The sequence below is a fragment of the Nilaparvata lugens genome, chromosome 5, assembly GCF_014356525.2.
Source record: "Nilaparvata lugens isolate BPH chromosome 5, ASM1435652v1, whole genome shotgun sequence".
In the NCBI taxonomy this organism is placed as follows: Eukaryota; Metazoa; Arthropoda; class Insecta; order Hemiptera; family Delphacidae; genus Nilaparvata; species Nilaparvata lugens.
The window spans coordinates 59,144,889-59,200,850 of NC_052508.1; the positions used below are offsets into that span (position 1 = coordinate 59,144,889).

At 35.3% G+C, this 55,962-nt stretch overlaps 3 protein-coding genes across 4 annotated transcripts; 1 reads left to right on the forward strand and 2 right to left on the reverse strand.

The window, feature by feature from the left end:
* Positions 1 to 26,638: 26,638 nt before the first annotated feature.
* Positions 26,639 to 27,400, forward strand: LOC120351649 (piggyBac transposable element-derived protein 4-like). Its single transcript, XM_039429561.1, has one exon. The coding sequence runs from the start codon at positions 26,639 to 26,641 to the stop codon at positions 27,398 to 27,400; it is 762 nt and encodes a 253-aa protein (XP_039285495.1).
* A 9,795-nt stretch (positions 27,401 to 37,195) lies between these two features.
* On the reverse strand, positions 37,196 to 47,584 carry LOC111052304 (peroxisome biogenesis factor 10). Of its 2 annotated transcripts, XM_039428918.1 has the most exons (6): positions 47,306 to 47,584; positions 46,144 to 46,264; positions 43,503 to 43,640; positions 41,984 to 42,141; positions 40,463 to 40,711; positions 37,196 to 38,225 (listed from the first exon to the last, which is right to left on the reverse strand). In XM_039428918.1, the coding sequence occupies exons 3-6, from the start codon at positions 43,624 to 43,626 to the stop codon at positions 37,869 to 37,871; spliced, it is 888 nt and encodes a 295-aa protein (XP_039284852.1). In that variant the 5' UTR covers positions 43,627 to 43,640; positions 46,144 to 46,264; positions 47,306 to 47,584; the 3' UTR covers positions 37,196 to 37,868. The 2 variants fall into 2 exon arrangements, with proteins under 2 accessions (XP_039284852.1, XP_039284851.1); XM_039428917.1 differs by lacking the exon at positions 46,144 to 46,264 and having other exon boundaries at positions 37,198 to 38,225; positions 47,306 to 47,582.
* Positions 47,585 to 54,230: 6,646 nt separating this feature from the next.
* Positions 54,231 to 54,891, reverse strand: LOC120351456 (tubulin alpha chain-like). Its single transcript, XM_039428920.1, has one exon. It carries the CDS (start codon positions 54,821 to 54,823, stop codon positions 54,602 to 54,604), a length of 222 nt encoding a protein of 73 aa, XP_039284854.1. The 5' UTR covers positions 54,824 to 54,891; the 3' UTR covers positions 54,231 to 54,601.
* Between the last annotated feature and the right edge of the window lie 1,071 nt (positions 54,892 to 55,962).

The window sequence follows — 55,962 nt, forward strand, 5'->3', positions numbered from 1 at the left end:
GAATATATTTTAAGCAGCAGCAGCAGCAGCAGCATAAATAGTAGTAGTAGTAAGGATTTAGCAAGTAGTAGTTGTAGTAAGGATTTAGCAAGTAGTTCTTCTAAAATAATGAGTAAACATACAGCTAAGAGTATAGCAAGAACGGTTATAGATAATAAACTGAGGTTTGATATGTATATGAAATGTCTGACAGATAGATCAATACAACGCGAATGCTTTTCACAATTACGTAGTTATTCCCATGATATTTATCAGATAAGATGTGCAAAAATTGCATTATCACCATTTGATACAAAGAGATATATTGAATCAAATGGAATAGAAACAAAAGCATGGGGTCATTATTCAATAGAAGAGAGAAGAATAGAAGAAGAAGGTATGACTGCCACCTCATCACCTGTTGAGGCATACTTCCAAATTTTGACAAATGTCACACACAGGCACAAGACACTGCCTATGAGAGTGGATGACTGTTCTTCATCACATTCTATTTATTGAAGGGGCAATGAAGCTAGGACTAGCTACAGAAAAAGACAGCATGGAAAGAAAGCATTTCTCCTACCACTTATAATCAAAAAAAGAGTACAATGTATGTGAACTATGAAAATCTTATTCAAAACAGAATATTTCAACTTTAAAGAATGGTAATTTGTTTCAACTGGAACCACTTTGGATTGGAGCAGGAAAAATTATTCTATCAAACACATGTGCTTTTGATAGCATTTCTCAGCTTTACTGCACAGCCTTCTAAGACAGCCCAGTCTTAGAACCTTAATAACACATTCATCATCACCATTTTTCAACTTTGTAAGCGATCTTGTTTATGGGGGAATATTGAGAAAAACTTATTTGGATAAAAGGAGAACTCTTATGGATATTTTTGAACCCGCAAATGTTCCCTGTGAAACAGGTGTTACACCACTAACAACTAATCTCTTAAATCGGTTGCCAACTGTCACTGAAACAAATGAATGTACTGCAGAGAAATGTCCTGAGAAAAGAAGAAGTTATGGGAGAGTCCCATTATCAATATATGGTAATTCACCAACTGACGGAGTTGCGATCGAAAAAAAACAAGATGTGCTGGGACAATTCACAACAGAAGGCTACTCTTTTAATTGCATTGGTGAGAGAAGAATAAGGAAAACGATGCATGATCATTCACTCTTATAGAGCCTATCCAACTAGAAGGAAATGACAGCCGACTTCTACAATGTCATCTAAGGGTTTGGGAACTCCCAACTCTACCTGAGAGTAGAGAAAAAACTCTACCTAAGCGGTTGCTTAGGTTTCATTGGCAGTGCCATTTGAATGACATTGGTCAATATATTGCCTGCTCTCACGAATTACAGAAAAAAGACAGAAAAATTGAAAACCTATTGGATATTTGAATCAATATATAAATGATGGTTGACCTATTTATGAAAAAATAGCTTAGAGTACAAATAATATGAGAACAGTGTATACAACTGGAAAGTATACAACAACTAAACTCTTGAATTTGTTACCAACTGTCACTGAAACAAATGAATGTACTGCAGAAAAATGTCCTGAGAAGAAAAGAAGTTATGGGAGAGTCCCATAACCAATATCATTATCAACTTCTCCAGTTCCAGTTAAGCCACAGACAGTTCTATGTCAGGACATTCTCAGACAATCTTTTGGAATTTATATATCTATAAGTCACGGGCTTACAACCCTCGGAATTATAAGTGGCTGGAAGAGAGCTTGAGAGCTGAGATAGAACGTCATTTGTCCGCAGACCAGACCCAAGGGAGAAAACAGCACAGAAAGAAAACTAAGATTTTTTTCCAATTTGAAGTTCAACAAAATGTAAGATGATCAAGATTTCAAAAATAATTTTCAAGCTATGAGCAAACAAAAAGCCATAGTTTTGAAGAGATATTAGATGATACTCATTATGTGGAGCTGATACTCAGCTCTGATATTGTGGATGGTGATGGAGTGGGTGTTGAAGATCTACATCAGATCATCAGGTGGAAAGCAGTAAGCTCTGATGTTGATATTTTCATATGTACAGCTGATTGAAAAAACGTCAAGTCCTGTTATGCTGTTTCATTCATAAATGGACTTTCATCAAACTATGACCTCAACTTCTCCTAGAGGTACAAACACTGCTCAGTGGTCAGGTATGACCCATTTTGTTATACCAGGTACTCTTTTCCACATCTGACACATTTCCTGTTGAAATTACAGTATAACAGTCTGCTTAAAACAGTTCTCATGTAGTCCATTCCATACATGTAGCTTCCCAGTTGTACAACCCTTAGCATTCTTTGTCCCCTTTCAACACTCATAAATGGACGTTTCATCAAACTGTGACCTCAACTTCCCCTAAAGGTACAAACACTGCTCAGTGGTCTGGTATCACCCATTTTGTTATACAAAACACTCTTTTACACACCTGACACATTCCCAGTGAAATTACAGTATCACAGTCTGTTGACAGAGAGAACTGACATGTGGTCCTCTGGAATATTTTTCCTCCTTGAAATTGCATATTCATATGCAAATTTGCATAATTCTTTTGGAGGCAATCCATAGTTTAGTTTCAAATATAAAATTAAATAATTCTGCAAATCTTCCTCCTCATAATTGGAAAATACTTGTTTGGTGTTATAATTTGTGTTCAATGTTGTTTCCATCCCTTTTAGGGACGTTCCAATACTTTCAATACTTACTGATATCGATACTTTGCTTCCGATAACGGTTGTATCAGTATCAGAGGAATCGATACTTTACTAATATAGATACCCAAGGAGTATCGAAACAGCAGTATCGAAAGAGTGAGTTCAGTTTTATCAATGAAATAAATTATCTTTCTATGGATAATATTTCAAAAGAGTATAACGATTTATAAAATGTAGATAACTTTGATATCATTGATTTTATCATTGTGATGAAGAAAAAAAGTTTTTCTTATATTTAATATAAGCTGGCAACAAGGAACAGGTGACGAGGTGAGTCTGTGTCTCAGGCAAGTCTTTCTGCACCTGCACGCCTACACCTTTTCTTTAAAGCAAGTGGCAAGAAGATGCCGTTTTGCTTATAGATTTTTGTTTTCGATTTCGTTATCATCTTATGGTTTGTTGAGGTTGAGTTGAATCTTGTCATCTTGTCGCTCTTGTCTTGTTTGTCGTTGTCCACATCTACTCTAGCCTACTCATCTTCTTTCTTCTTTGTGTTGTATAGTGAGTGAGTGAGTCTACCTTCTAGTGATTAAAGAGTTTCACTCTACTAGTTGACTATAGGGTACCTAATAAATTGTTTGTGGATTTTAATATTTTGTCAATACGGTATGTCTCCACCATCAAGTAAAGTTTGGACCAACTTTAGAAAAAAGGATGGCAAAATAGCCATTTGCAAATTGTGTTTGCAATAGGTCAAATACAGCGGAAACACCAGCAATCTAACAAAGCACATGATGAAAAATCCTTAAAAATAACCTACCCTATTAATATAGAAACTTGAAATCACTGTAACTTAGTAGATTTTTTAAATCAAGTTTTAAGCTGCATTTACACCAACGTTATTAACAAAATGTTAATAACTTAATCCTTATAGATTCTATTAGATTGAACGGAACTTGACAAACACATATATATGTTCATGATTATTGTGTATGATATTGTGTTATGTTCAATCTAATAGAATCTATAAGGATAAAGTTATTAACATTTTGTTAATAACTTTGCTGTAAACGCAGCTTCACACTTGGAAAAATAGATTGAATATTCAAAGGTTGATCTCACTTTTTTATACAGGTTTTTCTTGAATATTCAGTAGACAATGAACAGAGCTGCTTAGAATGAAAGTGGTCCAAGTCAAAAATCTACAATACTGGGTTCTTTACTAAAATGGGGTTATATTTATCATCACCAGGAGCCTTACCCTGTTTCAATTTATAAATATGTAGGAAAAGTTCATTATAGTTACCGGCTCAAAGAAAATAGATCTAGGACATTGATCCACTCTGAAAAAATTAACATACTCATTCCAAGCCTGCGGTCATCTTTGGAGGTTGCAACCTCTTTAGGTACATTTACAAAAAAATTATTAAATAATTCAGCCACGGTACTCTTATCTGTGATAACAGTATTATCGTGCTCAATCTTTAAATCAAGTATACTTTTTTTATTGGGATTGCCACACAGCTTATTAAGAGTAAACCATTTTGTTTTGGAGGTAGATCATAATGAAGAATAAAATTTATTTTTTTCTATTGTGTCCAGTTTTAATTTTTTTAGAATAAACCTTCCAATTGGATTGTAATCTGCTTTCCTGGATTCTCCTTGCCAACTTTGCCAATTTGTCTCGGAAGAGAATGCTGCACACAACCCCTCTGAAATCCAAGGTTTTAATCTTCGAATGCCTCTTTTATTCGTTTCTATATTAAAAACTGAAGTTGAATTATCTATATAAATATGAAAAGTTTTCAAGAGTTTATCGAATTTATAATCAATATCATTACTAAACAAGACATCGGACCAGTCATGAGCTATAAGCATGTCACATAAGCTATTGTAATTAATAATAGTTTTAACATCCATTGTACAGCTATAATTGTTAAGTAAGTTTCTACGACTGAGAGTCAAAGCCACAGCCTTGTGATCACTTATTTCTGTCTCTATAACTGATCCTTTAATGAAGTGTGAAAAATCTTGGGATTTGACAAATATATGGTCAATGCAAGTAACAGAGGTATCGGTAATTCTTGTAAAAATGTCTATTATTTTCTCATAACCAAAGGAGCTCAATATTTCAAGATAGTTGTCGGTTATGCTATCATCATAATTTAGAATATTAATATTGATATCACCAATAATTATTGAGTCAACTCAATAGTGTGCAGAACATTCTTTCAAACATGTCTTTGATGTATAGATTGTTCAGTTTTATTGATATAGTGATATTAAGAAGTAAAAAATAGGACAATAAGAAATAATTCAGTGAAATATTCATATAGGCCAAAGTAAATTAGCCTAAAAGTCGAAAGATGCTTCTGAATACAGAGAACCATCAACAAAAAAAAGCTAAACAACTTAGGAATAGTGGTCAACAATATGTAACCAAAAGTAGCAAAATTATGAAACAAAAAGAATTTTCAGGACTATCATGCAACTGTAAACTGAAGTGTAAAGACAATTTTTCAAAAGATGAACATAAATTAATTTTCGAAAACTTTTGGAAAATTGGTGATTTTAAAAGACAAAATGCTTATATTTGTGGACTTATTCAGCATCACGAAATTAAACAAAGAATTGAATTGAATTGAATTTATTGCCAAAAATCACATACAAATATTTGTACAATACAATCACTAAAGTATGCAATATACAATTACCTACAAATAGACATTGATTGTAATTTGCACAACAATAATAATCAATGTAATATTCGGCACTGCCAACATAAGAATCCTTGTGTGCTGGCAGTGAGTTGCAGTTGACTTATTCTGCTTCAATTCTAGTCAAGTAAGAAGAGATATAAGATCAAGAAATGGAAATGGTGTACTTTGTGGAGGGTCCAATTTTTCAAATCAGAAAAGGGTGTTTCTGTACTAGTATGTAAACAATTCTTTTTAAACACTCTTGGTGTATCAAATGGAAGGGTAACTAGGGCTCTTAATAAAATGGTGAAAGGAAATGTCCCTGGGGAAGATAAGAGAGGCAATAAAGGTTGTCCCTCTAGAAAAATATCTGAAGATATACCCAGTTTGTAATGGACCATATCAATTCATTCCCGTGCTATGAAAGTCATAACTAGGAAAAATAATCCCAATCGAAAATATTTGTGTGATGCCTTGAATATAACAAAAATGTATGACCTCTATGTGAAAAATTGTACAAAATCTTGAAAAATGCAGTAAAGAACATTTCTACAGATACATATTTAATACTAAATTTAACCTTTTTTTACCCAAAAAGGATACATGCAAGAAGTGCGATATTTTTAAATTGAAAACCTCTAATCCAGATATTAATGATGCAGAAAAAGTACAATTGAATACTGAGCATGAATTGCATTTGAGAAAAGCCAAATTAGCAAGGGACAGTATGAAGAAAGATGGAGAATTGACAAAGACAGTTATGTTTGCAGTATGGACTTGTTTCCTATACTAACTGTTAGTGATGCATACTACAAGAGGAATTGTTATTGTTATAATTTTGGAGTGCACGATTTTGAAAAGGGGGCTGGATATTTCTATGTGTGGGACGAAATAGTAGCGTCCAGAGGTTCCCAGGATTTAGCTTCTTGTTTGATCAAACTTTTGAAATTGAATGCTTGCCATAAGAAAAAAGTTACAATTTACAGTGACTCCTGCACAGGACAAAATCGAAACATCAATAGGCTACATTAGCTTTGATGAGATTTATTCAAAGTGGAGAAACCGAGATTCAAATCGTGGATCAAAAATTTCTAGTGTCTGGTCACTCATTTCTCCCTACCTAACGATTCTGAGTTTGGATGTGTCGAATCAGCTGCAAAGGGGAAAAGTGTGTTTGTGCCTGATGACTGGTATTCGTTAATGAAAACTTGCCATCTCAAGACAATTGCCAACTGCCGACTCAGACAATCCATCTTATGAGCCTGGCATGTTTTAGACAAGATATGTGAGTAGAAGGAAAAAATTTTCACAATAATTATTCTTTTCAAAAACTTTGTACGCGATTTGCCAGAAATTGTGTTTTTGACACTTGTGGAACACTTTTCTCAGAAACTATCTGGGATATGGTGTTTAAATTTCAACCACATATTTATGGGTACATTACACACCCTTTAACACAGGGATTTCGCCCTATGACAAATTTGAACTATTTACAAGGGTTTTCTATGGCCTTTGCCAACCATGGACTCTAAGGTCTAGAACAAATGAATGTACTGCGGAAAAATGTCCTTATAAAAAAGAAGTTATGGGAGAGTCTCATTCTTAATATATGTAATTCACCAACTGACATTCATTTATTGAACCAAATGGTAGACAAAGAGTTGTGATCGAAAAAAGATGTGCTCTTCACAACGAAAGCCTACTTTTTTAATTGCATTGGTGAGAGAAGAATAATGAAAACGATCATTACTCTTATAGAGCCTGACAAATAGTGCCTGTAGAAACGACAGCGACTTCTAAAATGTCATCTTAGGGTTCGTAAACTCCCAACCATTAATAGTGTAAAAATCTACCAACACAGTTGCTCAGGTTTCATTGGGAGTGCCAATTTGAAGGACATTGGTCAATATATTGCCTGCTCTCGCGAATGACAGCAAAAAGACAGAAAAATTGGAAACTTATTGAATATTTCAATCAATATATAAATGATAATAGGCCTATTTATAAGAAATAGCTGAGAGTACATATAATATGAGAATAGTGTATACAACTGGAAAGTATTCAACAACTAAACTCTTGAATTTGTTACCAACTGTCACTGAAGCAATGAATGTACTGCAGAAAAATGTCCTGAGAAGAAAAGAAGGTATGGGACAGACCCATTATCAATATCATTATCAACTTCTCCAGTTCCAGTTAAGCCACAGACAGTTCTATGTCAGGACATTCTCTGGCGATCTTTTGGAATTAATATATTTACAAGTGACGGGTTTACAACCCTCGCAATTATAAGTGGCTGAAAGAGAGCATGAAGCTTGAAACCTTATAACACATTCATCTTCACCATTTTCAACTTTGTAAGCAATCTTGTTTATACGGGAATATTGAGAAAAACTTATTTGGATAAAGGGAGAATTCTTATGGATACTTTTGAACCCGTAAATGTTCCCTGTGAAACTGGTGTTTAAACCACTAACAACTAAACTCTTAAATTTGTTGCCAACTGTCACTGACACAAATGAATGTACTGCAGAAAAATGTCCTCAAAAATAAATAAGTTATGGGAAAGTCTCATTATCAATAAATGTTGAGTTGTTGTTGGAGAATTCACAACAAAAGGCTACTCTTTCAATTGCATTGGTGAGAGAAGAATAAGGAAAACGATGCATGATAATTTACATTGAGCCTGACGAATAGTGCCTGTAGAAATGATAGCCGACTTCTACAATGTCATCTTAGGGATCGGGATCTTCAATAGTGGAAAAAAATTCACCTACACGGTTGCTCAGGTTTCATTGGGAGTGAAAATTTGAATGACAGGGCACCCAACTATGCATCTTGGAACATCATCTCCTGAAAAGCTACATCAGAAAAACCTACATCCAGTATCTACTTAGACTTGTGGTGCAACAGAAGAGAGATTCAGAAACACTTTTTGTCAGGAGCTGTTACAGGTGTTAAAACTCATGTTGTAATCCACAATTGAATCATTTGTTCCTGCCACCCTCAGCGCTAGTGTTCCCTCCACTAGTTTCCCCTTTTTGCCGCATGTCTACCTACTGGCTTGTTATTCACTATATATCTTCTCTCGTATTATTTCAATCAATTACTGAATTAACTTACGAATCCAGAATACCATACTGATTTTCATCAAATTGTTATTGCCTTTGTGAGATACGAGGCAATACGTTTTATATACTTCTTTAATATTTTCAAATCATTCTTTGCCGTTGTAGGATTATAAGGCAATAAGTGTTACATATCTTTTCAATACTTTCAAATCATCTTTTGTCGTTGTAAGATACAGGGCAACATAACCTCTACAAACCATTATTCTATTATTGTAGAAATTCAAGGCAACAAGCTTAATACTTCTTGTGCATTCAATACCTAATTAAGTGGTCTCTAAATGCTCTAGATTATTTTCATATCAATTTTTTCATAACCTGTTTCAAGTTGTCTCAGAAGCAATCAAAATACTCATATTAAATACATTTACCTATCCTTTATGGTTTCAAATAATAAGTTTATTATTGTTAATCATATCATTCATTAACTATTGTAAAAATATCTCTTTACAATATCTCTTTTATTGTAAATCTCTTTACAACGTCCTAAAGCGTCACTCCAGGTGGTCCTTTGAGGTAATCACTGTATCTTGGACTATGTGAGATGTTGATTGAACATCAATTGGACATTTCACAACAGGTATCAGATGAACAATTTTAATTAAACTGTAATTCCCTAGTACATTTATTAATGGAGGTAGATGAGATTGATCATGCTGTATCGAATGGAACTGCTCCTGGATTGGCTACTGATGTAGAGGTAGAAGAAGCACAGGAAGTACAAGAGTGTTCATAATATATCGTATTAGAAACATCCAACAATTCATCTCAATTCATCCAACAATCATATCAAAATGGATACTTTGAAACTCTTGTTTGCCAGGAGCCAAATGACGAATTCTCTGTTCCAGTCATCAGCCCTGTTCAAAGTTCTACTGGATCAGGAGTACATAGGCCTATTTTTCAATCTTAATTTACCGAGGATTGAATAGGGAATATTCAATTTAAATCTAACGATCATGTTTCAACTATGGACGATTCTGAAATATCTGCTACAGTTGAAGCCACTGCCGGAATGGCAAAAACAAAATAGATTGTGGAAAGTTAGGACGGTGCTGGATTCTGTCAAAGCAGGGTGTCTGGACCAACACCTAAATTATCCATTGATGAACAGATGATCCCCTTCAGTGGACATACCACATTGAAACAATATGCAAAAGGTAAACCCAACCCCGTTAAAACCCCGTGAAAACTCTTTTGTTGGCTTCTCATAGTTCTAGATTGTTTAATCTATCAAGGAAATAGGACAAACATTTACAAATAACACAGATTCTAAAAATTTCACAATTTGCGGAAATGCAGTTGCACATTTGATTGAGACAGTAGAGAGGAATTCATGTATCTATGTTGACAGATTTTTCAGTACTGTCAGATTGTTAGATCATTTGCTTGACAATGACATTTTTTGACTGGTACTGCGATGAAGAATAAGATTCCATGTTCTCGATTTATGGTTAGGTTAGTTTTTTGAAGAAACTGCCTTTATAAATGTTTTATGAATGAAATAAATTCAATAATATTCAGTTGGAGTTCGGCAGCCGAGCTGGACAGACGTCTCTAGAGGAGCTCCTGTAATATCGTTGTCAGCAGTTTAGCAGTTAACAATGTATTAGTTTGTGAATTGTTAAAGTGAGTGTTTTAAGTGAATATTCCAGTAAGTAAAGGTAAGATCCTGTTAACCCTTCAAGTGATGGGTGTGTGCATACAGTGCACAGATGATTTCATTGTTAGTGTGTAGGCACACTACTGCGTCATCAGACCTTCTCCCCACCAATTACCCTCCTTCCATGCCTTCTTCAAGGCCACTCAATAGATTGAGCAAGTCCAGTTGACAGCACGCTCTTGCTAGAAGTGTTTGTTTCCAACGCGACACGTTTTGTGCATCCAGTGCACAGCGCATCATAATATGTCACAAAGTAATTCACAGAAGAAGAATGTTGATCCCAGTGATTATGCCCGGATTTTGGATGAACTATCGGACTTGGAAGATAGGAATGAAGAGTGCTTGGACAATGACCCATCTGACTGTGAAGAAGATGAGCAAATTATCTTCTCCAAACATAACACAGACTCAGAAAATGAAGATGTGCCAGATTCATTGTTACAAACCAAAGTTTCTACACTTCCTGGATCTTCAGCTATGGATGACTTCAATTCAACTGATGAAGAGGCTCCAGACAATGAAGGTAACTCTGATTTCTCCATTAAAACTATTTATAAAAAGAAAAAAAATAATAAAAAAGTGATGAAAGAAGTTAGTGAGACTCACAAATGGAAAAAAACGCCCATCAAGAGCAAGTTTTCAAGAACTCCTCGTAAAAATGTAGTTAGAATACTTCCTTCTACAAAAAATTGTCATGATGTCAAAGATGAATTTTCTGCTTTTTCTAAAATAATCAACCAAAACATGATCGATGTTATTGTGAAACACACCAACAGTTACATGCAGAGGACTAGGGATATGGCTAACCTGGATCAAAAAGAGAGTTCGAAAAGACAACTGATTGACACCAACAGAGAAGAAATGCTGGCTATTTGTTAGGTAGAAAAAAAATGTCTAAAATAAATCTTGAGGAAGCATGGGCAAAAGATGGGACAGGACTTGAAATATTACAGGGTGTCATGGGCATGAGGAGATTTAAAAATTTGACAGCAGCCATCAGATTTGATGAAAAATCTACTAGAGATGAACGAAAAAAGAATGACAAGTTGGCAATAATTCGCGAATTTATAGACTCTTTCAATTATAATATTCAAGAATACTACACTCCAGGAGATCAACTGACAATTGATGAAAAACTTGAGCCCTTTCGTGGACGATGTTCTTTTATACAGTACATCCCAAACAAGCCCGCCAAATATGGGATAAAAGTTTTTGCAACTGTTGATTCCCGAACATATTACTCACTGAAGCTTGAAATTTACTGCGATACTCAACCTGAAGGTCCCTACAGTGTATCCAACACCCCAATGGATATTGTAAAAAAAAGGCTTGTTTCTGGGTATGAAGGTTCTAACAGAAACTTAACAACAGATAACTGGTATACCAGTTATCCCCTTGCCAAGTACTTACATTCAAAGCAAATTACACTTGTTGGTACTTTGAAAAAAAAAATAAAAGAGAGATCCCTGACAAATTCCAACCATCCAAGTCAAGAGCAGTGGGGAGTCAGTGTTTGGATTCCAGAAAGACATTACACTTGTCTCATATACAACAAAAAAAATAAGTGCGTCATACTACTCAGTACTGTTCATGATGACGACAAACTTCATCCAGACACATCTAAACCGGAAATAATAATAGACTACAATAAGTTCAAATGAAGGGTGGATACCGTTGATCAACTCAGGGGGAATAATTACACAGTAGCTCGAGGAACAAGGAGATGGCCATTGGCGTGCTTCTTCTCATTGTTGAATGTGGCTGGGATAAACTCACAAATACTCTTGAATTTCAGTTCGCCAGACAACTCACCCAAGTTGAGAAGAATATTTTTGTCCAACCTCGCCACATCTTTGATGAAACCTCATCTCCAAAGAAGAAGAAGCTTGAACTCACTCCCTCTTCATGCTCAACACATCATCAAAAGACTGATACCTGATGAACCAAGCCAAGCTGATGATGAGCCACAAACTAAGAGGCCCAAAGGACATGGACGCTGCCACGGGTGTGAAGGAGCTAAAAGAAGTAATACAAGGTGCGGCAGTCAATCGGGCGATTTTGCAACAGCGCTTGTGTTCGTTTGGCTGGAGTGGGGAGAACGATGCTACGCCCCATCGTGTAGAAAACTTTAAAGCATTTTAGTAGCAATGGAGCAGTGGACAGGAGCACAGCGTGCTTGTGCTTGTGCTTATGCCGTAAAATCATTTTATAAAAACGGGGACAGCTATGTGATCGCTCAGCGTGAATTTAGAAGAGAGTTCGAAATTCATCGTAATAATGCTGTTCCATCAGCCAATGCCATAAAGACCTGGGTTCGTAACTTTGAGGCAACTGGTTCTACAGTGAAGAAGAGAGGTGGTAGTGCAAAAAAAGGGCGTACACCAGAGAACATAGCGGTAGTTGGAGTAATGAGCGATGTTAGCAGAAGACTTACTGAGTGCATACATAGAAATGGTGGACGTCTGACAGATGTTATTTTTCGAAAATAAGACTTTTCTTTTCTATTTTTTTAGTTTTTTGAGTTTGTAAACTAAATGCTACTATCGTTACTCTGTGTTTTTGTATGTTTCATGTCAATAAATCTAATCATTCACTCTTGATAACGCTTTTAAAATCGCCCATTGACTGCCGCACCTTGTACTACAATAACTTGTGAACAATGTATGAAGTTTACTTGCAAAAATCATAATGCTACAGTTTGTATCAAGTGCTCTTCCAGCAATGAAGTTGTTGAAGATGAAGACTAATTATGCACAATAATTCTAGATATTTCTTAATCTTTTCCACAATATTTTCATGATAATTTTGAATTATATTAATAAATCTTCTTTTTTTATATAAAACAGTATTTTATTTATTTGCCATTTTTCTGTTTTATATTATTTTTTCTATGCTTTATAGTGTTATTGAGTGCACTGAGGAGACCTTCAGCCAATATGGTCACTTGAAGCAAGAGTGTAATTATGCCCATATTTTAATATAATTCATATGATTTATAAATATTATCTATTGAAAATATATTCAATATCATACAAAATATATTTCATGATATAAAGTTGGTGACATATCTGTTACAGGTCACAGTAGAGGTCTGTAGCTATGGTGCGGAGAGTAGATATATTTTTACACCAAATGCTGACAGCATTAAACAGCGACTATCTTGGCAAAAAATCTTCTCAGTGCGACTCAATAATATCTAATAAATTACAAAATACCTTCTAGGCATCATTTAAGTATATATCAATTCAAATATTCAACCAAAAAAAGAGAGATGGGAATATACCGTTGTGCAGCCCATCACTTGACGGGATGAGAAGCCACCCATCACTTGAAGGGTTAAAAATAGCTTAGAGCACAAATAATGGGCAGTGTGAATAAAAACGAGTACGACGAGTATTTACTTACAAGTAAAGTGTAACGAGTATTCAAACTCCATGTAAGCTGATGTGAATAAAGCGTCGAGTTTACTTGTGACCATGTACTCGCCAACCCGAAGGTTTACTAGGAAGTATTGTAAACTCGCGAGACAATTGAATTCACAAGAAAGGCAAGTAAATACTTGTAGCGCCACACAGACTACTACCCATCATTTCCTGTTGTGACTTGTTCTACACATGCCCTTTCAGTTGCATTTCAGTGGGAACAACCTTTCAAAGGCTGCTTGACTGAGTGATTGACACAGAAATGGAACCCTATGCATTCACATACCTAGATGATGTGATTGTGCTAGAAAGCTGGTTTAATGATATTAACAAAGAGAAATGTCAATTTTGAAAACCCGAGCTTTTTACCTAGGACATATTGTGATGGAACAAGGTCTTCTAACTGATCTTGACAATATTAATGCATCAGTGTATTTCCCAACCCCAAAACGTATTTAAGCTCTTTGAAGTGTTTCGGGTTTTGACTTCCTGGTATAGACACTTGTATTAGACATATGTACTTAAAGTTTCAGATGTTGGTAACCCCTTACACCATTGAAATCAGATGTGAAGTGGCAATGAGGCAGTGAAGAAGAGGAAGCGTTTAATAAACTATCAGCCACGGTAAATAGAAGAAGATTTTTTATCTAAATACCGTGCTATCAGCTCTTACCCAATCACACATACTAGCTCATCCCCATTTCTAGTTTCTTTTTAAAATCTAGTTGGATACTTCAGATTTTGGACTGTGTTGACCCAGGAAATAGATAAAGGTCATGGCCTTTGCCAACCATGGAATGGACTCTAAGGTCTGGAACAAATGAATGTACTGCAGAAAAATGTCCTGATAAAAAAGAAGTTATGGGAGAGTCTCATTCTCAATATATGTTAATTCACCAGCTGACATTCATTTATTGAACCGATTGGTAGACAAAGAGTAGTGATCGAAAAAAAAGATGTACTAGGAGAATTCACAACAAAAGGCTACTTTTTAAATTGCATTGGTGAGGGAAGAATAAGGAAAACGATGCATGATCATTTACTCTTATAGAGCCTGACAAATAGTGCCTGTAGAAACGACAGCCGACTTCTACAATGTCATCTTAGGGTCATTTACTCTTATAGAGCCTGACAAATAGTGCCTGTAGAAACGACAGCCGACTTCTACAATGTCATCTCAGGGTTCGTGAACTCCCAACCCATTAATAGTGTAAAAAATCTACCAAGACAGTTGCTCAGGTTTCATTGGGAGTGCCAATTTGAATGACATTGGTCAATATATTGACAGCGAATGACACTCGCGAATGACAGCAAAAAGACAGGAAAATTGGAAACCTATTGAATATTTCAATAAATATATAAATGATAAAAGATTTCTTAATAAGAACCACCTGAAAATGATGTATCATGCTCTAGTCAAGTCAATTCTGCAGTATGGCATAGTTGTTTGGGGAGGCTGTTTCAACTGTCATATTGCTGAATTATTTGTAGCACAAAAACTGATAATTAAAACTATATTAAGCAAACCCAGGCTCTATCCAACGGATATGGTTTTTAGTGATTTTGAGGTCATGACTATACGTCAACTATACATAAAAACCATAATTGAGTACTTAATAAAATATAGATCCGATTTTCCTCTCACAATAAACTCTACTCTTAGTTATTATAATCTAAGGGCCACTGCTAACAAATATGTAACCTATAACACTAATATTGAATGTATAAAGGGCACGCCACACCAAGCTCGCTACCGCGGCGGTAGCGAAGTTTTAAAAATCGCTAGCCATGTATTCAGGTTGATCGCGCCACACCGAGCTCGCTACCGCGGCGGTAGTACGGCGCACTACCACCTACGACCGCCTGCTAGGCGATTCAACAAAAGTTCGCTGAGAGGTAGTACGGCGGACAAAGCGAGCTCAGTGTGGCGCGCTCAACCTGAATACATGGCAGGCGATTCGAAGAGGTAGCGCATGCGCACCTCTCCTCCTTGCAACACAACACAACTAGTACGTCTCACCCCCCACTACTAGACTCACTACTCGGAGACTACGCTAGTGGACGTTTTTCGGTGTGGCGTGCTCAGCCGAGAAAACTACCACCAGCGGTACTACCTCGGCGGTACTGGCGAGCTTGGTGTGGCGAGTCCTTAAGGAGGCAATTAATTACATAGGTACTAAAATAATAACCTCATTCCAAATCACTTTCTCATGGACATAAGATCAGCGGAAAAATTAACTGGATATAAAAAACTGGACATACAGTAATTTCTTCTTCCATTTAGATAATATATGACTCGAGATTTCTGCTCCAGCATTGTTTTTTCATTAGTTTTTTCATTTTTCAGTGGACTAGCTTACCTTTATTTTGAGTACCTATTCCTCTGTTTTCTTCCTTTCCCCCATTTCTCCCTTCCTTTTTTTCCTCATTACTTCTCTTCTCTTCTTTGCCTGCCTATTACATGGGAAACCATAGTTGGCTAGGTACCTTCCTCTTTTTTTTCTCTCTCCAACACACCAAACACTAAGCCCTTGTTTTTTTTATATTGTAACATTTTATTGTTTTTATTTGTTTCGTAAATCTTGTAATTTGTTTGTCTTGTTTTGTGTGTTTTTAATAAAATAATTGAAATTGAATATCTACTTATGCTATCGTTTCTCATGGTATTACTATATAAAATTGTTTCACTTTTAAACAAAATATCACACATTTTTCATCATTATTTTTTTAAATTTCATTTCAGATGTTCCTTGTGAAGAGTCTTCAGAGCATAGCAGCAAAAATAAAAAGAAGAAGAAAAGAAGGCTGGATGAGTAGAAGTAGTGTAATGTGACAATCTCTCACTCACTAGCTAGTCTAGATTCTATAAGTTACATATCATGTTTTTTTAATACTATTTTATTGTTCAAGTAATTGATTTTTATTTATTTTCGTGATTATTTCAGTGTCATATTTGATGACACTAATTTTCAATAATGTCATTATTGTCTCAAGTTTTAAGTCGATCGTCTATTTCGTATTGTTAAATTATTTGAGTTATATTAGGAGTTTAAAGATAATACTTATATAATTTTAATACGGTATTCGAATAGCTACTTTAATTAAGAACAACTGGCTTTACTTGCTGAGGTGTTTGAGTAGTATCTACTGTACTACCGTACTTGTATTGCAAGTAACTTTTATTGATACTAATCTCCTGTTTCACGAGTTTTTCAGAAGAACCCATGTAATAAAATGATATATAAATAGTATCAGTGAAACTTGATGTAAATATCGTAGATAAGTGATAATATTTATTTATCCAATTAGCCTATGTTTTTGTTAATATGTAGATAATAAATACCTTGGAATAGGCCTATTTATGAGAAATAGCTGAGAGTACATATACTATGAGAATAGAGTATACAACTGGAAAGTATGTAGCAGAAAAATTTCCTGAGAAATGTTATGAGAGAGTCTCATTATCAATGAATGTTGAGTTGTTGTTGGAGAATTCACAACAAAAGGCTACTCTTTCAATTGCATTTGTGAGAGAAGAAGAAGGAAACGATGCATGATAATTTACTCTTATGGAGCCTGACGAATAGTGCCTGTAGAAATGATAGCCGATTTCTACAATGCCATCTTAGGGTTCGGGATCTCCCAACCCTTCAATAGTGGAAAAAAATCCATCTACACGGTTGCTCAGGTTTCATTGGGAGTGAAAATTTGAATGACAGGGCACCCAACTATGCATCTTGGAACATCATCTCCTGAAAAGCTACATCAGAAAAACCTACATCCAGTATCTACTTGGACTTGTTGCAACAGTGGCGGCGTGTCCATGAGAGCACAAGAGCACGTGAACCCCCTATGAAATTGCTACAATAAATTAAAGTTCAAATCAATAGAAAATTGATTGAAGTAATAGTAATACTCAAATTGCTTGTAATATTAAAACAATAAGGAGCGCACCAAGCAAGGTACATGCATTGAGATAACCTTTTGAATTACGCGCTACAGCAAGCAGGATCACTGCTCCAAGCATTAGTATGGGTTCAAATGGTAGCTGGGCGAGTTCAATTCCCTCACCGTGGGGGGGGGGAGACTATTTACATTAGCTTTACGGTGAGCTGCTTTCCAAGCAGCTCATAGCTGTGATAGTGTGCTTTGCATTGGCGCCATTGCCTTCTAGAGCCATTTCCACTTATGAACTGTTCTAGCTGGCACTGGCTACTACTTTGTTTACTGTTTGCAGTTTCGCGTTCGCGCTACATGTGTTGTCGTTTGAGGTTAATTCTGTTTCTTCTTTCTTGTGTTTTGAAAAGTGAGAATGGGGTTCAAGAAGGTTTCAGTTAGCTATTTAAAAAGAGATAGTGTTCTCTAATTTATCAACGAGGAAAAAATATCGATTAAGGAAAGTGGTAGGCCTACACCGACAATTGATATACATCAGACTTCTACATCGCAATCCAGGACATACAAGAGAGATTTCAAAGACCAACAATATGAAAAGACATCTTGGCTGGTGGGTGTGAAGAAACTAACAAACTTTATTGTTTCTGTGCTTGTGTTTGCTCGCGAAAAAGGCGATCCAGCATGGATTAAGAAGTCGGTGTGTGTGATTTAGTCATTTGACTCAAAAAATTAAAAAGCATGAAAACTCACATGCGATATAGTGCTTCATGGATTTCAATTTACTTGGTAAAATTGATGTCGTCAACAGCTGATAGTGCTATCGTTTGAGCATCAGAAAACATAATGAGCAAGTCACCAAAAATAGGTATGTGCTTTCCAAACTTATAGACTGCATTAAATTTTGTGGTGCATTTGAGTTAGCTCTTAAAGGTCATCGAGAGGACGACAATGCTTAAATCCGGGAATTTTCAAAGGCCTTGTGAATTTTACTGCAGAGCTTGATTCGGCTTTGAAAGAACATTTAAATAGTGCTACAGTTTTCAAAGGCACCTCCAAAGACATTCAAAATTGAATTGCTGGACTGCATGCTTTCTGTGTGCCAAGAAAATATCAAACAGGAGATTAAAAATGCTCAATATGTTTCTCTAATAGCAGATGAGACAACTGACATTTCGTCTGCATTTCAGTTAGTTTTAGTTTTTCGGTAAATTTTATCAAATGGTCAACCAGTAGAGAGATTTTGGAAGTTCGATAATCCTGAGGGTCATGATTCACAATCGATTGCAAAATGTATTTTTCAAGTTTGGATACTGTCATAACAATTCCAGAAAAACTCATTTCTCAAAGTTATGATGGTGCGAATGTGATGAGTGGACAACATGCTGGGTGCAGACATTGTGCAACAAACCTATAAGCATGCTTTTTTTGTGCATGCTATGCACATCAACTCAATTTATTGTAGCACAAGCAGCGAGTCAAAATCAAGATGTAAGAATTTTTCTCAGATTTGAGTGATATACATTTTTTTCAAATTCTCCTCAAAGAATAGATGTTTAGACAGAGTAGTCGGCAAACGTGTACCTAGGGCGTCAGCAACAAGGTGGAATTTAAAAGTAGAACTGTGAATACAGTTTTTGAATATAGAGAAGAGCTAATCGAGTGTATGGAGGAGATTCAATCCACATCAAAACAACCTTCTAGTATTATAAAAAGCAGGTGCTATTGCTCGTCTTCTCAAAGATAATAGATTCATTTTTTGGCTCTCGGTTTTCACAGGCTAATGCCTCATGTTGACATTTTATATAATCAGCTGCAAACAGTTAAGACAGATGCTATGAAAATCAAATCAAATGTGAACATTTTATCAAAGCTGTTGAAGAGAAAGAACTAAAATGAATGATTGATGGAGATGGTAGCAGACTGTGCAGGAAGTGTGCCAAACGTTCAAGGCGCGAAGAGGACACCTACATCAGTAGAACAGTGGCTGCCAAGGAAACCTGTGACATCATCACCACTCAAATCAAAACCCGGTTCTCATTCACAACATTCTATTCAGCAATCTGTTTATTGGACTCACAAAAATTTGAACATTTCAATAAGGATTTCCCAGATACCTTGCTTGAAGATACTGTTAAGGTTTACTCATTTCTGAGAAAAATCGCCTAAAAACAGAACTTGAAATAATTTTAGAAGAGTAGACTTCAGAAATTTGCTTGGTGCTGTCAGTTTGCTACAATTTTCATTGAAAATAACTTAACTTCGTCATTTCCGAAACCTATAAACTTTGTTGATAATTTCAACCATCCCAATGACAACAGCTGAAGCTGAGAGGTGTTTTTCTACACTAAAACGAATCAAGACGTTTTTGCGCTCCACAAGAACCAGACAGGCTATCAGCATTAGCAATGCTGACTATTGAGAAGGAAATGATAGCAAAATTCTTAACTTCAATGAGAAGGTGATCGATGTTTCGCAGCAAGGAAGGAGAGGAGGATGGATTTTATTTAAAAAATGCTCTGTAAATGCCAACTAGAAGGAGGGTGAGTGTTAACAAAGTCTCTAAAAGCATGTTAATCCTTATTTCTTTGATTGGAATTATATTACATCGAGGAAAAATTATTGCTGTTTCTGTATAATTTATGATTTGTACATGAATTATTCAATGGGAGTATGGGAGTACATCTTCTAGGTTGAGAATCCTGAGTATATCAATACTTATATTATTAAACGAAAATCCAAATTTTATAGGTACTTAATATAATACAACCCATTAGAATATTTTGTTACTACGTAATAATATGATAGGCCTAGTACTTCTAGGAATAAAAAATTACATTCTACTACGTGAAACGAACAAAATCACTTGAAACATGGTGGTTTAACAAATTATAAAGATCTAGATCTGGTTGCTATGTTAATGTGAAACCCCCATTAGTATTTGCACGAGCCGCCACTGGGTGCAACAGAAGAGAGATTCAGAAACACTTTTTGTCAGGAGCTTTACAGGTGTTAAAACTCATTTTGTAATCCGCAATAAAATCATTATTGTTCCTGCCACCCTCAGCGCTAGTGTTCCCTCCACTAGTTTCCCCTTTTTGCCGCATGTCTACCTACCTGGCTTGTTATTCACTTATATCTTCTCTCGTATTATTTCAATCAATTTACTGAATTAACTTACGAATCCAGAATACCATACTGATTTTCATCAAATTGTTATTGCCTTTGTGAGATACGAGGCAGTACGTTTTATATACTTCTTTAATATTTTCAAATCATTCTTTGCCGTTGTAGGATACAAGGCAATACGTGTTACATATCTTTTCAATACTTTCAAATCATTCTTTTGTCGTTGTAAGATACAGGGCAACATAACCTCTACAAACCATTATTCTATTATTGTAGAAATTCAAGGCAACAAGCTTAATTACTTCTTGTGCATTCAATACCTAATTAAGTGGTCTCTAAAAGCTCTAGATTATTTCCATATCAATTTTTTCATAACCTGTTTCAAGTTGTCTCAGAAGCAATCAAAATACTCATATTAAATACATTTATCCTTTATGGTTTCAAATAATATGTTTATTATTGTTAATAATATCATTCATTAACTATTGTAATAAAATATTCATTTATTATCATCTTGCATTATATCATTTAAGCAACCATACAATCTCTTTACAACGTCCTAAAGCGTCACTCCAGGTGGTCCTTTGAGCTAATCACTGTATTCTCGGACTATGTGAGATGTTGATTAAACATCAATTGGACATTTCACAACAGGTATCAGATGAACAATTTAAATTAAACTGTAATTTGCCAGTACATTCATTAATAGAGGTAGATGAGATTGCTCATGCTGTATCCAATGGAACTGCTCCTGGATTGGCTAGATGTAGAGTTTTTTGATAGAGATTGTAATCTTTCAATGTAAATTGGATTTTCAATGAACAAATCATATAGTTTTCAGTAAGTTAATTAATGACATTGAATTTGAATTAAATAAGTCCTTGAGCTTAGTATAAGCAGTTAATTGAAATTATTTATTGTAGGTTAAAGATTAATTCAAATAGTATTTAGTACATTGCCAATTGCTCCAGGCATTGGGTTGTTGACCTCAGGTTGAGTCAGCAGTTTTATAGATTTAGCCTGCCATATTTGGCTACATAGGCGGAAATTAGGCCTGTGAATTGAGTCATTGACAACAGAGGGGTCTAGAATCAAAACTCACATTATCCATTTTTGACGAAATTTAGTTAGCACTGGATTCCTACAGAAAAAGATGCGAGAAATTCAATGGTGCTAATAGTTCTTCTCTAAAATCACATTATCCCACAAAATGGAACCAAAAGTTGTGGGTTAGTGTCAAAACTGACAATATCCGTAGGATAATGTGAGTTTTGTCAGTTAGGCAGCTGTAGCCAATGAGAGAGCAGCATTCAGGTCATGTGACTCCTGCCAAACATCATTGTAGCAAAGCAGTCCATAGCTGCAGAATATTCGAGTATTGAGTGGTTAGAATCTTTATTAGAGTCAATTTATTTTATTGTGTTAGAATCTTTTGTTCAATGGATATCTCAGTGACGCCAGAGTAATGAGAGAGCTAGAAAACCTAAAAAGTCACCATTGCAGTGGAAGAAAGCTAAATTGAAGACAGAACGGTAAGTTTCAGTATAACTACAAACCATGATTTCATCCCTTGTTCTGTTTTAGATTCTTGTAATTTCTCTAATTATTGCATAACAGATGATACAATTTCTAAATAGGAATGATTGTGGGAGCTTTCACTTTTTAAACTAAGCCACTTAAAATTAATATAACTTACTAAGCCAGAAGAGAGCAAACAAATTAGGCATAACCTAAAAGTTGCTTTCTTTGGTTTTAGGTACAAGCCCAAGAGTATGCCAGACAAACCAACTTGTCGACACAACAGTCAATCCTTTCAATGTTGTTCGCTTGATATGTGTGATTTGAAAAAGTTTCATTCTTTATTCTATAAAAAGACAGAAAAAGAATATCAGGATCATTTCGTTTTAAAATAATATGTTGAGATTGTGAATGTGAGGAGAAGGCGTCCAAATCAACGGAAAAATCAAAATGAAGTATCCAAGTACAAGAAACAAATGAGGAGTACACGTTATTTTGTATTAAATAAAAAGAAGGAGAGGGTGCCTGTTTGTTTGAATGCATTCATTGGTATTCTGGGCATATCCAGATTCAGAGTCAATAATATTACAAAAACATTCCATGAACAGGGCTTTATAACTGAGAAAAGGGGAGGTTTTAAGAGGACAGCAGAATTTGCTCCAAAAAAGATTAATGTCATGAAGTTTATTGAAAAATTGCAGTGCATTGAGTGCCACTATTGTCGAAAAGAGAGTAATAGAAAATATTTGTCCTCTGATTTGTGTATCAAGAAATTGTTCATGATGTATTCAGCTGAAAATGGAAATGTGCCTGTCAAGGAATCATACTTCCGTAACATTTTCAATACCAACTATAATTTGGGTTTTCGATCTCCTCGAACTGATGTTTGTTCTACGTGCTTGTGCCTACAAGAAAAAATCAAAGCTGAAAGTGATCCAGATAGAAAGTCTAACTTGTTGATTGAGAAACGTGTACATAAATTGCGTGCAAAAGCGTTCTATAATAAACTCCAGGACACAGACGAAAATCTTCTTATCTTATCCTTCGACTGCCAGAAAAATCTTCCAATCCCCAAATTGCCAGACCAATCAACTTATTATTCAAGACAAATTTATGTACAGAATTTTTCAGTTGTGAGAGGTCATAGTAAGTCACAGTTGAACAAGGAATCAGTTACTTCTTATTGCTGGACAGAGAATAAATTCGACAAAGATTCAAACACCATCGCTTCATGTGTTTTTGACACCTTGAGATCTATTGATTTGACCCCCTACAATAGGATTAGACAGATATCTGACGGGTGTGGCGGACAAAATAAAAATAGCATTTTTATAGGAATGTGTAGCTTCTGGTTGAGTTCTGTGGCACCAAGTAACATTGAAGAAATTGAGGTAGTATATCCCGTTACAGGGCACAGTTTCCTTCCAGCAGACAGGGTTTTTGGGAACATTGAAAAAATTTTGAAAAAGAAAGAAGTCATAACTACTTATGAAGAAGTATACGATATTATATCTGAGCATGCAACTATAAAAATCCTTGGGAAAGACTGTGAAGTAACTGATTTTAAAAATGTAGTTAAAAGAAACATGAAAGATACCCAAAAATGGCCTTTTAAAATCTCCCAATGTAAACGCATTTACATAAAAGTTCGAAAAAATGCACGAAATAAAGTTCTGGTCAGAGGTGAGCCCACGTATGTAAGTGATTTGTCTGATAAGTATTGGAACCTAATGAAAAATGGTAAAAAACCTAATCCGGACTTGAATCCTGACATTATAGAAGAGAAAAATTATCTTGCGGAGGAGAAAAAAAACGATGTCGACAAACTACTTAAAAACATTTTGGTGAGGATTGGCGACTCATCGATAATCTGGAGTTCTATAAGAAAGCAATAGACAATAATGGTGAAGAAGAACAAGAACCAATAATATATTTTGAATGTGGATGTGAAGATGAAAATATGAATAATCAGTTCACTATTTGAAAAAAATATTTTAATTTTCTGATCAACATTTATTTTATTTTTATCCTTTTGAATTATTAACAGTGTATCAATAAAAGTTTAATTTGTAAGAAGAATGTTTTTTCAATCACCTTCCTTACCACATAACTCTTCTGGCTTAGTAATTTGTGTCAATAGCCCATATAATATTTCAAAAAGACAGTATTATAGTCTACTAGTGGGACAAAATTAAAGAGATTCGAACTTACAATAATTTCGACAAAACTCATTTTCAAAACTTACAATATCCAGAATATTCAGTATCAAATCTCACATTATCCCAGGATGAGTGTCAAAACTCACATTATCCATATTATTTTCCTTTTTTTTTCTTGATTCTGTGGAGAATGTCTGACTTTCAATATCCATTTCTATTTGAATACCTCAAATGAACATGAAAACACGAGCCATAAGTATCTTTCTTTGGAATCACAATGTGAGCAAGTTTTTTGGCTGTACTGAAAAATTTGATTTTTGGATAATGTGAGTTTTGATTCTAGACTATTATTAGTGCTGTGTGAGGCCATTGGTTGAGTTATTAACACTTGGAACTTTTAATAGTGCTGACTGAGTTAGGTTACTCCAGTTCATACTGGTTTTGGATTTTAATACCAGTTAGGCTGAGTGGGGGTTCAAAGAGTGGGAGAGGAGGAAAAATCAGTAGTAGGGATCTAGCAAGAGTGGGAGGTCAGGCTAGCCACCGCAGACCGGAGGGAGAATAAAATAATTCCCACTAGAGAATTACTGGGAAAAATCTTTTGTGGGGGAAAGTAAAATATCCCCGTGTGTGCTGTTTGTCTGATATATCCAGTAAAAGATGGAGAGGGTGACCCTAAATTGACGTCCGAGGAAACCAGGAAAAAATTGGTCGAAGTTATAAAGCCTGCAGACGACTTTATCCAGGTGAGAAACATGAGGAGGATAAGAAATGGGGGAGTTCTAGTGGAAACGAGCAATAAGGAATCGGCGGATAAGGTAAGAGCAGCAGTCCCCCCACAGGGGCCAAGTGGACTCAGGGCCAGAGAAGAAAGCGCTCCCAAAAGTAATGATATATGACGTTCCTGGTGATAAGACTGATGAAGAAGTCATAGAGAGCCTCTTGAAGTAGAATCACGATGGACGAATCTCGAACGATGATTTCTCTAGAGGATTCAAGAAGGTTAAGCCCTTGTGTGTCTTTGACGTATATATCAGTCAGCAGTAGGTGGCTGAAAAATTTCCCCTGACGTATATATCCGTCGCCGACTTTGTCCTTCTTTTAAACGTTCAGTGTCGGATTTATCCGTCTAAAACTGATGCCTCTACAATCTTTAGTTCATTTCTTCACCGTTTCAAGCAATGAAAGTGTTATCCAGCTGATTATAGTGCCTCTCTATGTGTTTTACCATCGTAGTGCAACTTGTGTATATTGTTGGAGTTGGAAGGTGAACAGATCTGTCATCTGTAGTTTCATAGACTTGTTGTTTGATGTTTGTTATGGTCAGTTTTGTCAGTTGTTTGCGTAGCATTGAATTCAGATAAAGTTATCTTGTATAATGTTATTAGTTTTATAAAACTGTACATAATTGTAAATAAAATGGCAAGTACTTCTCATGGGAATCAGGAGTATAATATTGAAGATGATGATATCGCTCAGCTACTAAGTGATTTGGACAGTGAATCGGATAGTGATAGTGACTTTTTAGGTTATAGTGATGATGAAGATGAAGTTGAGATTAAAAATGTTCCTGCACCACCAGTTCAAGTCGCAAGACAAGGAAGACAAGTTAGACAAGTGCAAGCTGTGAATGTAAATTGGAAACAATATGATGAAGCAACTAATTATTGTCAACCTAGTCAGTTCACAGGTAATCCAGGATTGAAAGTACCGGTAAATAATCCCATGGATGCTCTTGAAATTTTCCAACTTTTTGTTACTGATGAACTTATAGATCAGATAGTGGAACAAACAAATAAATATGCAAACTATTTCCTGGAGTTCAGAGTATTGAACAGTTTTCTAGATTTCACCAGTGGAAACCAACTAATAGGAGTGAAATATTTCTTCTTTTTGCTATTTATCTGATGAGTGGGATAATTTGGAAGCCACAGCTAGACAATTACTACACTACAAAACCACTCTTTTCCACACCTGGGTTTTCTGCTATCCTTTCCAACAAAAGACTAAAGCTGCTTTCCCGTTTTCTTCACTTTGCTGACAATGAGCAACAACCAAGGCAACACAAGAAACTGTATAAGATAAAGCCAATTTTGGACTACTTTGTAAATAGATTCACTGCAGTGTATACCCCAGAACGAGAGGATGCTATCGACGAGAGTCTATTGTTGTGGAAGGGACGATTGAGTTTCATGCAGTTCATCAGGATAAAGCGTTCACGTTTCGGAATCAAATCATACATCCTCTCTGAATCAAAAACTGACTACATACACAAAATAATAGTCTACACTGGAGGAGAAACAGAAATTACCAATGATCCGAGATTTGGACATGCAAGCAATGTGGTTTTGACCCTCATGAACCACCTTCTAAACATGGGCTACTGTGTGTACACTGATAATTTCTATTACAGCCCTGAACTAGCTATTGCACTGAAGAGAATGGACACTGACTTAGTGGGCACTGTTAGAAAAAATAGGAAAGGAGTTCCAAAAGAATTTGTAAAGAAGAAGTTGGCTAGGGGTGAAACGGCTGCATTGTGTGAGGAAGAAGGCACCATGCTCCTTTTGAAATGGCAGGATAAGCGTGATGTCTTGTGCTTGTCTACACATCACCAGTTGGGCTTTGTGGATGTTGTTAGAAGAGGAAAGGAAGTCCAAGTTCCAAATGTTATTCATGACTATAACATTTTTATGGGTGGTGTTGATCGAGTTGACCAAATGTTGAGTGCTTACCCCATGGAGAGAAAGAGACAGAAGATTTGGTACAAGAAGCAATTCAGACATTTACTCAACATGTGCATTCACAATGCACATGTTATTCATGAAAAATGTGGAGGCACTTTCAGTCCTCTTCAGTTCAGAGAGAGTCTGTTCGAGAGTATTGTTGAGAAACATTTTTTAGAAAAGCCAAAGAAAGGCAGACCATCTGCAGAAGAGGATCCCCTTCGACTGCGAGAGAGGCATTTCCCAAAAATTGTCACAGCTACAGAGAAAAAAGCTAATGCTTCAAGGAGATGTACAGTTTGTGCCTCAAAAGGAAAACGAAGAGAGTCCAGATACCAATGCACTCCTTGTGATGTTGGATTGTGTGTGGTTCCATGCTTTGAGGACTTTCACACAAAGAAGAAGTATTGAAGTTATAATTTTGAACTGTAAATAATAATGTGTAAATATTGGAACATTCAATTTATTTTGCAGCTAAATGTAGTAATAATAGTAAAAAAGTCAAAGTGGTAAAAATAAAAATTAGTGAATTCGGAAATAAAATTTTTCAAAAAGTGGTTGCAGAAATTATTATACGCAAAAGTGGTTGCTTGCTTGCTTCAATACATTTTATGGGAGTACATAAATAGTGAGTGAAACAGATGATTTATTCTGCTAATTTTATATAGCCCAATTTATTTAGAAGGATTACGCAGATGTGGCCAGATGCTATAAGTGTCAGGCTTATGGGCATGGGGCCAAATATTGAAGAGAGAAGCTTGTATGTAGCCATTGTGCGGGAGAAAACAATTTCAAGGACTGCCAACAAAAAACTGGACGCTGTCTGTGGGGCCTGTGAGAGATACGGGCAGAAACACGATCATTCGGTACTGGATCAGGAATGCCCAGTGGTGGATTTTGCTGGTTAAGCGGAAATCTAGAGCTGAGTGTTTCATTTTGGTTATTGTGCTTCCACCTCTTCTCCCCGCTCCTTCCAGTGAAGTTGGCTGGGTGAGCTCTATTCCTCCCCTCCCCGGCCGCCCGGGCGGAGCTGCTGAGCTGCAGCCGGGCTCACTGCTGCTGCTGCCGCTACTGTGGTCAAAGTCAGACCGTGCATTACGTTCCGTGATATGCACAGTGCGTGCAAACGTTCCGTGAAATGTAAATATGTGTGTATTATCTAGACCAGTGGTTCTTAACAGGGGCGATATAACTTTAATGCCAGTCACAGCTCAGTAACAGTTATCAAAGTGAACGGAACTGCTCTAACAAATACGTTACCGGCGCATGCGCATACTCCTGTATACTAGAGGAACAATCCTACAGCGAGACACGCGTAGCTCTCCAAGATCGTCTGTACATAGGAATGCAAAACCACCGAGCATGCGAAGTAAGTGTCGTTCTGCTGTAATTAATAATTATTTTTATGTTCCACAAACTAACCTGAAAGTGGCATTGTTATTGTTAGTATAAAATCAAAATCATAGAGAAAGGATAAGCGTAAGTTATGTTTATATGTTTGTCTCTGATAAAATCGTGAAAATTTCGGAAGAAGTGCCGCCAGTATAATACCTCGTATTTGAAGTATGGTTTCGTTGTATCACCTTCAACCTCACAATTTCCCATGTGTTTGGTTTGTAACAAAGTGCTATGTAATGAATCTATGAAACCTTCTCGTTTGCAAGACCACTTGCAAAGAATGCATCCTGACAAACAAAATAAGGATTTGTCATTTTTTTCTAATCTGAGGGAGAAGTTGCAGAAATCACCATCAGTTTCTACTTTTGCTATGACAACAACAAAATGCAATGATGGCTTAATTGCATCTTATAATCTTGCAAAAATTATTGCAAAAGCTGGAAAAAGCCATACAATTGGAGAGGAATTGATCTTGCCATCTGTGAAAGTTATTTTAGAGACGGTTTTACACCATTCAGCTTCTTCTGCTGCAACTGTTATTAAAAAGTTCCATTGAGTAATGATTCAGTACGTCGACGAATTGATGAAATGTCTGTCTAATGATGTTGAAACAACTTTATGTGAAATTTTACGAGTGACTGAATTCTCTTTACAAATTGATGAAAGTACCTTACCCGGAAATGAAGCTTTACTATTAGCATATATGTTCGTTTTGCAAATGATAGGAATGTCCAACAAGAGATGCTATTTGCAAAAAAAATTGACAACAGACACTACAGGTGAATCCATTTTTAAAGTAACAAAATCATATTTTGAAGAAAAAAAACTCTTAAAAACATTCTATCTGTTGCAACTGATGGGGTCGTCAAAATGGTTGGTCATCACCGTGGGTTCATTGCTTTTTTGGAAAAAGAGGTACCTGGTATTATTGCTGTTCACTGCGTTATTCACCGGCAACATTTAGTTGCCATGAACCTCAATGCACGTTTGCACCAGTCACTGTTGTATGTCATTTCAGCAGTCAATAGAATTCGTAGCAGCGCTCTCAATGATCGACTGTTCCGGCAGATGTGCAGTGAAAATGATGAAGAATTCAACCACTTAATTCTTCACACAGAAGTGAGGTGGCTATCAAAGGGTGCCTGTCTGAATAAATTCTGGGATCTCTTTGATTCTGTAATTCAATTCCTTGAAGAGCGAGACTTGCTTTCGAAAAACAATCTCAAGCAATTCAAAACTGATGTTGCCTACATAACTGATTTATTTCCTAAATTCAATCAAATCAATTTGCAACTGCAAGGTGATGATCTGAACATGATAGCTACAAAATCAGTGATATCTGCTTTTTTGAAAAAGCTTACTCTGTGGAAACAAAACTTTATACGCCGTGTTTTAGCCAGTTCCCTATTCTAGCAGCTGTAAACCAAGAGATAGAAATTTCTTTTGAAGACACACAGCTATATTGTCAACACCTTGAGTCATTGGAAAAAAATTTTCTAAGCGTTTTGAAGATATTTTATTGATGGAAATCCCGAGATGGGTTGTGAATCCTTTTCAAAGCTCTGATGGTAATGATGACATTGAAATTCAAGAGGAACTTGTTGAATTATCTTCAAATTAGCAACTAAAAGCGACATTTGATGGAGGACAGCAGCTGACACAATTCTGGATCCAGCCTAGCATTCCCCGTCTCTACCCTAGAGTTTGGGCTACCACTAGAAACTTTTTCATTGGGTTTCCCTCATCATACCTCGTTGAAAGAGGTTTCAGTGCCGTTGCTAACTTGATAACAAAGAAAGGAACCGGCTACAAATCACAGATAGGGGAGACTTGCGCCTAAATCTGACAAGGATTGAGCCAAATGTGAAGAAATTAGCTCAAACCCACCAATCCCAACCATCTCATTGGAATTATCACATTTTTCAATCATGGTATGTAATTGTATTTATATACATAATTTATTAAAATATATAATGACTTTGTTGTTTTTCACAAATTGAAACGATTTTTGTGAAAATTCTGATTTTACAGTTTTTTTCAACTTTTATTGAATTAATAGACTAGGAATTGTCAGAACAACAAGATTATTAAATGACGACAAATCTAATAAAATAATAATGATCATTCGATAACACAGTATAATTAAGGGATCATCTCATATTATTTATTTAATAAATATGTGGTTGAGGCTTTTCTAGTCTTTTTATTCAATGTGGATACCTATCACAATATCACCTTTACTACACATAATATTTAATTTTGATTCCTGTTATAAAAAAACCACCAGAAACTTGCAATGATATGCCCCTATTGTAAAATAGGTGAAGGGGGCGTTGGCAAATGTATCATACTTGAAGGGAGCGATAACCAAAAAAAGGGTTGAGAACCAGTGGTTTGTATCGATTGGAATTCTTGTAGGGTGGAGGATTACGCAGATGTGGCCAGATGCTATAAGTGTCAGGCCTATGGACATGTGGCCAAATATTGTAGAGAGAAGCTTGTTTGTAGCCATTGTGCGGGAGAACACAATTTCAAGGACTGCCAGCATAAAACTAAGGACGCTGTCTGTGGGGCCTGTAAGAGATACGGGCAGGAACCCGATCATTCGGTACTGGAACGGGAATGCCCAGTGGTGGATTTTGCTGTTAAGCGGAAATCTAGAGCTGAGTGTTTCGTTTTGGTTGGCTTCAAGTAATGAAGATTCATAAACAGACTTTAGGTTCAGTATAATGGCTTGTGCACACCACTGCGTTCCAAGAGGAAAATTAGTACAAGCTAAGCTTAGTTTTCATTTTTCAGATTGTAATATTATTGTAGATCATTGTATTGAATTATTGATGAATGATTGATTGATCAGATTAGTTTATTATAAATTAGATAAATATAAATATGTTCGAACACCCAAACCAATCTGTGATGTAAGAAATGATTGATAAAATTAAAACATTTTTCATCAGTGAACTAACTGGTTCTTGAGAGAGGAATGAGCATTACTTTACTTGTTTGATATATCTCCATAAAATAAGAATGTTTATTAATGTTGTAGATTGAGTTTTATATAAATTTATGCTGTTTTGGTCAGATTTAGTTGTTAATGTAGTAAAGCCAATAGCCACTGTGTTTCAACTGTAAACTAGATAAGTATTTTTAGTTCGTAATAACTCTGAAATCATTAGGCTTGTAAGTTATTGTTCTTTGTATATTTCTGTGTTTTGCCAAAATTTTCATCTGAAGATTATAAGTTAATTTGCTCTGAAAACTGGATTTCTCATTCATAGGCAATAGATCCATTCACAGTTTATCAAGAATCTATTTTATTGGAGCCGACAACTTTCCTTAGGTGATAGGTGTTAAATGCTATTCCAACCGTTTAAGGAAAAATTGGTAGCACGGCAAATGTTACCCCTGTGGTGGGACCGAATTACAAAATAAATATGTCCCAAATGGTACACCACGAAATCCCTGGTTATAGAAATTATTAGTAGATAGATATCTTGATAGGTTATGAATGGTTTGTTGCTGAGTGGGAAGTCGGTTCAAGAGAGATCAAGTTTTAATGAATCAGTGCATATTACAAAATGGCAAACATTAAAAATGATCTGAATCTTATAGCATTCTTAACACAAAGGTTTGATAAGCTAGATGCTAGATTTGATGAGCAAAATGCTAAGTTTAATGCTAGATTTGATGAGCAAAATGCTAGATTTGATGAGCAAAATGCTAGATTTGATGAACAAAATGCTAGATTTGATGAGCAAAATGCTAAGTTTAATGCTAGGTTTGATGATATGAAGCAAGAATGTACTAATATAAGACTAGAGCAGGTTAGTATAAACCTTCTATTGAAAAGTGCACATGAAACATTGAAAGATGAAGATGAAGATGAAAACAAATTGAAGCAGGATGATAGTAGTGTTAAGTTACAAGATCAACTCATTCAAGTTTCTGAAAATGTAGGCCTAGTTACTGTTGTTGAAAAAGTCAACCCAAATGAGATAGTAGAATTGAGTAAAGAAGTAGGTAGGGAGTTGTCTTCATTGAAAGTCAACTATCAAGAAAGTACTATTGCTACATTGAAGGTTAGGAAAACAGTAAACAAATCAAATGTTTCTATGGATCAGATTACTACATCGAAAGTTAGGAAAACAGTAAATAAAATGAATGATTACATGAGACAGGTTTCTGTAGAGGTTAGGAAAAATGTAATCAAAATGAATCTTGCTTTGAGTCAAGTTGATGAGTTCAACTTTCAACTGAAATTGAAAAGGTGTATGCAATGCATTTCAAGTGAACATGACGAACTTTTGTAGGCAAAACTGCTTGGTTGAAACTAATGAACCCATGAATAATATCATGCTATTGAAGAAAACAAAACGCAAAGTTTCCATTGATGTATTAGTATTCAAAGGTTGTTTCAAGTTGCTTATTTACAAGATGATGACAGTGAGTCACATGATGAAAGGGTATTCCCCAGCACACAATGATTAGGAATCCTGTGTTATGCCGGGATTCAGAATAGCATAATCGCTACACAGTGTATGGTAAGAGTCCATAATTGTGTCTTTTTTCTTTCCTGTAGCCTATTTTCTTGGCCCTTAATCTTTTCAATTTTCGATTCTTTCCTGTCTTTGTGTAATATTCAGTAAATTTCTTCTATGAAGCATATCTTAACCAATCTTGTCCATAGTCATTTAAATTTGTATTTTTTCTGAAATAATATTAGAAGTTGAAATAGTAGCTTATTTTCCTAATCTTTAAATTGTTGATAAAACTTAACTTTTCTAAAATCTATCCATTGTTGTGTAAATAATTGTTTGCTTGCGGTATATTTTTTCATCATGTATTACATATTTTAATCATGTCTATTTTTTGTCAGGTATTATATTAGGTAATTAGGTTTTTCAGAGCAATTATGTCCCATGTTCTCATCTTTCATTGCATATCGTGCCATAAGCCATATGTAATTAGGTTATAGTTTTCTTCTGGGCTTTTAACCCATTTTGCATTTTATTTTTTTTTCTTGCTGTCCAATACTTTGGATTTTTGGTAGACAAGTAGGTGTGATTTTTTTTTAGAGGTGTGGGCGTGAACCACATACGGCTGGACTCGATTATCTGACCTACTTGTTTGCGATATAAAAACCTTATGACTGCAACATCAAATGTTTGTAAAACCTTTTGCATACTTTTGTTTTTGTGGTCCGATACTAGAGTCTGCTATCACATTGCCTTACAGACATCTAGGAACTTTCCACCCAGTCACAATAGTCAACATTTTTTCCTTCACCAGTTGTTTTTGTGGGAGTGATAGCTCACAATTATAACAAATTAGAGTCATACTTGGAATTTACAAAATTCCATAGTAGTAAATTTTTATTAAATATACTTCCTCATGAAAGTTCAGTACTGACATGTAGGATAGGCTCTAATTAATCTTTCTCTTCTTTGTATTGTTTTAGGGAATTTATTTACCCAGTTTTCTTTTTCTCTTGTTTGTATTTTTTAGGGAACTTATTTACCCAGTATTTCATCTTGATCATCTTTGTATCATAATCTTGAAATGTTTATACTTATTATACAGTCTTTAAATTTTAAATTATTTAAAAAAATAATTGGTTTAATTTAAAACGTTGTGTTATATTATCAATTGAAATGAGTTAAAGGCTAAAATTTTTCTAAAGTGTTTTGTAATTGATATTTTTTTTCAAATTTTAAAACTGTTTGTTCTATAAATTTTGATATGATTGATTATCGTTTGAAATGGATGCTGGAGTGTATGTAGAAATTTTAGTGGGGTTTGTTGATTAGAATTTTGCTGGTATGTGATTGTTTTTTGAGATGGAAACCCATTATTGCCTAAAGAAGGAATAACAGAGGTTATGACTTAGAGAGGCAGTAATGAGATAATATTTTTTGTGTTGATTACTTATGTTGATTGCCATAGATGCAAAATAATGATTAATAATGTTGATTGCCATAGATGCAAAATGATGATTAATTATGAATATTGTTTGCCTTTGAAGCAAAATATTATTGATGTTTTGAATGGTTTCTTGTTTAATGATTGATAGTAAAGTTTTGTCATGAAATGTAGTTTGTGTTTAGAACATTGAAGAGTCGAAATAAACTATAGTATCCAACAAACGATGATTAATAATATTAAATAATTTGCTTTTTATACAATTTTTGAACAAAATTAAAACTAAATAATTTTGAAACCCTGAATGATAAATCATAAATGTGAAATGAACTTGCTATAAATGCTATAAATGAAATGTTATATTAAATAATAATGAAATGCAAACATATTATGAAATGATTGAATAGAAGACCAAATGTCTGAAATTATTGAAATATGTATTGAAATTAAATTTTTGTTGTGTTGATATGATGTTTGTTTTTTACAATTTTGATAATGATACAGGGTGTTATGAAATTATATTTCTATTTTGAAGAATGGATTAAAATTTTAATAATTGAACAGTGAATAGATGAAAATGAATTTTTTTTTAATTTATCATTGATATGTCCATATTTCACAATTTATGTATTGCTGACTGTATAATAAGATGTTAACAAATTTCAATTTCATAGATACTTAAAATAATTTTTATGTGTATTAGATTGTATTGATAGCCTAATCAAAGTTTTTCTTTTTAGTTCATAAGCATTTTAAGACAACAGGTACAGCACAGACATTAACATTGAAATAGTTATCATGTGAATCTCGAAATCAGTAACAAGTGAACGCCATGAAGAGTGTTAAGAACATTTGGGTGATTTTCAAACTAGTGTGACATATCTACGCCTAAATCTACGCTGCGGCCTAAACCAATAACTACGCTAATGTCAACGCCAATGTCAACGCCAATAGCTACACCAATGCCTGCGCCAACGCTGATGCCAACAACAAAAATCAATGCCAATGCCTGCGCCAACACTAATAACTACGCCAAAATGCCAAAATCTGTGCCAATGCCAACAACAAAAATCAATGCCAATAGCTACGCCAATGCCTGCGCCAATGCCAATAGCTACGCCAATGCCAAAATCTGCGCCAATGCCAACAACAAAAATCAATGCCAATAGCTACACCAATGCCTGCGCCAACGCTGATGCCAACAACAAAAATCAATGCCAATGCCTGCGCCAACACTAATAACTACGCCAAAATGCCAAAATCTGCGCCAATGCCAACAACAAAAATCAATGCCAATAGCTACGCCAATGCCTGCGCCAATGCCAATAGCTACGCCAATGCCAAAATCTGCGCCAATGCCAACAACAAAAATCAATGCCAATAGCTACGCCAATGCCTGCGCCAATGCTGATGCCAACACCAAAATCAACGCCGATGCCTGTGCTGATGTCAATAGCTACGCCAACGCCAATGCCAATATCAACGCCGATGCCAAAGCCGACACCAAAGAATACGCCAATAGCAATGCCAACGCCTATTGCTGACCATGTATCTCAAACTTCAACACTACTGCATTACCTGGAGGTAATTGCCATCCATGTTCACATTCACAACTTTGAATTCAGAAGAACAGTCACAGTATCATGAAAGAATTGATTCAAAAAATCCTCTCCTAAATTATTCCTGTATGCAGAACTCTAAACCTTGAAAGCTGAAAATATCAAAAAACCAAACCTTACCTAAATTAATCCTCACCTAAATTAATCCTGTATGCAGCATCTATCTCTTTTCCAAAAAACGAATTACATTGTCATTTCAAGCCTGAAATGTACATTGTATAATTACAAATATGATACAAAATTATGTGACTCTGTATTGAATTTGGAATGCAGCCGTCTACTACAAGCATGAAGCAATGCTAACTGAGATGTCAACTGTATCGAGTTTGGTATGCAGCAGTCGACTACAAGTATCAGCCCAACACTACGTGCATCCAGATCAGCCCAACACTTAACGTCATCACATTGGAGTCACACTTAACTGAAAATCATACTGAGTGCCTTAACGGACTGTTTTCCAAAATGTGCATCAATAAAATCAACCGCAGCAATAGTGAAAGAAATGAACATTTTTTGATTTATTGAAATTTTATGTGAAAATTAAATGTAACAATTCATCAATTCATTTAAAAAATAAATAATAATAAATTTTCCATTCAACATAAATAATTTTTTTTATGCAATAAAAAATTGAATTTTTCTATCTATTAAATTATGTGCAATTTCAAAAAACTATTCTTTACATATTAAACTTTCTGTTGAGATATTTTTCTTTAAATTATAAAGCTAAATCAAAAGTAATATGATATTCTATATTTTGAGATATTGTTTGGAAACATATAACAAACGCTATTGATGAATTTTTATAATAATTTTCAATATTTTTGGATGACATGTATTGTTTTTTTTTTAGAAAAAATTGTTACTGTTCTCAAATTTAAATTTCAACAATTTTCATTAGGGTCAATGTAAATTTTTTCTTTAAATTTTCAAACAGTAAAATTTTTTTATGTCAAGAGGGGGGTATTTGTAATATTACATTTTTCTTCTCACATTTAAATCGAATCTTCAATTCGAGATCTATGGAACTTTATAGTAAATGTCAGAGTTATCAATAGACGGATAAACTTTTTGACGGAGAATTTATTATCGTAAATGTTTGTTGCATTGTTCCATGGTGTCACCGAGGCAGGGTTAACAAATAACAGAATAAATCGTTTATTTAAATAGAATATATGTATAAAAATTTATAATAGCAGTGGAGAAAGATAGGAGAACAGCGTTGCCGATTCACTGCTTTGTCACTGCCTTCTATAGAGGATAGCTGATAATGGTATATCTGATGCAATAACAACTGTTCATTCTTGTTTAAAATAATCAATTATGCGTTGCTAATTTTCTGTCTTGTGAAAACCTTCTATAGAGGATAGCTGATAATGGTATATCTGATGTAATATCAACTGTTCATTATTGTTTTAAATAATCAATTATGCGTTGCCGATTCTCTGTCTTGTTGATTATATTTCTTAATTGTTGAAGAAAGATCCGGCAACATTGCGGAAATAGAAAAAGATAGCGCAAGGATGCTTTGTCAAATATTTACAAATGATTATTTTACAATGATTGAATATTAAATATTATTATATTGATATGATCTTTCAATATAATGATATAATCTATCAATAACTCTGGGCTATTGTTATTCTTCATCATATTGTGTTATTTATCTTATTATGTACACTGTATTTTTTTTCTTCTGACGAGCTTATACATTGAAAAAATGTCAGGCAGAATAAAGAATTTGAATTAATATAATAAATTCATTTTATTGTTATGATTGAGTTGAATGTTACATTGATTACTTAATAGACAAGGATAGCAACACCAATGCTCATCAAATACTGCATTATAACGTGGACCTCACTTCAGGCAAATACGCTTTATCAGGCAAATACACGACGATACAATCGTGGTTTTAAGAGTAAATAATAAGTTCTTACTGATCACAGATAATTGTGTAGGGGCACAACGCGACATGGCTGCACAGGCTCCCGACACACGGGGCACCGCTGTTCAGTGTGTAGCCACTCGATGAGGCAGTGCCAGCAGAACAGGTGGCCGCACGGCGTCACACTGGAGCTGTGCCGCTCCTCCAAGCACAGCGGACACGAGTCGCGCAGCGGCCGAACCACTTTTGAATGCGTCGGCTGGGTGCGCGCGCGCAACTCGTCCGCCGACAGTTGTGCAAAGTTGATCGACTCGGTGGCGCCCGACAGCGCCGCGTACACCAGCGTAACAACGCTCAGAATCTTGAAGCCGTACAACGATTTCCGATCCTTCAGCCATTGTCGAACAAGAACCTGCAAAACAAAACACAACGCTTAATGATGAATTTATGATAATGCATTCAATTCCATCCAATCTATTAAATTTTTTTATTATTTTATTCAAGTATATGTTGGAGTGATTATGTTTATTTAATTAAATGTTCGATGATATTTCATATTATAAAGAGTTTGTGATATGTATTGAATATTCTAATTGGCAATAAATGGAATTGAAATTGAATTGAAATTTATTGCCCAATAATAGATACAATTTACAATATCAGGTTCAATATGTTTTACAATGATTGATTGAATATTTTTGCACAAAGGCTCTACCAGCCTATTATATGGAAAACCATAGTTTACTATGATGTTGCTATCCTTGACTATCATTCAACAAAGCAGATGGTGCTATCTCTTTCACGCTTTGCGATGTTGCCACATCGTATCAACAATGTAGCAATTCATCTAATTGATAAAATATTTAATCTCAATCGTGAAAATTTATTATTAGGCTACATCTTTGAAAAATATATTTTCTTGACAAATAAAATATGATTAACTATTTTCAACAATAATGAACAGTTAAATTCATCAGATATACTTGTATCAGCTGTTTGGGTGGCAAGGCTGAGATCTGGTAACCCTTTTCTCCTATCTTCCTACACTGCCATTATAACGTGGACCTCACTATAGGTATTTTACCTCCTTTCTTCCTTTTCACCACCACAACCCACCATTAAGCCTGTTTTTGTAAATTCTTTTTAATTTCTATTTTGCATATTGATTTATATGTGTATCTCGTATTGATTTGAATAAAATTATGGATTGATTTATTATTGTGGTAGAGTGGAATGTCACATTTATTTATTTAATCAATTAACATAACACAACTTGCAGAAAAATACGAAAGGCTTAAGCCCAAAACGTCCCAAAAATAATTTGTACCACAGTCCAAATGTAGCTTAGTTATGTGTTACTATCACATTTTTTCAATTACCTACTAACTGCAATTTACAATTCAATACAAACAAACAAGAAACACAGATTATTAAATTTAAACATATTTTCAAAATGAGAAAAATCAAATACAAATTAATTCCATAGTACCCTTTTTTAAAGGAAACTTTTTCATAAAAAATACAATAACAACTAGTTCCGGTATTTCTAATCCATTTTCAAGTTTTTCTTAAAATAAAATATTGAATTATTACTAATAAACAAAATTATATCTTCAAATAACTTATTTTTTTAATAAAAAAAGAGAGTTATTGAGGATATTATTTTGTATATTAGAAATAATTCAATATTTTATTTTAAGAAAAACTTCAAAATGGATTGAGCATATCGAAGCTAGTTGTTATTGTATTTTACACAAAAAGTTTTTCAAAATAGGGTGCTATGGAATCATTTTTCATATAAGTAGCACTAATGAATACGTTATTAAACAATAACAAACTATTGAAAAAGTCCAAACCTTGAGTAATTGTTTCAGGTATCCATCGTCTCATTTACGTTCATAATAAATGTCTCTAGTTCTGCTGTTTAAAATTTCAAAAACTGAGATTAAAGAATGTCCATTTCACTGACTTGAATAAAATAGTTTCAATAATTCTTGTTAGGTTGACTATAAGTTGAGGATAATTTATAAGCAGTCTTCAGGTTGGAGTCGTCGCCGTCATGCGAATTACAGTTGGTGCACAAGGTTAGGTAGGCCTAGTTGATAAGTTGAGGACATATTTATGACGAATCTCATTAAAAAAATAGAATGGACATTGCTGCCTCAAGCTGTGTTATCTCTAGATGTAAATTGCACTCAGTGGAATTTGTTTTGGTGAGATGGAAATTCAACATTTAACCTGTCGTAGCTCATTATAGTTTTATGTTCAGCGCTGTGAGGTTGCTCAATAAATAATAATATGATGCATCCAGGTTATAAGCTAATGCCGATGCATCCAGTTTAAACAACATTGCCTCATGTTATAATCCATTGTTTACATTCTAAGAACAACCCATGTTTTTTGAAAATTTTAGAATTTGAAAATAGTTTGTCTTTTACTAGGCCAGAGATAAATGCTCATTTCTGAAAGGCATATCTGATAAGTGTGTAGTAGAATTAAAGCAAGACGACCACTGACTTGAATGAATTTTATAGTATTTATAGAATAATTATAAGATCGTAGAGAGCAGTGCAAGTAGGGTGAGTTTGAATGGTAGTGTTAGTCATATTAGTTTGTTATCTCTTATGATAGGAGGTGAAGTGCACTTACATATTGTATTCCAGTAAGCCGTTTTGAAAACTGGCCATAGAAGCCAGACCAGTAGAATACAGCTTTATGCAGTCTCTCCAAAATTGGAATGAATAGTTTCAGCCAGGTTATGACTCTTAAAATTTGCAGCTGAGCTTCCGGTCTGAGTTCGCCATCGTTTTTCAAACAATCGCTGTTTTCAACTTTTTGTAGAGCTGTTAAGACTAGCTTCTGTCCAAAGCTGCTTAGGAGAACCATTAGAATTCTCATCTGAAAAAGTCATTTCATAATGGAGCAACAGAGAATGAGAAGATATGATATATGAGTATTTATAATGCAATGAATATAGAGAGAATCATTTCAAATATCCGTGTTATTAATTTCAAATGCATATTCTTGTTTTGCACTAATTTTCAATTCAACAAATCTGCAGAATACAAAAGTGAACATGGATTCGAACTTGCAAATAATAGATAGCTTAGTATTAAAAATATCCAACACTTCTCAATACAGTGAATGGATAGATTCTTCTACCTAGGAATATACGGACATGAAACTGACAATTATGGATGAGTAATTTGATATATAATGCATGGGTTTAGTAAACTGAGAGATTGAAATTAATGCCATACAGCCGGAATAGTGAAGAATATTATTAAAAATTGATAGTACTGGTTAAGTGATAAATATCCCACAATTTATTGTATCCAGTATTTGTTTCTCACATCATATGAATGAGAAGATACTACCTATAACACAAGACCAACCATTTTCCTCTACATTGATTCAAACCACGTGGTAAACTTGTCTTAGTTGATCAGTTTCTTCTTAGAAACTACTAACAATTGTTTAATAACTAATAACTTGAAAAATTTCAAAACAAAACCTTTGTAGCCCTATAAAAGTAGATCAGTTCTTATTAATTTATTCATTGGGAAGCTACATTCAAGATTTTAACAGAGATTTAGTAAATTCCTATAGCTGGAAACTCTAGAATTTCATCAAGTTTCATTGAAAATTGGTCAATTGAAAAATAAATTACTACTGTGGTATTTCAGTGACTAATTGTAGAGCCTAGCTAAAAGTTGCTTCCATGTGGTTCGCAGCCCACCTATATCTGTAGGTCTTCTCACCCCTACCTACCTCGCACTCATCCCTCATCATCATCCGTCTCGTTACATGCGCGCAGGCCTAGAGCTTATGTGGGCATCACCCTTAATAAAGATAAATGTATAAAGCCATTTTCACTTTGAATCTTTCTTCAATGTATACATGGATGTGTGTTTCCTTTCTCTCTTAATAGATAAAACTGTATCATGATTTAACAATGATTGGATGCTTTCAAAAATACTCAGAATAAGATTGAGAATTACAATTATTATTATAAGTTTTATTTAGTAGTGAACTGAAGCTCGAAGAGCATTGATTCGTTTTTTCAATAGTTAAATTAAAACAACATTTGAAAATAATTTGTTCTGAAATACACCAATATTGTTAAAAATGTGTCAATTGAGGTACAGCTTACTGTGTAAGCCAACTTACCTTCAATGCCGGTATGTTTGAATTATCGGAATCGAACTGAAGGATTCCTGTGTATTCCTCGCCCAGAGTTTGTAGACCACTCAGAGTTGTTGAACCGAAATATATTAGATTACTTAAAGCACTCAACGAATTTCTGTACTTGATCAATGCTTTATTACCTGTGAAAATAGAAAATTCCAATAATTGAAACAAAAAGAGAAGAAGCAGGTGCTACAGTAACATGATGACCACTATCAACATTATTTATTTATTTATTCATAGACAATGGATACAATTCAGGTGTAAACGACAGGCATTCGTTCAAAACTATTTCAACATTAATTCAAAATAAACAGTCCACAGGTTCATGGATCATGACTTGATTTACACACAATTTCAAGTTTAAAAAAGCTGTAAGTGAGAATGGAATTCTTTCGAATTATAGAGTAACATTCCCACTCATTATTATGATTCTTCTACTGAATAATTTCAGATGATATTGATAGAGTAAAACATTTAATAAACGAATGGAACATCACTTTTTGTTTTCTATTTAATGAGAATGAAACATCACTTTTACTTGAAGAGGCCATAAATCCTTATACATTAGAAGACTACTAAAAAATAATGACAGTCACTAAGAGGAATCAAGTTCCGGTCACACCTCTCATGCAGCGTTCCTACACATGTCCGTTTTTGTGGTGAAGGGGTGGCGGTGGGACATATAATACAACGAACATGTGTGGCATTCTAGGCCGTTGACATCCGTGATCGGATTGCAGTATGATGAGTGTAGTTCCAGCTTATCAGGGAAATTTACAAACGACTTCAGACAAAAGAAAATTTTGTTTTACACAGCTATACAAGCACAAACCAGTAACAATTGAAAACTGAAATTTTGGGAAAACAGCTGGGAATCTCGTAATATGAATTATAACATGTTTTTCAAACTCATACCTAGTTTGTTGAGATTTTAGATCGTTATGTCTCATACAACAATACATGTCTCTACGGCGGGCTACACACTGGTGTCGTAGACCAGACATGATGTCTACGACAAATCTCATGTCCGAGACATGTCGCATATGAAACCAACTTGTGTTGTAAAATCAGAGCTTACTCACTGCTTGCGACAGATGTTCGAGGCATCGCCTGTGTCAGCCGGTTCCATGCGACACATGTCGCGTGAGACATCACTCCGCGCATGCGCTCCAGCCACTGTCTACTGCCAGCACTGAGCACTCTTTGTCACTGTTCATGCTCAGTCTGTAATACAGCTTTGTAACAACAGAAAATCACAAGACATGCGACAAGCGACAGAGACATGCAAAATACATGCATGTCTCATGAAATTTGATAAGACACGACAGTGTGTAGCGACACCAGAGTGTAGCCCGTATACGACTTTATGGGCATTCGCTATAATATGCATTCCACTTGAATTATATCAACATGTTCAAGAAGCATATCAATGTAGAATAGATTGAAAAATATAAGGAGAAACTGAATTGGGTAGGCTTACTTCAAGTTATTACCTTACCTCCGACTTGAAGTAGAATATCATATAGACTACTTTCAATTTTTTCTCTCAAGACATCGTCCTTCTGCGAAGCTCGCAGAATCTCCGCAGGACCTGCACGAGTGAATTCTGATACTATTTTCATTTTGTAGGTAGATCCTGTAAAGAAGGACATAATTTATTGAAGCGTTGATGTTGTAATCATTCTATTTTCAAGTAAATCCCTCGTACAAATTGTGCAAGTTACAGAGTAAAGCCGGAGAAAACTAATACTACAAGATACGGATAATATATAGGATATTATATAATATAATATATATAAGGACATAATTTATTGAAGCGTTGATGTTGTAATCATTCTATTTTCAAGTAAATCCCTCGTACAAATTGTGCAAGTTACAGAGTAAAGCCGGAGAAAACTGATACTACAAGATACGGATAATATATTATTATTGTTAGTAAACCATACGCTTATAATATGATTATTTAATGACCCATGGTGAGTTTTAAATTGATTGATCCTGGTCGTAGGCTTACAATATGGCTTTTTTGACCCAAGGTAAGTTTTCAAATAGGTAGTTGGTTGAATGGTTTTTACCCAGGGTAACCTTTAAAGACAAATTGTAATGCATCGAAATGATCAATTTTGTTGAAATAATAATATTATATAAAACAAATAGCTCAATTTAGAAAAATCAAAGCAATAGTACAGAGTTGGTCAATCAACAAGGAAAAAGATAGCATAGGAATAATTATTACGAACAATTTCAAATAACTGAAACAATAACTTATCTAGTAACAACAATTTGAATCCTTCTTCATTACATGGCTCGCAATAATAAAGAAGTTTGATTGTATCCCTTAAATTATTTCCTTATCCTAACCAACTTCTCACAAACCTTAATGAATTGATCACCCTCTTAGTGTGGTATTGAATGCATGCCTTGGCAAAGGATATATCTCCACAGCCCTAAAACTGGCTAGAACAGTGCCTATCTTCAAAAAGGGTGACCGTACAGCCCTGAAAAGTTACAGGCCAATTTCTATTATTCCAGCACTGACCAAGATCTTTGAAGCCTTTATGAAGATAGAGTAATGGACCACTTTGAGAGCAATAACCTATTTTCAATTGTGCAGCATGGATTCAGGCGCGGTAAATCGACAATCACAGCTGTTTCCAAGCTGGTAGGTGACATCCTAGATTCTTTTGAAGAGGGGGACAAATTAGCACTGGCTCTGGCAGACCTGAGTAAGGCGTTTGAGAGTGTCCCGCATGATATTCTGCTGGAGAAACTTGCAGCATGTGGAGTCGTAGGTCGGGTCCTTGCCACGCTTGGATCCTACCTGGCAGACAGAAGGCAGATCCTTTCGCTGGAGGGAGCTAACTCAGGTCCACTACACGTTCATCATGCGGTGCCACAAGGATCAGGGATTAGACCCCTCCTTTTTCTGATTATGGCCAATGACATTGGTTTGCTGGGAAACATCATACTGTTTGCTGACGACACCACAATCTTTGCCAGAGGGAAAACACCAGTGTTGGCACAGAGGGCGGCAGCAGATATTTTTGGACTGGCCAAACAGTGGTTCACTAATAATAAGCTGAGTCTTAACGATGACAAGACACAAGAGACTACCAGCAGCTTTAGAACAAACCAGCTCATCAATCGGACTGAGGTCAAGCTACTAGTATTTACACTGGATTCAAGGCTCACCTGGGGTAGCCACACTAACAAGCTTTTCCTGAAGCTATCCAGGATAATATTTCTACTCAGGCGTCTAAAGCCTCTTATTTCTAGGAAGCGTCTTATTAAAGTGTACTTTGCCTTGTTCCACTGCCATATTATTTATGCAGATGTGGGGACATGCACCAGGATGTAATGATGTACTTCTTCAACAGAGAAAGGCAGCATTTCTCGCTGCATTGATCGCTGCCATCTTTTAGTGTTTTTTCTGACTTTCATTGTGAAATGACGCCATCGATCCCACAAGTGTGGTTAATGGATGAAGAAGAAGGTATGAGGCATTTAGAATTTTAGACTCAGTAGGATATTTTGATCACTGTCGGCCGATCTTCATAAGACTGGGTACCGGTATCTATACGGTGTTCAACCAGTACATTCTGCTCTCCTTGCTACACATAAAAAGTCATCAATCAATGACAAGAAACGCCGATGAGCATTCTTATAATACGAGAGGAAAAGCTAAAATTGATGTACCCTTCTGCAGATTGACAAGAAGAGAGACTGTTCCCTGTACTGGCACAGAAGATCTTCAACGCGCTGCCAGACATGGTGAGGGATCTGGATGAAAGAAGTTTTGATGCGAGGATTAGAGCCTGGCTGCATGGGGTGCCATTCTACTCTGTGGCTGAATACTTTGAGGCCGACAAGTCTTCAACTTGATTCGATTTTTCTGTTTCTCAATCTCGATCACTTCAAAAGTGACACACTTATGGGCGATGAAGTATGAATACTTTTAAATATCAGTTATTTCGGTTGTAACCAACCTGAACAAGTTGTTATCAATAAAGTTTTGAAGTTAAAATTATTAGTTGATTTTAGTTTATTATTCAAGTTATTTGATTACTATTAGAAATTGTTTAGGTACTCTAGTTAATTTAATTTTTTATATCAGTTTACTAAATTTAGATTAAACTAACCATTAGTTTAAAAAGTAGCCTATTACATTTTGGCTGATTTGTATTGGCGCTCTTCCATTGCCACATTACATATGGCTTGCTTCTGTGGGGTCATTCAGCGGGGGCTGCTGATGTGCTGAGACTGCAAAAGAAGGCTATAAGAATTATAACAGGCAGCGATCATCTTTCCCACTGCAAGCCCATCTTTGCTCGCCTTGGTGTACTGACTGTCTTCAGCCATTACATCCTCCTGTGCTTGGTGTATGTCAAGAAGATACAGCATACTCTAGCTGCCCGTAGTGACATCCACCGCCACAACACCAGGCGCAGTGAGCTGTTGGATATCCCCAGGAGACGCCTCCACCGATCACAGGCCAGTTACAGGATTTCAGCCCTGAAATTCTACAACAAGCTGCCTAATAGTGTGAAGCAATTGGATGAGGCCGCCTTCAGGAGAACCATCCGGAAGCTACTGTGTGCAAAGGCATACTACAGTGTGAACGAATTTATGAGTGATAATTTGAATTTTTATTGAGAGCATGAGCACTGGATCACTGCCATCTGAACTGTTACAGTTTTTTTTTTCATGTGTTTGTACGTGTTTTGATTTTTTGAGGCCATCGATCCCACAATTGTGGGTAATGGATGAAGCTGAAGGTATTAGGTATTAAGGTATTGTCATGCTGAGCTTTATTTGATTTCTGTATTTATAAGTGCGAAATAAATTTTAATTTAATTCTAATCAATTTTTATCTTTAAAAGTTTTTTATCGCCGGTTCAAAATCTGCATGCTGGTACTCGGGACGACTTGATAAATTTTGTTTTCACCATTTCTGTCGACTTCTTCCCAAAAGCAATAACTTATATGAAGATACTTTTGGAGGTATAAAGGCTTAGGTTTGGTGTCAAAGATTACTGGTCACACTGCTACACTAGATTGATTTCAATTCCCTGCATTCTATTTAAAATTTATTATTATAAGCGCTTCAATCCGAAAGTAATAATTGAAAACCATATTCTTGTACTCTGAATATTTATTGATTGAAATAGAAATTCTGAAAAAATTAAAATAGATTTGAACAGGAAAGGCACGTGCATTTTTCTAAAGTGCATTTTTTGAATCATTTTAGAATTAATTTAATTTTAATTTTAATTATAAAAATATTACCAGTTCTTTACTTACATCAAATCCAGTTTTTTTTTAAATTAATCACTTTAGTTGAGTTTATACGTAAAAACATGCAATAATGACTAATTATTAATCACAAAACATCATTGTTTAGAGCATTGTCATTGTCAATTATTGTCATCCTCTTGCACCTTTTTTCTGTTTGAGCTTGTTTGAGGATGAGGTTAGGTTTCTATTTAGGAAAGTTTGAACAAACATGACCTTCTTGATAAACTACAAGGTTTCAACAAATCGGGAAAAACACCTAGAATAATAGTTATTATCATAAGAAAATCCTGATAGAATTCTGTTCTGATTATTGTTATCATTAATTAGATTCTTTCTATAATGAAATTATTGATTCATGAGCATACGATTTGATTCAACTTCTTAGCTATATCCATCTGTAGATCACCCAAAGTGCTCAAGTGATTCTACGTTCTGGTAAATTGTTGATGTTACGATGTATCTGAAGTACGTACAATTATCAATCCTCTTAATAGAATTTTGAAATTATACCAATTTTGAAAGTACCTACTGAATATATGTAATTCTCAAACACTGAGATTGAAAAAGATTCTATAATTGGAGTCATTCTATTTTTCTGTACAATAAACTTGTACATATGTCAAGTACCTAATTGATTGACTCAATCATATAACAAGCAATTGGTTATTGATAAGTTGCTGTGATAATATGAAAATCTGTACAGCAAGCTCACTTCTGCCATCTCATTGAATAATGGATAGATTATATTGATGGCAGTGATCAAAATATGGAAATGGAATAGACAACTGAAAAAATTAACCTAAAATCTGTAGAAAGTAAAGATCCTAGCTGACTACAATAATATTATACCAATAATTCGATAATTTTATAATAATTATTTTATCGGAAATGATTATTCTATTGCATCAAGTATTATTGTGATTTAATATTGCTGCACAACGAGTTTTGAGAATATTTACAAGAAGGTTGGTAATATGGTTTTCTGTTACAACTCGATAACTTAATCATAAATTTATTTTACAAAGGTTTGATTGATTGATTGATTGAGTACTTTATTTATGTAGATTACAATATATACTGTCTTATACACTTATATACAATAGCTTACAATGCAGCAAAATTATAGATGAATTTACATGATATAGACTAAGAAAATAATTATTGAACCGTATATGATATGAAAAAGCAATTTGTAATATAATAACTATAGATAATAATTATATTGTTATGTATCTACATAAATTGGCGGAGCTTTGGACATATCAATGTCCATTCTTCGGAAAGAATATTAAAAATATCCTCCCCACTAACTCTCTACCAAAACGTTAATTTCATTATTTAAACTAAGGATTTATTTATTAATGGAAATATTGTAAAAGTTTTAATCAATATGAATATTTAAGAGAAAAAAAACAGAAAATTGATAAAGTAAAATAATTATATAGATAGATAAGATCAAATAATTGATTAATAAAATGAAGTAGACTGAAAGTAGATCAGGGTAATCAACTTTCAGTAATATACAGCAGTATGCAGTGGATAATTGAAATAACATGAGTTTATATAATATATATATATACAATTCGTTCTATAACAGGTTTAAAGGTTTGTATTTGTGGGATGGGTGGGGGATGGTTGTCGTGATCGTTCTAGGGCCGGACAGTTTCAGTCATTTGTTCCAAAAGATGTTTTTTTAAAGTCAGGATAAAGCTCGCTCGGCTCTCGATGGACCTGATAGAAACAGGAAGTGCATTCCATGCACGACAGGCACTGACTAAGAAGGATTTTGTGAAAATAGTAGTTCGATGATTGGGTATCCTTAAAGTACTTTCTCCGGTTCTAGTATGTGAAGCATCTATCCTCCTACCTTCAGAGACAAATTTGAAATCATCTTTAAAATAGTTCGGATTACCGTATTTCAAGATATCTCTAACAAGCTTGACTATTCAAAAAAGCCTTTGATTGGGAAGCTTCAATGTTGAACTAGCAATGTGGGCTGGGGTGATATGATCATGGCGTTGGAGAGAGTAGACGAAACGTAGACAATAATTTTGGCAACGCTGTAGTTTATCATTCAGAGTGACTTGCATATCGTTAAGAACAGAATTACAATACATCAAATGTGGGAAGATGAGAGATTGAACCAATAATAATTTAATGTTTCTAGGGAGAATATCGTGCATTTTCTTCAATGCATGCATGGCTGAGAATACCTTTTTACAAGTTTTGTTCACTTGTTCTGACCAGTCAAGAGTATTATTCATAATAATGCCTAAATTTTTAACTGAGCTACAGTAAGGAATGTCATTACCATCTAAACTAATTTTGTGGATCGATTCAAGGTCAATATTGTTTATAAGACGAGAATATCCAATTATAATCGGTTGTGTTTTGATGGGATTAAGCTTAAGGCCATTTTTCTTTGTCCATTCCACTATCGAATTGATATCCTGATTCATTATTCCAACTGTTTCATTAATTTTTGTTATGGGACAGCTTAAATAGATTTGAAGGTCGTCTGCATAAGTATGGAAACTGGAGAATTTGATAATGGAAGAAAGGTCATTAGCATACAAAGTGAAGAGGAGAGGGCCTAAAATTGAACCTTGTGGTACACCATGCATAACGTTTTTCCAAGTAGACTTTTTGTCACCGACAGATACACATTGTTTCCTACCTAATAGATAGGATTTAAACCAAACTAACGAGTTGTGACTGAAACCAAGGATAGCCAACTTATTCAGAAGGACTGTATGATCAACAGTATCAAATGCTTTAGAAAAATCAAATAGGGTGAGGATGGTGCATTTTCTTTGGTCCATAGCTAACCTTATATCATCAGTGTAAGGTATGAGAGCTCTCAGTCCTAACTCTAGCCTTCACTTATTTTAATACTAGTGTTTTTAAAAAATTAATTTTTTTCTTTTTTTATTATGAAATTCTCGGAGAAGTAGCTTAAAGCTTTAGAGTAAAACCCTAATTCATGTTTCTAACCGCTCCTCTGTGTTTTGATTCTTTTAAATACATGTATTATTATAATTGTTTTAATCTCTCGTCTTAAGCTTGCTTAGAGGTGTATTTAGGGTGGGGATAAGGCGGTGTGAGGCCCAGCACTATGTAACCTATTTAAACTTTTTATAGGAAAAAATAAACATAGACCTAAATATCACACCTTTGAATGTGATAATTATGAAAAAAACATCTGACCCATTTTCCTTAGGAGGTATATTATAACCCTCATCTACTTTGATGTTTGTTCCACTCCACCCCTAGGCTAACAGTCATGCAGTTTGGCTTCCCAGACAGTGGGTGCAGTCGACCATGTAGCTGATGCTTCGAGGATAGTGACTCTTTTTGCTCAGGCTCTGTGTGATCTGAGCTGAGCTTTCGCCTGCGTAGACCATTGCATTTTACTTGGAAAGTTTTTATGGTCTAACGGACTCAGATCTTTCCATCTTGGGCTCAAGTCTTTCTGGAAGGACTCAGCTTGTCTCCCTCAGTGGTGCAAACTCCCGAACGCTTCCGGTGGGTTTTGGTGTTCCTCAGGGATCAGTGCCGGTTCATTGTCATGATGAATCACTTTGACGACCACGGTTCCTCTCTGATGCTTGCGAATGATGTATCGCTACTGTCGTCGGGTGCTGAGCTTGAGCGTGTTTTGGACGCGTCTGCGTAGCATATTTGATCTGTCACTTCATGGTTCCAGGCTAATCGATTCCAGCTGAATGAGGACAAGACCCAAATGATCATCAGCAGCTTGACACGAGAACTACGTGAACCTCAGAATCAAGTGAATCTGCTGGGTTTTGTCTTGGTCTGCAAACTCAGCTGGAACAGTCATATAATGCAGGTGACCAGCCAACTCTTCCGCATTTGCTTCCTGCTGCTCAAAATGAGGGGCTTGTAACAGAGAGGTGTCTGGTAATGATATATCACGCTTTCTTCTATTGCCAGAGCACTCATGGATTGCTCCTGTGGAGTCATTCAGCATGTGCCGATGTCCTGAGGCTGCAAAAGAGGGTTGTAAGAATTATAACAGGCAGTGACCATCTTGTCCACTGTAAACCCATTTTGCTCGCCTTGGTGTTCTAACGATCATCAGACATTACATTCTCCTGTGCTTGGTGTATTTCAAGAGAATACAGCATACTGTAGCTGCCCGTTGTGACATCCACCACCACAACACCGTGCGCAGATGTCACCAAGAGACCCCTCTACCGATCACAGGCTAGTTATAGGATATCTGCCCTGAAATTCTTCAACAAGGTGCCTAGTAAAATAGAATAGAATAGTGGTGTGAAGCAGTTGGATGAGGCCGCCTTCAGGAGAACCGTCCGGAATCTGCTGTGTGACAAGTTAAATTACAGTGTGAATGAATTCATGGGTGATAATTTGATCAGTTTGATTCAATCGATCGCTGCCAACTGACAATTACAGTAAGTGTTGAATTGCGCGTTTTGAGTTTTTTGACGCCATCGCCCCCTCAAGTATGGGTAATGGATGAAGCAGAAGGTATTAGATGTATTATAAAGTTTGGTGAAATAGCGCCCTGATCTTGCTAAAGCTAACTTCACCGCTTTTCTATGTTTTGATTCTATGTCGAAACAACTTTACTAAGACATTGTGATCTGGAGTCATGTTGAAGGTTGTGAGAGAATCTGAATCATTACTGTAGCACCCCGCCTTGAACTCTGCTGTCCAATCATTGATAGTTTTAAAATAATGTTGTCTTCAGCCAATATATGTATTATATATCTACAGCTCGCTGCTGCTCCTGGGGATCTTCACAGATTTCAGGAGAGTGGCTAGTTACATCAACATAATAATGAGGCACATTGATGTCAACAGACCCTACTCTGGATTATTAAGATATCATAATAGTTACTGTATACCATTCACACATTAAATATAGAATGAACTCTCAGAATACGTGTGAGACCTGCCAGAAGCTGAAAATTTTCATGAAACTACTGTACATATTGTGGGATGAATTTCAACGTGTGTCACCATACGAAATTAATGACGACGAGATGGAATGGCTCTATGCTGTTCTGAAAACACAACTCTTCATTTACAATCTGAATATTTTTTAATATCTCATCAAATCTATTCAGCATAATGCTAGTTGGCAATGATATAAGAAATATGAATACTGGTATGGATTTATCGGTTGCATTAAATTTCAGGTGTGAAACTATAATCAGAGGCTTTTCTATCACTTTTCCTCGTCTTTGTTATAGCTATCAGCATCAGCCTTCTTTATAATGCCTAATTCCACTATGCTTAAGGATGTCGCTTGAGAATGAAAACTGAAAAGTTAATATTACATAAGATATACCGGTATCAGCTATCCTCTATAGAAGGCAGTGGCAAGGCAGAGTATCGGCAACGCTGTTCTCCTATTTTTCTCCACTCCATTCTTGGACCTCACTATAGTAATTTTTGGGTTAAGGAATCGTGGTTGGAAGGATTAGGGGGTGGGGGAATAGTAGAAAAAATAAAGGATTTGATGAATGATGGTGTCACGGTTTTTTGAACTGAGGTCAGAAGTTCAGCTTAGAAGGTATAGCTTACAAATTTCAGAATAATAAAGGTACTCCTTGCTTACTTGAGATGGGGCTCAGTGCTCTGAACAAGTCCAGACTTAACTAGTATGTTGTAAAGTTTTAGAAGCTCTATTGTGAACAAAGTGAATCATTATTCAAGTTATTTACCATACCAATAGTTCAAGTTGGCATAAAAATTATCAAGTTAGGATGAACACCTTAAAAGAGATTAATTTTCTCCAGGAAAGCTCATCAGAATCCGATAGGCTAATCAGAGTCTTATTTTGGGATGTTGGTTGGTTTTTATAAAGCTTGATAAAATAGTGCTGTGGGACTACTGAGACAGTAATGCCTCCTTATTTTGCAGATGATTGGCAGAAGATTTCTGGTGCCTGGACTAAGCTTCTGCAGGCGGATTCCCATACTAAGACAGACATCATATCGTACATCTGTGAGTAAGGTCGATGCTCTCCAATCGACTAGTGAAGTGTCAAGTGATGACAGTATTCACACTAAACATCCAAACTTCAACTCATTACTGGCAGTTGCAAAATCCTATGGTCTAGATAGAAATTTCCTAGTCGAATCAATCGAAGTCAATCCAAATGTATTGAGTGTTGATCCAAATAGAATGGATAAAGTTGCATGTCAACTCACTCAATTTGGATTTGGTAAAGAGTTGCTGGAAAGCATTTTCACCCACTATCCAGAAATTTGTACAACTTCCACAGAACGGCTCAACGACTCTCTGCTTTTTTGGAGTAAAGCAAATTTTGGTGATAGACTTATGTATGGAATTTTGAATTCTCATCCTGAACTTATTGACAAATTGGATAGTAGTAGCTCTGAAAGGATAAGAGTTTTGTTGCCTTACCTGGAAAGTCATAAAAACATCGCTGTGGCTATACTGAATAATCCTAGTGTACTATTTGAAGCATGTGAAAGACTTCCCAGTCAGGACTTCCCATATACTACCTATATAGGAGGTCCTGGTTCAGCCTTGTGAAACAAATTTCACATCACTATTAAGAGGTGTGTTCGTATAGTAAGAATAGCATATGAGTGTTATTGCTTTTTCAGACAAATTCATAGTTAATCCAAAAAATTTACTCATCTGAATCTAAGTGTCGGTTGCACGAAAGCCTGTTAAATTTCAATCATGATTAAATGCCATAAAAACCAATTATAGAAGCCTTCTTTTCAAAAACGCCTTCTCTGATTGGTATTTAATTGTGATTGAAATTTAACAGGCTTTTGTGCAACGAGGCCTATAACTTATAACTAAGAAAATAACCAAGTTGATTAGTAGGCAAACAACAGTAATACTACAACAATATTATTGTCAACGAAAAACAGTACAATAAACAAAATAATAAATCATTTTTCCAGTTGAGTATTAAATTTATTTCAACAATTATTGAAACAAAACAAGTTGAATATCATTAATTTTCTATCATTAAAATCGAAGTTCATATAAATATTCTCATCGTCAAAACTCCCTTCAAATTTCTCAAGTTATGTATTCTCAATTCATTTTCCATGAAGGAATTGAGAAAACAATATACATTCCACAAAAGTTCAGCAACAATAAATTGCTCAAAAACGTTACAGAACAAGTTATCAACATTGGAACGCTGAAATTTTCAAAGTTAAAATGAAGGTTGGGGCGTTTAAAAATGATGTAACAAAATATTGAGGTGTTTAAAAATGATATAACAAAAGATTGGGGTAGCTGAAGATGAAGATTGGGGTGTATCTAGGCTTCTTCACCCTCGCCCTCTCCGACAATCGAATCCATGCCGACCTCCTCGTAGTCCTTCTCGAGTGCGGCCAAGTCCTCGCGAGCCTCGCTGAACTCTCCCTCCTCCATACCCTCACCGACGTACCAGTGCACAAAGGCGCGCTTGGCGTACATCAGGTCGAACTTGTGGTCCAGCCTTGACCACGCCTCCGCAATGGCCGTTGTGTTGGACAGCATGCATACGGCGCGCTGCACCTTCGCCAAATCGCCTCCCGGCACCACCGTCGGCGGCTGGTAGTTGATTCCAACCTAAAACACACACACACACACCAGTTAGTGTTTATATTTTTTCTATACTTTGAATTTATTCAAAGTTATTCAAGATTGACAAGTCCATATACCCCTTTGAGAGGAGGTCAGTGGCTGCTGAATTATCTATCTATCTATCTATTCTCATAGGCATACTTTATAAGATTTGTTTTCCACTTGTAGTCTTTAAAAACAGAAAGATAAGTTCTAGTTAATTCAATCTAACAATACATTAAGTTTAATAAGAACAATCAAGTCTGTACAAACTTAATGTAAAATCACTCCACTCATATGGGCTGCTTTATTCAAATTAATAAAAACAATATAAAAAACTTTTAGTACCCTTTTATTAAAAACTTTAAAATATCTTAACGACTAGTTTCGACCATTGGTCATTTTCAAGTAAAAATTACTGTACTTGAAAGTTTAACTTGAAAATGACCAATGGTCAAAATTACATCACAATAGGTTCAAAATTACTTGAAAATGACCAATGTTCGAAACTAATCGTTAAAATATTTCAAAGCTTTTAATAAAAGGGTACAACAAGTTTTCATATTGTTTTTATTAATTTGAATAAAGCAGCCCATATAAGTGGAGTGATTTTACATTAAGTTTGTACAGACTTGAGCGCCACGAATACTCGCATTTCACTTTTCATCAGCTGATTATATCTGTATTTGTACAGAAACAGTAAGGTCCAGCTTTGCATCAGCTGATAATGAGTGGAAAGCGCTCAGTCTGTACGCACCTTATCTTTTTCCATACTTGACAAAATTATTTATGGTATATATCACCACAATAGAGAACAGATCAAGTCCACTTAATTATCTTTTAAAGATAGATGAAGAACAATCGAATCTAAACTACACTTAGACCTCCATCTCATCTTACTTAACCCAAGTATGCCGAATGCTTTTGGTTTATCTATCTCACTATAAAATTCACTTTCCAACTTGTGTAATAATATTTCAAGTCAGCATAATACTTGAAACTTGGTTTTTTATAAGAATTTCTAAATAGCTTTTATTGCCTCAGCCTTATTGTTTTAATGTTTCATGAAAGTC

Coding starts and splice junctions, on each gene's coding strand:
- LOC120351456 (XM_039428920.1), bottom strand. CDS start 54,823: ATGCTGTCCAACACAACGGCCATTGCGGAGGCGTGGTCAAGGCTGGAC.
- LOC120351649 (XM_039429561.1), top strand. CDS start 26,639: ATGGGCTACTGTGTGTACACTGATAATTTCTATTACAGCCCTGAACTA.
- LOC111052304 (XM_039428918.1), bottom strand. CDS start 43,626: ATGAAAATAGTATCAGAATTCACTCGTGCAGGTCCTGCGGAGATTCTG. Junction 40,712..41,983: donor CAAACATACCGGCATTGAAG/GTAAGTTGGCTT, acceptor TGACTTTTTCAG/ATGAGAATTCTAATGGTTCT. Junction 38,226..40,462: donor GGCTTACTGGAATACAATAT/GTAAGTGCACTT, acceptor TTTGTTTTGCAG/GTTCTTGTTCGACAATGGCT.